This window comes from Schistocerca cancellata, chromosome 4, assembly GCF_023864275.1.
Source record: "Schistocerca cancellata isolate TAMUIC-IGC-003103 chromosome 4, iqSchCanc2.1, whole genome shotgun sequence".
NCBI lineage: Eukaryota > Metazoa > Arthropoda > Insecta > Orthoptera > Acrididae > Schistocerca > Schistocerca cancellata.
In genome coordinates this window covers 189,760,618-189,832,706 of record NC_064629.1, presented here as the reverse complement: position 1 = coordinate 189,832,706, position 72,089 = coordinate 189,760,618, and positions in this window count along the sequence as shown.

Sequence of the window (72,089 nt, the reverse complement as noted above, 5' to 3'; positions counted from 1 at the left end):
AGGCAGGATTCGAACCTGCGACCGTAGCTGTCCAGCAAGATTAAGGGGAGACGATTTTTAGATTTCGGCATATTTGAAATGCCTGGTCTTTCCTGCGTGAAACAGTTTTTGTTTTATATAAATACGACAATTTTTTCGTGAGGTGTGATGGTTTTCCTGACGCTCTGTGCAATCTGGGGACGGTGACTTCATTGCTTATGACCGGGTATGTGCAGAACAACCCTATGGTCCTAATGTCACAATTTGTAAATTAGAGTGCATTGGGCATGTCCAGAAGAGAATGGGGTCCAGGTTGAGAAGATTATTGAAAGAAAAGTCAAAAATAGTATTGGAAGATGGTAAGAAGATAGATGGCAAAGGTCACCTGACTAACGTTGAAATAGATTACAGAATTATTATGGCTTAGCCATAAGAAGAAATGATGCGAATTTAGAAATCATGAAAAAAGCTGTATGGGCTATCTTTTTCCGTAAGCTTTCCACAAATGAAAATCCAGTGCACGATCTTTGCCCGAATGATCCTGACACTTCGTGCAAGTACAGGAGAAATGCCAGATATGACCACAAACATTCTTTACCTGCATCAGTAATGAATGAAATTAAACCCATATTTAGAGACCTTTGTAAAGATATCTTGCTAAAGAAATGTCTTCATTGGGAAACCCAAAATTTAAATGAATGTGTGAATTCCGACATTTGGAACCGGTTACCGAAAACTCTATTTGTTCAGCTTACAACCCTCAAATTTGGTGTTTATGATGCTACTTTATACTCCAATGATAGTGTATTAAGAAAACTGGATGTTTTGGAATTATTGGGCATAAAATCTAGTGGAAATACTGCAAAATCCTTGGTGCAAATAGCTGAAAAGAGAGAATCCAAAAAGCAGATATTGCTAATTTAAAATGCACAAAAGAAGCCACACAGAAAAGAAGAGGGACCAAGACAAGAAAAGATAAGTATGATTAAGATGATGCTCAGTATGGTAAAGGAAAATATTAGTGGTAAGTAATTCTCATCAATAAGTATACTACAATTGCAATATTAAACTTCACATTGATTTTTCTCAATTTACATTTTTTACTTTCAGGTACCATTATTTGATAAATTAATGGGCTTAGAAACATGAAATTTGGTCAATTTGTACTGCAGATGGTAATAAGTTATTACAAGTAAATTGAGAACCACCAAACAATCAGAAACTGTTTTATAATAATTAATATACAAATAAAAGGCAAATTTTACTAGTGAAAGAATAATTTTTTTCTTCAAAACTATAAGGGGTATTATGTTCATTTTACTTGTAAATAGAGGTATAACGCAGTAAAAATGTCATTGTTTTATCACTTACAGTTCTTTTGAAAAGTGTACCCATTCAAAGGGTAAAATAGCGCTGGCAGAATAGGGATAAAAATTTCCTTCCGTCTCTCCTTAAGATCACGTGTTCTTCTGGTCTGTCACTGGCTACTACTGACACCACAACATCACCAACCGCTGCTACTCTGATGCGAAAGAGTTGACTGGAGAGTGTAATGGTGCTCTGTTGCCTTCAGTAATGAGAGTAGGGTCTGCCTTTCTGCGAGAGGTGGACGTACACGTGTATTGCGTAGACACACACAAGTCCCACCCCAGGCTTCACGCCGGCCGGAGTGGCCGAGCGGTTCTAGGCGCTACAGTCTGGAACTGCGCGACCACTACGGTCGCAGGTTCGAATCCTGCCTCGGGCATGGATGTGTGTGATGTCCTTAGGTTAGTTAGGTTTAAGTAGTTCTGAGTTCTAGGGGACTGATGACCTCAGAAGTTAAGTCCCATAGTGCTCAGAGCCATTTGAGCCAGGCTTCACGGCAGGAGGCGGTGAGGGGGGGGGGGGCGGTGCGTAAGTTACAACTCGCCGTAACATTTGGCGTTTCTCCTGGGTAAACTAACCAGTGCCCGGTTCATTGCATAGGCTGTTATCCCCGCGGTACTAAAGTTTCTTCGACAGGGAGGCTTATTCAGCAGGACAATAAACGTTCCGATGTGGCTGTTGCAATGCAACGTACTCTTCGTAGTATACAGCAACCACCCTGGCCAGCAAGATCACGAAGTCTCTCGCCAATTGAACACGTACGGCACACGATGTAGAGAGAACGTACTCATTCTTCAGGGTATGCAAGAACCATTGCCGAATTGTAAAAAAATAAAAGATGCAAGATACTTGGGATAATATATCGCAAGATGTCATTCGGTACCTTAATAATCGCCTGCTTGCGAGAATACACGCCTGCGTTGTTACTGTGCATTGATATGACTGTTGGTCACACTTAACGGTGAGATATGTGTTTCACTTGGAGTGGATTCGTTATGATGTTCTCCCACAATGAAGAACTACTTTTCACCTCATTTGTCAATAAAATGACGTTGTCCTTGAGTATGTTGCATTTTGTTTTCGGGCAGTGTATTTCAGGACCACAAGTGAATGATGTACGAGACATATTCAGAAAGATCACATCGTGGCAAAGTAAACACCAGATTTAAGATATAGTCTGTTATTTTTTTGAATTTTCAGTATGGTCAGCTTGTTACTCAGTTTATTTATCAGAACTAATTCTCAAGTATATAATACGCTCTGTAAAATAACATCTGTCCAACTGTACTAGATCAGAATCTGTCTCCCTCTGTCTCAGCCTCAATCATTTCAATTGATGTGAATTTTCTTACTCCCAGCCATCTCTTCAGGTTTAGGAAGCAAAGGTAATCGCTACGAGCCGAATCATCTTCCTCGTCTGCACTCCTCAAGGCAATTTACGGAATATGATGGAGGGTGCATGGTATACAACCTATCATTTTACCGTTTCCCACTAACTAATGGTAATAGTTGACAGTCGGTTAGCCTACCCATGAAGTTTTATTTCTCTGATTTTACCTCCACTGGCATTTTTTAGTATGTAAATGGGAGGAGTTAATAAGTTGTTTTGCTTTCCTGGGAACGTATGTTCCTTGAAATTAAACAGAAAAACCGCTAAGTGAAGCACAGTGTCTTTTGTACCATCTGCCACTGAAGAGTTGGATGGCCGCGCAGAGTGGCCACGCGGTTTGAGGCGCCATGTCGCGGAATGCCAGGCCCCTTCCGTCGGAGGTTCGAGTCCTCCCTCGGGCACAGGTGTGTGTATTGTTCTTAGCATAAGTTAGTTTAAGTAGTGTGTGAGTATAGGGACCGATGACCTCAGCAGTTTGGTCCCTTAGGAATTCACACACATTTGAACATTTTTGGAGCTGGATGAGCATCTCCATTAAGCAGATGCGCTTAATGAGCAAAACGTGGCGTATCTATATAGATTTTCTCTATCTTCTATATTAAACCTACAGGCAACGGTTCCAGAGTCATGAGAAACACTCAAGAATCCCTATAATATGGCGAAACTGGAAATACTTAAGCGAAAGTCATGCTGTTTACAGCAGTGATCCGATGTATACCAGAGAATTATCCAAGTGTAAAATACACACATCAAAAAAAAAAAAAAATTGCATCCGCTCAGTTCCGAGAGTTCAGCAAGCTGTTCAGAAAACTGGACCTGAGATCAACATAAAGACCACTTCCACACTTTTTATTGCTCATGAAAACTGCTGTATCCTTAGTGGATAAGCAGAGCAAAAGTGGGTTCAACTCGAGGGAGTTTTCCAGGATGGCCGGCCGAAGTGGCCTTGCGGTTAAAGGCGCTGCAGTCTGGAACCGCAAGACCGCTACGGTCGCAGGTTCGAATCCTGCCTCGGGCATGGATGTTTGTGATGTCCTTAGGTTAGTTAGGTTTACCTAGTTCTAAGTTCTAGGGGACTAATAACCTCAGCAGTTGAGTCCCATAGTGCTCAGAGCCATTTGAACCAATTTTTTTTCCAGGATGTGAGGATATGCAACTCAAAGCAAACAATTAGTAATAACTTGTATTAAGAGAAATAAACAGATAACATAACTTCTGATATGTTGAGTGAAGCAAAGTACAGGATACAACGTTCATAGGTAATTGGTTCTTCTCAGCTGGCTATCTGGTGTCCCTGCGATGTATGGATCGTCGTCTTCTCAGCAAGACGACTCGGTGCTCTTCTTCTGTTGGCTGCCGCGGGGCGGGGCTCCCTCGTGGCGGCCCGCAGCAGCTTTGCTGCCAACCTACGTTTCTTCTCGTGGCAGGCGCTGTATAGCAGCTATCGATACTGGAAAACCCACAAATTGAATGTTGTACCACCATACAGCGAGACAGTGTCCAAGGAATAGAAAAGCAACTGGAATCACTCAACAGAGGAAAGTCCACTGGACCTGACGGGATACCAATTCGATTCTACACAGAGTACGCGAAAGAACTTGCCTCCCTTCTAACAGCCGTGTACCGCAAGTCTCTAGAGGAACGGAAGGTTCCAAATGATTGGAAAAGAGCACACGTAGTCCCAGTCTTCAAGAAGGGTCGTCGAGCAGATGCGCAAAACTATAGACCTATATCTCTGACGTCGATCTGTTGTAGAATTTTAGAACTTGTTTTTTGCTCGAGTATCATGTCGTTTTTGGAAACCCAGAATCTACTATGAAGGAATCAACATGGATTCCGGAAACAGCGATCGTGTGAGACCCAACTCGCTTTATTTGTTCATGAGACCCAGAAAATATTAGATACAGGCTCCCAGGTAGATTTTATTTTCCTTGACTTCCGGAAGGCGTTCGTTACATTTCCGCACTGTCGCCTGATAAACAAAGTAAGAGCCTACGGAACATCAGACCAGCTGTCTGGCTGGATTGAAGAGTATTTAGCAAACAGAACACAGCATGTTGTTATCAATGGAGAGACGTCTACAGACGTTAAAGTAACCTCTGGCGTGCCACGGGTGAGTGTTATGGGACCATTGCTTTTCACAATATATATAAATGACCTAGTAGATAGTGTCAGAAGTTCCATGCGACTTTTCGCAGATGATGCTGTAGTATACAGAGAAGTTGCAGCATTAGGAAATTGTAGCGAAATGCAGGAAGATCTGCAGCGGATAGGCACTTGGTGCAGGGAGTGGCAACTGACCCTTAACATAGACAAATGTAATGTATTGCGAATACATAGAAAGAAGGATCCTTTATTGTATGATTATATGATAGCGGAACAAACACTGGTAGCAGTTACTTCTGTAAAATATCTGGGAGTATGCGTGCGGAGCCCCCCCCATGAACCATGGACCTTGCCGCTGGTGGGGAGGCTTGCGTGCCTCAGCGATACAGATGGCCGTACCGTAGGTGCAACCACAACGGAAGGGTATCTGTTGAGAGGCCAGACAAACATGTGGTTCCTGAAGAGGGGCAGCAGCCTTTTCAGTAGTTGCAGGGGCAACAGTCTGGATGATTGACTGATCTGGCCTTGTAACATTAACCAAAACGGCCTTGCTGTGCTGGTACTGCGAACGGCTGAAAGCAAGGGGAAACTACAGCCGTAATTTTTCCCGAGGAGATGCAGCTCTACTGTATGATTAAATGATGATGGCGTCCTCTTGGGTAAAATATTCCGGAGGTAAAATAGTCCCCCATTCGGATCTCCGGGCGGGGACTACTCAGGAGGACGTCGTTAATAGGAGAAAGAAAACTGGCGTTCTACGGATCGGAGCGTGGAATGTCAGATCCCTTAATCGGGCAGGTAGGTTAGAAAATTTAAAAAGGGAAATGGATAGGTTAAAGTTAGATATAGTGGGAATTAGTGAAGTTCGGTAGCAGGAGGAACAAGACTTTTGGTCAGGTGATTACAGGGTTATAAATACAAAATCAAATAGGGGTAATGCAGGAGTAGGTTTAATAATGAATAAAAAATAGGAGTGCGGGTTAGCTACTACAAACAGCATAGTGAACGCATTATTGTGGCCAAGATAGACACAAAGCCCATGCCTACTACAGTAGTACAAGTTTATATGCCAACTACCTCTGCAGATGATGAAGAAATAGATGAAATGTATGACGAGATAAAAGAAATTATTCAGGTAGTGAAAGGAGACGAAAATTTAATAGTCATGGGTGACTGGAATTCGTCAGTAGGAAAAGGGAGAGAAGGAAACATAGTAGGTGAATATGGATTGGGGGGAAGGAATGAAAGAGGAAGCCGCCTTGTAGAATTTTGCACAGAGCATAACTTAATCATAGCCAACACTTGGTTCAAGAATCATAAAAGAAGGTTGTATACGTGGAAGAATCCTGGAGATACTAGTAGGTATCAGATAGATTATATAATGGTAAGACAGAGATTTAGGAACCAGGTTTTAAATTGTAAGACATTTCCTGGGGCAGATGTGGATTCTGACCACAATCTATTGGTTATGAACTGGTTGAAACTGAAGAAACTGCAAAAAGGTGGGAATTTAAGGAGATGGGACCTGGATAAACTGAAAGAACCAGAGGTTGTAGAGAGTTTCAGGGAGAGCATAAGGGAACAATTGACAGGAATGGGGGAAAGAAATACAGTAGAAGAAGAATGGGTAGCTCTGAGAGATGAAGTAGTGAAGGCAGCAGAGGATCAAGTAGGTAAAAAGACGAGGGCTAGTAGAAATCCTTGGGTAACAGAAGAAATATTGAATTTAATTGATGAAAGGAGAAAATACAAAAATGCAGTAAATGAAGCAGGCAAAAAGGAATACAAACGTCTCAAAAATGAGATCGACAGAAAGTGCAAAATGGCTAAGCAGGGATGGCTAGAGAACAAATGTAAGGATGTAGAGGCTTGTCTCACTAGGGGTAAGATAGATACTGCCTACAGGAAAATTAAAGACACCTTTGGAGAGAAGAGAACCACTTGTATGAATATCAAGAGCTCAGATGGCAACCCAGTTCTAAGCAAAGAAGGGAAGGCAGAAAGGTGGAAGGAGTATATAGAGGGTTTATACAAATGTGATGTACTTGACGACAATATTATGGAAATGGAAGAGGATGTAGATGAAGACGAAATGGGAGATAAGATACTGCGTGAAGAGTTTGACAGAGCACTGAAAGACCTGAGTCGAAACAAGGCCCCGGGAGTAGACAACATTCCATTTGAACTACTGATGGCCTCGGGAGAGCCAGTCATGACAAAACTCTACCATCTGGTGAGCACGATGTATGAGACAGGCGAAATACCCTCAGACTTCAAGAAGAATATAATAATTCCAATCCCAAAGAAAGCAGGTGTTGACAGATCTGAAAGTTACCGAACTATCAGTTTAATAAGTCACAGCTGCAAAATACTAACGCGAATTCTTTACAGACGAATGGAAAAACTGGTAGAAGCCGACCTCGGGGAAGATCAGTTTGGATTCCGTAGAAATGTTGGAACACGTGAGGCAATACTGACCTTACGACTTATCTTGGAAGAAAGATTAAGAAAAGGCAAACCTACGTTTCTAGCATTTGTAGACTTAGAGAAAGCTTTTGACAATGTTAACTGGAATACTCTCTTTCAAATTCTGAAGGTGGCAGGGGTAAAATACAGGGAGCGAAAGGCTATTTACAGTTTGTACAGAAACCAGATGGCAGTTATAAGAGTCGAGATGCATGAAAGGTAAGCAGTGGTTGGGAAAGGAGTAAGACAGGGTTGTAGCCTCTCCCCGATGTTATTCAATCTGTATATTGAGCAAGCAGTAAAGGAAACAAAAGAAAAATTCAGAGTAGGTATTAAAATTCATGGAGAAGAAGTAAAAACTTTGAGGTTCGCCGATGACATTGTAATTCTGTCAGAGACAGCAAAGGACTTGGAAGAGCAGTTGAACGGAATGGACAGTGTCTTGAAAGGAGGATATAAGATGAACATCAACAAAAACAAAACGAGGATAATGAAATGTAGTCAAATTAAGTCGGGTGATGCTGAGGGAATTAGATTAGGAAATGAGACACTTAAAGTAGTAAAGGAGTTTTGCTATTTAGGGAGAAAAATAACCGATGATGGTCGAAGTAGAGAGGATATAAAATGTAGACTGGCAATGGCAAGGAAAGCGTTTCTCAAGAAGAGGAATTTGTTAACATCGAGTATAGATTTAAGTGTCAGGAAGTCGTTTCTGAAAGTATTTGTATGGAGTGTAGCCATGTATGGAAGTGAAACATGGACAATAACTAGTTTGGACAAGAAGAGAATAGAAGCTTTCGAAATGTGGTGCTACAGAAGAATGCTGAAGATAAGGTGGGTAGATCACGTAACTAATGAGGAGGTATTGAATAGGATTGGGGAGAAGAGAAGTTTGTGGCACAACTTGACTAGAAGAAGGGATCGGTTGGTAGGGCATGTTTTGAGGCATCAAGGTATCACAAATTTAGCATTGGAGGGCAGTGTGGAGGGTAAAAATCGTAGGGGGAGACCAAGAGATGAATACACTAAGCAGATTCAGAAGGATGTAGGTTGCAGTAGATACTGGGAGATGAAGAAGCTTGCACAGGATAGAGTAGCATGGAGAGCTGCATCAAACCAGTCTCAGGACTGAAGACCACAAGAACAACAACATGCGTGCGGAACGATTTGAAGTGGAATGATCATATAAAATTAATTGTTGGTAAGGCGGGTACCAGGTTGAGATTCATTGGGAGTGTCCTTAGAAAATGTAGTCCATCAACAAAGGAGGTGGCTTACAAAACACTCGTTCGACCTATACTTGAGTATTGCTCATCAGTGGGGGATCCGTACCAGATCGGGTTGACGGAGTAGATAAAGAAGATCCGAAGAAGAGCGGCGCGTTTCGTCACAGGGTTATTTGGTAACCGTGATAGCGTTACGGAGATGTTTAGCAAACTCAAGTGGCAGACTCTGCAAGAGAGGCGCTCTGCATCGTGGTGTAGCTTGCTGTCCTGGTTTCGAGAGGGTGCGTTTTTGGCTGGTATATAGAATATATTGCTTCCCCCTACTTATACCTCCCGAGGAGATCACAAATGTAAAATTAGAGAGATTCGAGCGCCCACTGAGGCTTTCAGACAGTCGTTCTTCCCGCGAACCATACGCGACTGGAACAGGAAAGGGAGGTAATGACAGTGGCACGTAAAGTGCTCTCCGCCACACACCGTTCGGTGGCTTGCGCAGTATAAATGTAGATGTAGATGTAGATGTAGACCTTCAGAGGCGTTTGTCCAGACTGTTGTGCACACCGGTACCTCTAATACCCAGTAGCACGTCCTCTTGCATTGATGCATGCCTGTATTCGTCGTGGCATACCATCCACAAGTTCATCAAGGCACTGTTGGTCCAGATTGTCCCACTTCTCAAAGGCGATTCGGCGTAGATCCCTCAGAGTGGTTGGTGGGTCACGTCGTCCATAAACAGACCTTTTCAATCTGTCCCGGGCATGAAACTTCCTGGGAGATTAAAACTGTGTGCCCGACCGGGGCTCGAACTCGGGACCTTTGCCTTTCGCGGGCAAGTGCTCAACCATCTGAGCTACCGAAGCACGACTCACGCCCGGTACTCACAGCTTTACATCTGCCAGTATCTCGTCTCCTACCTTCCAAACTTTACAGAAGCTCTCCTGCGAACCTTGCAGAACTAGCACTCCTGAAAGAAGTAGTTCAGATGGTAGAGCACTTGCCCGCGAAAGGCAAAGGTCCCGAGTTCGAGTCTCGGTCGGGCACACAGTTTTAATCTGTCAGGAAGTTTCATATCAGCGCACACTCCCCTGCAGAGTGAAAATCTCATTCTGTCCCGGGCTTGTTCGATAGGATTCATGTCTGGAGAACATGCTGGCCACAGTAGACGAGCGATGTCGTTATTATGAAGGAAGTCATTCAAAAGATGTGCACGATGGGGACGCGGATTGTCGTCCCTGAAGACGAATGCCTCGCCAATATGCTTCCGATATAGTTGCGCTATCGGTCGAAGGATGGCACTCACGTATCGTACAGCCGTTACGGCGTCTTCCATGACCACCAGCGGCGTACGTCGACCCCACATAATGCCACCCCAAAACAGCAGGGAACCTCCACCTTGCTGCACTCATTGGACAGTGTGTCTAAGGCTTTCAGCCTGACTGGCTTGCCCCCAAACACGTCTCCGACGATTGTGTGTTTGAAGGCATATGCCACACTCATCGGTGAAGAGAACGTGATGCCAGTCCTGAGCGGTCCATTCGGCATGTTGGTGGGCCCTTCTCCACCGCGCTACATGGTGTTGTGGTTGCAAAGATGGACCTCGCCTTGGACGTCGGGAGTGAAGTTGCGCATCATGCAACCTATTGCGCACAGTTTGAGTCGTAACTCGATGTCCTGTGGCTTCACGAAAAGCATTATTCAACATGGTGGAGTTGCTGTCAGGGTTCCTCCGAACCATAACCCTACGGTCACCCGCGAGGCATGTCATCAACAGTTGCTGTCTCTCTTTATCTCCTCCATGTCCGAACAACATCGCTTTGGTTCACTTCTAGTCGCCTGAACACTTCCCTTGTTGCGAGCCCTTCCTGGCACAAAGTAACAATGCCGACAGGATCGAACCGCGGTATTTACCGTCTAGGCACGGTTGAACTATAGTCAACACGAGCCGTGTACCTCCTTCCTGGTGGAATGACTGGAACTGATCAGCTGTCGGACCCCCTCCGCCGGCCGGTGTGGCCGTGCGGTTAAAGGCGCTTCAGTCTGGAACCGCGTGACCGCTACGGTCGCAGGTTCGAATCCTGCCTCGGGCATGGATGTGTGTGATGTCCTTAGGTTAGTTAGGTTTAATTAGTTCTAAGTTCTAGGCGACTGATGACCTCAGAAGTTAAGTCGCATAGTGCTCAGAGCCATTTGAACCATTTGGACCCCCTCCGTCTAATAGGCGCTGCTCATGCATGGTTGTTTACATTTTTTGTCGGGTTTAGTGACATCTGTGAACAGTGAAAGGGACTGGGTCCGTGATAGAAGATCGACAGTGAACGTCTGTCTTCAGGGGTTATGGGAACCAGGGTGACGCAAAACTTTTTTTGATGTGTGTATATTCTTTCTTTGCAACATGTGGTCATTACAGCTGAACAGCATCATCCAGATATTCCAACAGTGAATTTTAATACTCCATGTTGATAGTGCTGCGTTTTTGACGACAGTCTAAGATCACTGTAACTCTAGTCCAGATGGGACTTTTACACTTTCTTTGGGGTATTGCCGCCTTTACTTATGAAAGGCGTAAAAATGTCTTGGAACAGTGTTTCAATAGATCTAAACACTGTTGAGCAAAGTTGAATTTAACGGTTTTTGGTCAAACACTGACGAAAAACAATCGCAGCACAAAACGATAACTAATGTAGAGTAATGAAATTTCGAGAATACGTTTGTGAAGGTAACATATGTAAGTTATTCACATTGAAAGATAGCAGGTTAATGAAAGTGCGAAGTAAGCCACTGCAAATGTGAAGATCAATACAGGAACGATTAATGATGGTTGTGAATGACGCTGGAGTTATCCTGCTATGATGTCCCACACGTGTTCGATTAGAGACAGATCGGGTGATTGAGTAGGCCAAGGGAACATGTAGACAATCTGTAGAGTATGTTCGGTTACATTAGCGGTAGGTGGCGAGCGTTATCCTGTCGGAAAATACCCACTGGAATGCAGTTCATCAACGGCAGCACAACAGGTCGGACCACCAGATTGACGCGACTGTCACACGAAACAGCAGCCCAGACCATACCTCCATGTGTAGGACCAGTGTGTAGAGCGCACAAGCACGTTGGTTGCAGGCCCTCAACCGTCCTTCGTGTAACCAACACACGGCTATCAACGGCACCGAGGTAGAAGAATAGAGAGAAGTCTTCCGAAGTAAGAGTGATCTCAGTTGTGCCGCAAGGGAATGTCGTAGGACCGTTGCTATTCAAAAAAATGGCTCTGAGCACTATGGGACTCAACGGCTGTGATCATAAGTCCCCTAGAACTTAGAACTACGTAAACCTAACTAACCTAAAGACATCACACACATCCATGCCCGAGGCAGGATTCGCACCTGCGACCGTAGCGGTCGCGCGGTTCCAGACTGTAGCGCCCAGAACCGCTCGGCCACTCCGGCCGGCGTTGCTATTCACAATATACATAAATGACCTTGTGGACGACATAGGAACTTCACTGAGGCTTTTTGCGGATGATGCTGTGGTATATCGAGAGGTTGTAACAATGGAAACCTGTACTGAAATGCAGGAGGATCTGCAATGAATTGACGCATGGTGCAGGGAATGGCAATGGAATCTCAATGTAGACAAGTGTAATGTGCTGCGAATACACAGAAAGAAAGATCCTTTATCATTTAGCTACAATATAGCAGGTCAGCAACTGGAAGCAGTTAATTCCATAAATTATCTGGGAGTAGGCATTAGGAGTGATTTAAAATGGAATGATCATATGAAGTTGATCGTCGGTAAAGCAGATGCCAGACTGAGGTTCATTGGAAGAATCCTAAGGAAATGCAATACGAAAAAACGAAGCAGGTTATAGTACACTTGTTCGCCCTCTGCTTGAATATTACTCACCAGTGTGGGATCCGTACCAGATAGGGTTGAAAGAAGACATAGAGAAGATCCAAGGGAGAACAGCGCGCTTCGTTACAGGATCATTTAGTAATCGCGAAAGCGTTACGGAGATGATAGATAAACTCCAGCGGAAGACTTTGCAGGAGAGACGCTCAGTAGCTCGGTACGGGCTTTTGTTAAAGTTTCGAGAACATACCTTCACCGAGGAGTCAAGCGGTATATTGCTCCCTCCTAGGTATATCTCGCGAAGAGACCATGAGGATAAAATCAGAGAGATTAGAGCCCACACAAAGACATACCGACAATCTTTCTTTCCACGAACAATACGAGAGTGGAATAGAATGAATAGAGGTACTCAAAGTACCCTCCGCCACTTGCGGAGTATGGATGTAGATGTAGATGTAGAACTAGCTTTCATCAGAAAACAAAGCAGACCTCCAGTCTCCTCTCCAGTGAGCTCTCTCTTGACACCACTGAGGTTGGTAATTTGAGATCAGTAGAATGCACGCTACTGGGCGCCTGGTTCGGCGCTGTAAGTAAGCAATTTGTAACAGTTGGTTGTGTCACTGTCGTGCCGACTGCTCCTCAGATTACTGCTGCAGATCAGTGCGATGCGCCAGAGTTATACGCCGAATACAATGGCCTTCCCTACTGGTAGTGCCGTGTGCCCGTCCGTAACCCGGTCTCCTTACAACGGTACAATCTCGTGACCACCTTTGCCAGCAATCATCTACAGTGGCTACATTCCTGCCAAATCTTCCTGCAGTGTCGCAGAAGGAACATCCAGCTTCTCATAGCCCTATTACACGACCTCGTTCAAACTCAGTGAGGTGTAGATAATGGCGTCTTTGTCGCCTTAAAGGCATTCTTGACTTACATCAATTCACCGCGTCCAGTCTCAAAGTTAACTAACGTTCACGACCGTTACAGTGAGCATTTAAAGCAAACCTGATTTGCATCCTCATAGTGGCGCTACTAGCGGCACTTTTACGCTACTGGCGCGAAATTTTAATAGACATCGTATTTCAGATGTAGAGGGACGCCTACGAACTTTCGTTGACGTCACACAACTCCTTCTTGGGGCTGCGATTTTTTTCCTGTCAGTGTATTAACAGATAAAGCATTTTTCGAACAGAAAGCTTTGACGTGCGTTTCGTGAAAATTTCGACGGAATCTGTCTACCAAGGGCCTTGTAACATCAAGAACTTTGCGTACATTCATCTGGAGATCGTTGCCAGCGGCCTTGTGAAGTATTACCACGCGCTCATTGGTCGTAAGACGTCTTGAGCGCTTGTCAACTAAAGTGGTTCAAATGGCTCTGAGCACTATGGGACTTAACATCGATGGTCATCAGTCCCCTAGAACGTAGAACTACTTAAACCTAACTAACCTAAGGACATCACACAACACACAGTCATCACGAGGCAGAGAAAATCCATGACCTCGCCGGGAATCGAAGTAAAGTGGATCCGCGGACTGCTACAGTCGGCAGCACACCTCGTAGCAATGGAACACGAAGAGGAAGAATCATTAACTAAAATCTTAAATCTAGTTGTGCACAAGATCGCACACAAACAAGTTAATGAACGTATGTCCCCGAAACTCTCACAGCTCCTCATCTAGTACACTACTCGTCATTAAAATTGCTACACCAAGAAGAAATGCAGATGATAAACGGGTATTCATTGGACAAATATATTATACTAGAACTGACATGTGATTACATTTTCGCGCAATTTGGGTGCATAGATCCTGAGAAATCAGTACCCAGAACAACAACCCCTGCCCGTAATAACGGCCTTGATACGTCTGGGCATTGAGTCAAACAGAGCTTGGATGGCGTGTACAGGTACGTTTTGCCATTCACTCACCCAGGTTCGTCGTTGAGTACACCATCGCAGGCGCTCCTGTCTGTGATGCAGTGTCAAGGGTAACCGCAGCCATGGTCTCCGAGCTGATAGTCCATGCTGCTGCAAACGTCGTCGAACTGTTCGTGCAGATGGTTGTTGTCTTGCAAAGGTCCCCATCTGTTGAGTCAGGGATCGAGACGTGGCTGCACGATCTGCTACAGCCATGCGGATAAGATGCCTGTCATCTCGACTGCTAGTGATACGAGGCCGTTGGGATCTAGCACGGCGTTCCGTATTACCCTCTTGAACCCACTGATTCCATATTCTGCTAACAGTCATTGGATATCGACCAACGCGAGCAGCAATTTCGCGATACGATAAACCGCAATCGCGGTAGGCTACAATCCGACCTTTATCAAAGTCGGAAACGTGATGTTACGCATTTCTCCTCCTTACACGAGGCATCAGAACAACGTTTCACCAGGTAACGCCGGTCAACTGCTGTTTGTGTATGAGAAATCGGTTGGGAACTTTCTTCATGTCAGCACGTTGCAGGTGTCGCCACCGGCGCCAACCTTGTGTGAATGCTCTGAATTGCTAATCATTTGCATATCACAGCATCTTCTTCCTGTCGGTTAAATTTCGCGTCGGTAGCACCTCATCTTCGTGGTGTAGCAATTTTAATGGCCAGTAGTGTATTTGGTTACAATGTTGTCATCTTTGTGTTACGAGAAAAATTTTAGAGGGATCATTTATGTATTTGCGTGCTACACTATGAACTGCATCTAGCGAAATTCCTTCCGTGTAATCAGTCGGTTTTCAAAACTAAGACCGTATCCTGTGCAATAACATTACACGGAGGTGACAAAGGTCATATGGTAGCGATGTGCACATATGAGGAAGTACTGCATACACAAGTTATAATAGGACAGAGCTGTCATTTGTACTCAGGTGAAAAGTTTCCGACGTGATTATGGCCGCACGACGGGAATTAATAATCTTTGAACCCGACTGGTAGTTGGAGCTAGACACATGGGACATTCCATTCCGAATTCAGTATTCCCAGAGCTACAGTGTCAAGAGTGTGTAGAGAAAAGCAAATTTGAGGCATTACCCCTCACCACAGACGACGCTGGAATCGACGGCCTTCACTTAACTATCGAGAGCAGAGGCGTTGACAGTGCCAAGTACGACGAATGTATCCGTTAAGACAGTGCGGTGAAGTTTGGCGTTAATGGGCTGTGGCAGCAGACGACCGACACCAGTGCGAAGCTTGAGCAGGACGTCCTGGGTTCATAACCATATCGGTTGGACCCTACACGGCTGGAAAACTGCGGCCTGATCAGATGAATCCTGATTTTAGTTGGTAAGAGCTGGCGGTAGAGATCTAGTGTGGCGCAAACACTACGAATCCATGACCTTGTCAACAAGGAACTGTGCAAACTGATGGTGGCTCCATAATGGTGTGAGCTGTGTTTACATCGAATGGAGTCGTTCCTCTGGTACAAATGAACCGATCATCGACTGGAAGTGGTTATGTTCGACTACCTCGAGACCATTTTCAGCCATTCATGTATTTAATGTTCCCAAACAACTATAGAATTTTCGTAGATGACAATGCACTGGGCCACAGTTGTTCACTGTTAGTTTGAAGAAAATTCTGGACAATTAGAGCCACCCAGATCGCCAGACACGAATCCTGTCAAACGTTTATAGGGCATAATCCAGAAGCCAGTTCGTACACAAAATCGTGCACTGGAAATACTTTCGTAATGATGGACGGCTACTGAGGCAGCATGACCAATTATTTCTGCAGGTTACTTCCAGCGAGTTTTGGAATTGATACACGTCGAGTTTTTGCACTATGCTGGGGAAAATGAGGTCCCACTCGATATTAGAAGGTATCCCATGACTTTTGTTTCCTCAGTGTAGGTGTGATGAGCAGTACCTGCGCTGATTCTGTCATAATGACGCGTGTTCTCTTTGGTATTGTTTCAGCCATAGGAACATACCTGAACGTCACATGCAGCCTTTGTCATACACAGCAGACACGTGATGGTGGCCTTCTTTATCTCCAAAACTATCGGCAGCTTCGTACACTTGACTGTCGACTTTTGACGGTGCAGTAAACTAACAATAAGCATACGAGCGAGCTACAGCTGCGTTCCCTTCCGTCTCAGCAACTGTCTCCAATCACGATAAACTGGAGTTTTACCAGTTTTTTAATCTATTGGCTCCTAATGGTTGCTACTCAATTTCACTTGACTACCCTGACCTTAGTACTCGTGCTAACACATAGCTTCCGAAAACTGCGGGAAAATTATATTTCATAGATCGCGTATTTTAACAACCTGCTCGTATAGCTTAACGGACAGCGAACTAGCTTGCGAGACTGGGAGATAAGTCATACCTAAATCGATTACGGTATATGGTCTACTAACAGCGATTATGTACGACTGGATAAACGGTAGTAAAGAAAAAGAGTGATTTTAAACACGTTAATGTACCAATGTTGGTTTACTTTGAGCCGCATTTATTTAGTTTGAGTAAATTACTATGAGCTAGAGTTGTAAAACTACCGTAGACTACAGCAGACTACCATATATAAGCGTCGACTACGGTAGTTTCCTAGTAGCTCTGGTCAGCTAAGTTATCTATACGTTAAGTGTGTTGCAAAACCATAGGGTGTTACCTCATAACTCCGCGCGGGGTAGCTGCGCGGTCTAGGGCGTCTTGTCACGGTCCGTGCGGCTCCCCCCGTCGGAGGTTCGAGTCCTCCCTCGAGCATGGGTGTGTGTATCGCCCTTACAGTAAGTTAGTTTAAGTTAGATTAAGTAGTGCGTAAGCTTAGGGATCGATGACCTCACCAATTTGGTCCCATAAGACGTTACCAAATGGTTCAAATTGACTCTGAGCACTATGGGACTTAACATCTGAGGTCATCAGTCCCCTAGAACTTAGAACTACTTAAACCTAACTAACCTACGGACATCACACACATCCACGCCCGAGGCAAGATTCGAACCTGCGACCGTAGCGGTCGGGCGGTTCCAGACTGAAGCGCCTAGAAACGCTCGGTCACTCCGGCCGGCAAGACCTTACCACAAATTTCCATTACCTCATAACGATCGCTTTCTTTACGTATGCAGTGTCTTACTTGAATCCCCTACAAACAGGAAGCAGGAAACCTACTATAAACTGAATGAGGGCATAAAAGAGTCGCGTAACCTACGGAACATTTTTGTTCTACATAGTTATCCTTACGTCTGTTACTTAAAAATAAACAGTATTTATAGCAATCGATATTTTCAATGTTTAATTCAAGTTTTATTCGAAAATTGTTAATTTGTAACGTGAAACGGAGAAATGTTGTAGCAAAAATACGGAAAAGAATACAGAATTGTTTTATAGCGCTATAGAATGCGCTATATAACAACAGAAGGTGGAAGTAGGCTGTTTATGTTTTCTTATTGGCAACGTTACGCAGCGCTCTGTATGAAAATCACTGGCTGTGCTGTGTGCAGTCTGTGGCTAGTTTGCATTGTTGTCTGCCATTGTAGAGGGGCAGCTGGATGTGAACAGCGCGTAGCGTTGCGCAGTTGGAGGTGAGCCGCCAGCAGTGGTGGATGTGGGGAGGGAGACGGCGGAGTTTTGAAATTTGTCATGAACTGCTATATATATTATGACTATTAAGGTAAATACATTGTTTGTTCTCTATTAATATCTTTCATTTGCTAACTATCCCTATCAGTAGTTAGTGCCTTCCGTAGTTTGAATCTTTTATTTAGCTGGCAGTAGTGGCGCTCGCCGTATTGCAGTAGTTCGAGTAACGGAGATTTTTGTGAGGTAAGTGATTTGTGAAACGTATAGGTTAATGTTACTCCGGGCCATTCTTTTGCAGGGATCTTTGATAGTCAGATTGCGTTGCGCTAAAAATATTGTGTGTCAGTTGAAGCTCAGTCCTGTATAAATTTTTCAAAGGGGACGTTTCAAAGGTAGAATGAAAAAAAAAAAAAAAAAACGCAAAACAAGAGTATATCACACATCGCTTCAGTACTTCGCCGAACTTATATAAGACATGTATGTGTTTTTCATAAACAACTTTTACATTTATGCGGTTAAAGGCGCTGCAGTCTGGAACCGCAAGACCGCTATGATCGCAGGTTCGAATCCTGCTTCGGGAATGGATGTTTATGATGTCCTTAGGTTAGTTAGGTTTAACTAGTTCTAAGTTCTAGGGGACTAATGACCTCAGAAGTTGAGTCCCATAGTGCTCAGAGCCATTTGAACCATTTTTTACATTTATCAATAATGACAGTAAACTCTTGCCTTTGATCGTGGTGAAGAACGCTCTGTTTGGTACTAAATAAAAACAACAATTATATACGGTATATTTAATTGTGTTTATGCATGAGAACTGCCGTTGCCTCAAAAGTACTTGCTTTGCTTGCATAAAAGTGCAGAAGTTACTCGATCAGCTAATTTTTATTACTTATAAAATGCAGTTTATATTCAGTAAGTATATACAAGACACAACGGACTAAGACGGAATGAAGCGTGGCTCTAATTATGTGCAAAACAACCAAACAAACAAAAGAACAAACATTGCTCGGCTCCGATTTTCTCTCTTGCACATTCATGTACCTTTCCTTACTAATGCTAACAATACCACCGTTACTTCTACCATTTACTACGTCATTTATCTTGACAGCAAGTCTACTCCCAGTCCGTGAACTGAAAACTGTGGGGAAAATGAGAAGTAAGTTTCAAAGACTCTCAATCATTTTCTACATAGATGATTGACAAACGAACACTAGCTAGCACTCGATTTCTGTAAAGTTTTGAGCAGAGTTGTCAGTTTACACCCCGATTCGGTGTATATTTCATTCCTACTGTCACTGAACTTTGTTCCATGAGTTCTAAGTTTCGGTGAGAAAATTTGTACTTTTCCAAGTGGTCATGTATAAAGGGTGTCCCAAAGAAAATGTATACACTTTTTACAGCTCATAATGATAATACCTTTTCCTCCTGCTCAGGTGTGGCGGGTTGAAAAAGGGCTGAAGGCAGGCTGAATTTAAAACAAAGAAAGTTCATTCTGCCGGCCGCGGTGGCCGTGCGGCTCTGGCGCTGCAGTCCGGAACCGCGAGGTTGCTACGGTCGCAGGTTCGAATCCTGCCTCGGGCATGGGTGTGTATGATGTCCTTAGGTTAGTTAGGTTTAAGTAATTCTAAGTTCTAGGGGACGTATGACCTAAGATGTTGAGTCCCATAGTGCTCAGAGCCATTTGGAACATTTGAAAGTTCATTCTGAAGTTCCACTGAAGGACTGATGACGTAAGTTAAATGCAAAGACAGTTCAGAATGAAGTTTGAACGAGCCTCGCCAACGTGACTAACAATTACTCGTCTGTGAGGTAAGTTTCAGGAAGAACGAACTATCCAGAATGTCCACAAGAGCCATTCGGGATGACCATCCACCGGCCACACAAGAGAAAGAGAAGTTATCGAAAAGTTTGAGCAACCTCCTGGAAAGTCTGTGCGTCAGGCGGCCCCCCGGAGACAGGAGTTCCAGAAACGAGCGTCCCTCGGATTTTGAAGACTTTCCAACGGAAAATTTTTATTCCCAGATTACTCCAAGCTCTGAAGGAGGATGATCGGACCGGAGAATTAAATTTTGTCAGTGATATCAAGCAAGATACGTACTCAACATACAAATCAAATACAAAATAGTTTGGGTTTTTTTATACGGGCGTGTAAAACACAAAGTTTATAGCACAAGACCAGCTACAATCAATGAATTGATAGCATCCATTGAAAACGAATGTAGCAAAATACCAATTGCAGCGAATACGAACGAGTTGGAGAACATAGGTCAGCGTTATCAGCTGTGTCTGGGCTACAGTGACCTAGAATTTGAACATTTTCGATAAATGGCTGGTTTCTTCATTTGTTCACATTATTTTGAATTTTGACAGTTGTTCCGTTTCTTAACAAATATTAGTATTACAGCCGCAAAAATGTAACACATGTTTTTCGGACACTCTATATGCAACTTACTTATGTTACTTTAATCTAAATTCCAAAATCTGAAGAAATGAAACAAGTAATAAATGATAATACGTGAAGCGATGTAGACAGTGTTATCGTAAAAGTAGCTTTGATATGACAACGAGAACCTACGAAGAATGTCCTGTTTGATGACTAGGTTCACAGCATATATAAACTCAAATGAAGGAAGAAAAGTAGAGGCTGGCCGTTCCATTGACGGCGGTGTCGTGAGAGGCGAAATATAATATCGTCTGTACGAAGATAGAACATGGAATCGGTTGTGATCTTTTTGAATGAACTACTCTGGATTCGTGAGAGCGAAAACTTTCTAATGAAAATGGAAGTTTCGACTGGTTTTGCAGAAGATGGAAACCACAATTTCACTACGTGAGCGACTGCTTATAAAACATTGGCTCGGTCTATACTGAACTACTGTTCACATATGTGATAGTAGTATTAGACTGAGCTGATAATGTAAGAACTGCATGAATGGTCAGATATGTATAGAAAAAGAAATGAAATGAGCCTGTGGCATAGCTGGCCGGGAGGCCCCAGCCGGAGAAGTTCGCCCGCCGACTGGAAGTGTTATTTCAGTCGACGCCACATTGAGCGACTTGCTTGCCGGTGAGGAGGATGAATTGATGATGAAGACAACACAACACCCAGTCCACGAGCGGTGAAAATCTCCAACTCGGCCGGGAACCGAACCCGGGCCCGCTGCGCGGGGGGCAAGCACGTAACCACCTTTCTTTCTTTTTTAAATCTCAAAATGGTTTAAATGGCTCTGAGCACTATGGGACTTAACATCTGAGGTCATCAGCCCCTAGACCTAGAACTACTTAAACCTAACTAACCTAAGGACATCACACACCCGTAGCGGTCGCGCGGATCGAGACTGAAGCGCCTAGAACCGCTCGGGCACAGCGGCTGGTTTTTTATCTCATTTTGCTCGTTTTTGGTCGTTGTATCTGCTCAGGGCGGACGTCCCATGACTCTTGTTAAAGTTCGTTGTTTATCTATTAACTCAGTTTTTTTGTTTTTAATTAGAGAGAGCAGCTAACCCTCTGCCCGAACACGCTGAGCTACCGTGCAGAAGAATAACATCCGCTAGTTTCCTCGAGATTCGAACTCGGGTTCTCCGCTACACAGCCGGTTACCTTGGCCATTGCGTTATCGGCACTCTTAACTAACCACTCAGCTAAACATTCGGACGATATGTATAGAAATTTCTCGGATTTACAAACGGCAGAATTGGTCGATACGACGCAGAGCGTCGGTGAATGTCACTCCCACCGTCTTCTGATGAAGTCTTCACATCATATCGACGAAATCTGCGGGCTGGAAACCTGAGAACTTTATATTAATTCAACTCGCTGAAAAATGCAACAAAATTACATGCTCACACACTATTTTTACTCACAGAAGAGTAACAGTAATACTTCAAAGTAGGAACTGCTGGACTCTTCAAGAAATTTTCTCGTGTGAATCTACGTCCAAAATCTATGAATCCTCTTCAGCTTGAGAATATAAATTAAAATTATGCTAACAATATCTTGTACATGAACAGATACTGACCACGCCTTCCGTCCACGAATAGAATGAGAACAACTCTTAGAGGGCAGAGTTTCAGAATATACGACGTCATGCTGAAAAGTAATGCCTCCGATTTTTTTTTCCGTTCTCACTATCAGTTGAGGTATTACATGCCACCCATAGTAGATCGACTTTCCACCTTCGCTGACGCAAGTTACAACTCTCTGCCGCTCGAGGGCTCCGAATTGTACCGTGTCACATGGTAGTGTGTAATGTAACTACCTAGGTGCGTGGCAAACAGAGTTTCTAACCGCAGAAAACGTGCCTCCGTTTGAAATCATAGACGAATGAAAGCTGTGTACGATGATGATTGCATCTACTTCAGCAACCTGCGACATTAGGCTCTTTGTGTTCCCAATGAAGGAAACGGTGGTGCTAACCTCTACATGTGTAACATTGCTCAGTCTGTTTCCTAAACATAAGGAACACCTTCGAGGACTGCGACGGTATCCACAAACTAGTCTCTCTTTAGCAGAAATATATTTGTCGCCACGATGGCTATTAAGAATTTATATCATTATTCCTCATTTCAAAATATATATTTCTAAACACAAAGTTTGTTTTGTTTAAAAAGCTTTAAGAGTTTTCACAAAAAAAATTCGGAGGCATTACATTTCAGCACACCGTCATAAAACTAAAATTATACTAACAATGTCTTGCACATGAGCAGCTACTGACGACCCTCCTCCTCCTGGAAATACAATATGGAGACCTCTTAGTGCACAGTAGCTAGAATAAAAATTCTATTCTTACATACTTTGCCGGCCGTTGTGGCCGAGCGCTTCTAGGCGCTTCCGTCTGGAACCGCGCCACCGCTACGGTCGCAGGTTCGAATCCTGCCTCGGGCATGGATGTGTATGATATCCTTACGTTAGTTAGGTTAAAGTATTTCTAAGTTCTAGGGGACTGCTGAACTCAGATGTTAAGTCCCATAGTGCTCAGGGCCATTTGAACGTACTTCAGACTGATTCGCGGAGTGCAGATGTACTTTTAAATGCTCAATTTAAATTCATCAAGTTATGTGGGACTATGTGAGACAAAGTAGGTGCTACATGAAAGGAGTCAATACATAATTCTCAAAAAGCTTGAGAGAGGATGAGTCACTTTCTCACTATTCACCATATTCAAGGCTACTCTTTAATGTTGATTTTACATCCAAGGCCTTATTTTTGTGAAACAACAGGAATTTATCAGCATTAGCAGGCACTGACGGGAGCATATACGTTGTTGATGCATGCGGCGTCTTTATGTTGGCCCTCCTTCGAATAGTGATTTTTGGAGTTGAGAACAAGCAGGCAGTTTGGTCATTTAACAGTAAATCTTGCAGTATACTTTGGAGATAGAAAGCCTCTTGCAGCTATTAGGAAAAGGAATATCTTGAAGCACTTACTGGGAACACAATGCTGGTCCCAAGAATTTCTCGCACCAGTGTGCAGACAATGTCTTCGGCTGAAGAGGCAGAAAAACTACCTACCTGTTAGGCGTCTCCAGCCACAGTAGGAGCAGGGGCGCGAAATAAGTCTAGGTCGCCAAGCTAACGTGTTTCGACAGTGTCATAAACGCCCTCTGTGAACAGGGAATGCCGCGCGGGATTAGCCGAGCGGTCTGAGGAGCTGCAGTCATGGACTGTGCGGCTGGTCCCGGCGGAGGTTCGAGTCCTCCCTCTGGCATGGGTGTGTGTGTTTGTCCTTAGGATAATTTAGGTTAAGTAGTGTGTAAGCTTAGGGACTGATGACCTTAGCAGTTAAGTCCCATAAGATTTCACACACATTTGAACATTTTTGAACAGGGATGGTAGCCACAAAAATTTGGGAGTTTGCATGTTCACTGTGTACCGGACGCTATCAAGGCAGCCATCAGGTGGCGTCGTCCGTCTGCATGCAGAATGCTTGCAAAGCCTCAGCCCTTTGAAAGAATTTTAGGAGGAACGCAACATTCGTGGCGGTTCTGAAATGATCTACGATGGGACACAAAAGCACTTCTCTTAGTTTAGCCGAGGCCCCTGATCAGACACGCTGTAACGTCAGTCCATCCAGATAATGATCTCCATGATAAATGTGTTGTTCACTATCGAGCTGTAGAGAAACTCAAAACACACTGCCTAAAGTGAGGAAAGGCAAACCTACGTTTCTAGCATTCGTAGACTTACAGAAAGCCTTTGACAACGTTGATTGGAATACTCTCTTTCAAATTCTGAAGGTGGCAGGGGTAAAATACAGGGAGCGAAAGGCTATTTACAATTTGTACAGAAACCAGAAGGCAGTTATAAGAGTTGAGGGGCATGAAAGGGAAGCAGTGGTTGGGAAGGGAGTGAGGCAGGGTTGTAGCCTCTCCCCGATGTTATTCAATCTGTATATTGAGCGAGTAATAAAGGAAACAAAAGAAAAATTTGGAGCAGGAATTAAGATCCATCGAGAAGATATAAAAACTTTGAGGTTCACCGATGACATTTTTATTCTGTCAGAGGCAGCAAAGGACCTGGAAGACCAGCTGAACGGAATGGACAGTGTCTTGAAAGGAGGATATAAGATGAATATCAAGAAAAGCAAAACGAGGATAATGGAATGTAGTCGAATTAAATCGGGTGATGCTGAAGGAATTAGATTTGGAAATGAGACCCTTAAAATAGTAGATGACTTTTGCTATTTGGGGACCAAAATAACTGATGATGGTCGAAGTAGAGAGGATATAAAATGTAGACTGGCAATGGCAAGGAAAGCGTTTCTGAAGAAGAGAAATTTGTCAGCATCGAGTATAGATTTAAGTGTCAGGAAGTGTTTTCTGAAAGTGTTTGTATGGGGTGTAGCTATGTATGGAAGTGAAACGTGGAAGAAAAATAGTTTAGACAAGAAGAGAATAGAAGCTTTCGAAATATGACGCTACAGAAGAATGCTGAAGGTTAGATGGGTAGATCACGTAACTAATGAGGAGGTATTGAACAGAATTGGGGAGAAGAGAAATTTGTGGCACAACTTGACGAGAAGATGGGATCGGTTGGTAGGATATATTCTGAGGCATCAAGGGATCACCAATTTAATAATGGAGGGCAGCGTGGAGGGTAAAAATTGTAGAGGGAGACCAAGAAATGAATACACTAAACAGATTTAGAAGGACGTAGGTTGCAGTAGATACTGGGAGATGAAGAACCTTGCACAGGATAGAGTAGCATGGAGAGCTGCATCAAACCAGGCTCTGGACTGAAGGCCACAACAACAACAACAACAACAACAAAGTGGCTGTGGGGAAAAAAAAGTCAGGAGCACAACGTCATCTCCTCTCTGCACAGGAATTTGCGAGTCAGTTATTGGCTGCTTCTCCAGAAAAGAGAAAAATATTGTTAACTTTGATTACGATTGGTCAACGGGTAGAGCTGACAAGTTGGAGCACCTGGAATCTTGTGATTGGCATGAAGCGCTTATCGGAAAGGTTGCGAGAGTGCTTTGGTGTTTACCGAGGTGTGATGGAAGATGAGGAGACGAGAAACTTTGTCTTCTGATTCAGACTCCAGTCTGGAGCGGATTCTGGTCTTGACTTTTGTTGTGAGTGGGTTGCATTTGGGACACTTGTCCTGAGCATGACTTTGCACTAGCAATGGTCTTGACTGGGGAGTCTGTGATGACGACTTAGCTGTACCGACAATTGAGACCTCGGTTATCTCAGACAACTCGCTATTTCGAGGGCAATCTTATTTGTGACAGCTCTGCCGCCACCTGCACTTTTGATCTCCTTGTGCACACTGCTGTATAAGTGAGTCAAATAGGTACATGGTATGACCGACAAATGGAAATGTCACAGGCTGGAATCTGCCGAGATTTCAGGGCTCTATTAAAGAGTAACTGCGACCTGTCCAACAGATCGCCAACTACGACTTTGCATATTTCGTGCTTCCGGCAGCGAATTACAGGCGCTGCATGTAGAAGCTCCGTAGACACTTGAGCCACGACTTAGCTGTGCCGACAGTTGAGACCTCAGTTATCTCAGACAACTCGCTATTTCGAGGGCAATCTTATTTGTGACAGGTCTGCCGCCACCTGAGACCGCTACACATTAAAAAAGGAGTATAGAATCGCTGATCCAACTTTTTAGGGCAAACAGTATCACAGTCTCGCCATTTGTTCTCAGTTCCATCGCCGTAGTATAACTTCCATGTAGAATAAATCCATCAAAGTCTATTCAGTGTTACATAATGTCAGATTTCGTTATCCATGTTTTGAGTCAGGGTAAATACTTCAATCAGACAAACTTTAGCCGTTGCCAACATGTCGCCAACCAGTGGAGTGTTAGGTATCTGTTGCGTCTATTTGTGTTGCCAACAGTTCATGTTGTATTTGTCATCACGCTAACGTGTATTGTTTGTCTTAGTTTTTAATCAATAAACTATTTGGTTGGTTGGTTTGTGGGATTAAACGGACCAGACTGCAACGGTCATCGGTCCCCAATAAACTAGTGCCATAACTCTTGTGACAGATCAGTTCCGTGTTGATATCATAATCACCGATAAACAATTGACCAAAATAATGACAGAGCCCCCATGAAGATGACGTGCTACAGACGCGAAATTTAACTGACAGGAAGAAGATGCTGTGATATGCAAATGATTAGCTTTTCAGAGCATTCACACAACGTAGGCGCCGGTAGCGACACCTACAACGAGCTGACACGAGGAAAGTTTCCAACCGATTTATCATACACAAACAGCAGTTGACGGGCGTTGCCTGGTGAAACATTGTTGTGATGCCTCGTGTAAGGAGGAGAAAGCCGTAGCCTATCGCTATTGCGGCTTATCGTATCGCGACATTGCTGCTCGCGTTGGCCGAGATCCAATGACTGTTAGCAGAATATGGAATCGATGGTTTAAGGAGGGTAATACGGAACGCCGTGCTGGATCCCAACGGCCTCGTATCACTAGCAGTCGAGATGACAGGCATCTTCTCCGCATGGCTGTAACGGATCGTGCAGCCACGTCTCGATCCCTGAGTCAACAGATGGGGACGTTTAAAGACAACAACCATCTGCACGAACAGTTCGACGACGTTTGCAGCAGCATGGACTATCAGCTCGGAGACAATGGCTGCGGTTACCCTTGACGCTGCATCACAGACAGGAGCGCCTGCGATGGTGTACTCAACGACGAACCTGGGTGCACGAATGGCAAAACGTCATTTTTTCGGATGAATCCAGGTTCTGTTTACAGCATCATGATGGTCGCATCCGTGTTTGGTGACATCGTGGTGAACGCACATTGGAAGCGTGTATTCGTCATTGCCATACTGGCGTATCACCCGGCGTGATGGTATGGGGTGCCATTGGTTACACGTCTCGGTCACCTCTTGTTCGTATTGACGGCACTTTGAACAGTGGACGTTACATTTGAGATGTGTTACGACCCCTTGGCTCTACCCTTCTTTCAATTCCAGCGAAACCCTACATTTCAGCAGTATAATGCACGACCGCATGTTGCAGGTCCTGTACGGGCCTTTCTGGATACAGAAAATGTTCGACTGCTGCCCTGGCCAGCTCATTCCACAGATCTCTCACCCACTGAAAACGTCTAGTCTATGGAGGCCGAGCAACTGGCTCGTCACAATACGCCAGTCACTATTCTTGATGAACTGTGGTATGATGTTGAAGCTGCATGGGCAGTTGTACCTGTACACGCCGTCCAAGCACTGTTTGACTCAATGCCCAGGCGTATCAAGGCCGTTATTACGGCCTGAGGTGGTTGTTTTGAGAACTGATTTCTCAGGATGTATGCACCCAAATTGCGTGGAAATGTAATCACATGTCAGTTCTAGTATAATATATTTGTCCAATGAATACCCGTTTATCATCTGCATTTCTTCTTGGTGTAGGAATTGTAATGGCTAGTAGTGTAATATTATTTCTGCAGTCAATCCCATATAGTTACTCATAATTGCGATAACCTCAGATGCAGGCTAACAATGACGAACAGAGTGAAAGGGAAAAATCAATTTAGCAGACGCTTGGAGCAGGTAGTCAAGTCGAAGGCATACTAATTAAAGTGATTGCTGGTAGGGCGTAAACTATAGTCGCCTGTAGCATAAGAGGGTTTTTCACACCTGGCAACATTTTATTCTCACAAGGAATTGTCTTAAAATTCATTTATTTTAGTTGATGTCGTCTGTAATCCTAGGAAATGCAATTGACTTTCTTCACCCCCTAGCGAACCAGCTGCCTTTCCGATATTTTATATATATTTTATCAGAATGACGAGTTGTAGTAGCTAGATTACTGAACACAGTTATCAGTTTGGTACAATTATACACTTTATTGAAGGATCAGGAACACTGTACAGGCAGCATCTCAGAACTCAATTGAAAGTAAGTGTATTTCTCAATACCAAAACAGTCTTAAGCATTGTATCACAAACAGAATAAGTATTTTAGGTACTATTATTCCTTTCTTATAACATTATTATGTATCATGCCACCTGAAAAGACAGAAGAACATCAGAAGTCAGTACAAGTGATCAATTTCAGTTATTACTGAGCTTCTTGAAGGTGACGCTCTCTTTGATCAAGAAGACAGCGGAGATTCAAACGATAATAATCACCAGTATAAAGGAAACCACGTATTTTTAGGCGGTTTTCCATCTGCCACGACGAATGCAGGCTGGTTCCCCTTATTCCGCCTCAGTTACACTATGTCCGCGATTGCTGCGCAAACAAGTTCTCCACGTACGCGTACACCACCATTACTCTACCACGCAAACATAGCGGCTACACTCGTCTGGTGTGAGACGTTCCCTGGGGTTCCACCGTGGGCCGAACCACACAATAACCCTGGGTTCGGTGCGGGGCGGCGGAGGGGTGAAGTGGACTGCGGTAGTCGTCGTGGGGTTGTGGACCACTGCGACTGCGGCGGGGACAGAGCCTCTCCGTCGTTTCTAGGTTACCGGTGAACTTACAATACAATACAACACAACCCACGTATTCTAGTGTCGCAGGTGAAACAATCAGTGAAGAATTAGATCACACAGACTACAGATTTACCGATTTTATAAACGGTCATGATGGCACTCAACAGAGTTATTCACTGCCACCTATGAGCAAAATACAAGTACACACTATGATGAAAATTACACCTTGTTCAGTAAGAGGTAGTGCAACTAAACAAAAAGGAAAATCAACTCGAAATCAAGGTTTCCGTGACCTGCGAACATTATTTTCGTCTCGAAGACAATTTGACGGTTGTACGTTCTGTGGCCAAAAAGAACAGATGTGTAATGTTGCTGAGTCTCTCCAGAAGAGAACCAAGGTAGCTGAAAAATATAAAAACATTATTATCTAATGAATACACATAAGGAGTTCATTCCCTTGACCAGAAGGCAAGTACGAGGTGCATTCAAGTTCTAAGGCCTCTGATTTTTTTTCTCCGGACTGGAAAGAGATAGAAACATGCACATTGTTTTAAAATGAGGCCGCGTTCATTGTCAATACGTCCCAGAGATGGCAGCACCGTACGGCAGATGGAATTTTACTGCCAGTGGCGAGAATGAGAACTGTTTTAAATGCTTAAAATGGCGACGTTTTCCTTACTTGAACTGCGTGCAATCATTCGTTTTCTGAATTTGCGTGGTGTGAAACCAATTGAAATTCATCGACAGTTGATGGAGTTATGGATGTGTCGAAAGTACGTTCGTGGGTGCGACACTTTAATGAAGGCAGAACATCGTGTGACAAGAAACCGAAACAACCTCGGGCTCGCACAAGCCGGTCTGACGACACGATCGAGAAAGTGGAGAGAATTGTTTTGGGGGATCGCCGAATGACTGTTGAACAGATCGCCTCCAGAGTTGGCATTTCTGTGGGTTCTGTGCACACAATCCTGCATGACGACCTGAAAATGCGGAAAGTGTCATCCAGGTGGGTGCCACGAATGCTGACGGACGACCACATGGCTGCCCGTGTGGCATGTTGCCAAGCAATGTTGACGCGCAACAACAGCATGAATGGGTCTTTCTTTTCGTCGGTTGTGACAATGGATGAGACGTGGATGCCATTTTTCAATCCAGAAACAAAGCACCAGTCAGCTCAATAAAAGCACACAGATTCACCGCCACCAAAAAAATTTCGGGTAACCGCCAGTGCTGAAAAAATGATGGTGTCCGTGTTCTGGGACAGCGAGGGCGTAATCCTTACCCATTGCGTTCCAAAGGGCACTACGATAACAGGTGCATGCTACGAAAATGTTTTGAAGAACAAATTCCTTCCTGCACTGCAACAAAAACGTCCGGGAAGGGCTGCGCGTGTGCTGTTTCACCAAGACAATGCACCCGCACATCGAGCTAACGTTACGCAACAGTTTCTTCGTGATAACAACTTTGAAGTGATTCCTCATGCTCCCTACTCACCTGACCTGGCTCCTATTGACTTTTGGCTTTTTCCAACAATGAAAGACACTCTCCGTGGCCGCACATTCACCAGCCGTGCTGCTATTGCCTCAGCGATTTTCCAGTGGTCAAAACAGACTCCTAAAGAAGCCTTCGCCGCTGCCATGGAATCATGGAGTCAGCGTTGTGAAAAATGTGTACGTCTGCAGGGCGATTACGTCGAGAAGTAACGGCAGTTTCATCGATTTCGGGTGAGTAGTTAATTAGAAAAAAAATCGGAGGCCTTAGAACTTGAATGCACCTCGTACATACACTTGGAAGAGACAGAAATAACGATGGTATTTTACCTTATGGACAAACATATTGGATATAGTAGCAATAAATATTTTGTGGCTATTTTCACAGTGACATCCAAACTACCTGGACGGTAGATGTGATAAAAACAGAAATTTTCTCATATGGAGAGGCGAATCAAAAAACTACGCCTCCAAGATGAAGTTCTGCAAGCGACGGCACGTTATGGAATCAGTAGCCAATGGACGAAGACTGCGGCAAAGAAGATCATCAAAACGAAGATGCTTCATGTGCCCACGTCTATAAGACAGAAAAGTGGTCAATCAGATTGCAAAGGCACAAAAAACATACGCAAATAGCTCAGTGAAACTATTTGTGAAAGGCGTTACTTGCAATGAGCAAATATTCTGATGTGGCTCAGTAAAATGTACAATTGGTTATCCAACACTGGAAAATTATAACATAATTTACAGTTTTGTATTTCATATTATACTAAAATAAAAAACGCAATATCATGATAAATACTTTCTTATTCATTCTCCGGCACCAACCGCTACAAAACTTCACAATATTTCCTTTAATACCACCATGTAGAACTTGTCTTAAGGCAGGGGGCTTACAGATCTCTCTCATGTATTTTTGGTAGTCCAACCACTCGTGCATCCAAGGGTTAAACACAACAAAAAGGAGAATGCAAAAATTAAAAGACAAGAAAGACCACGAATAGCTTTGTAACAATATACGAAATGAATAATGCGTCACAGTGCACTGCTCTAAAACTGGCGCGATGAACTGCTGTACAGAATAAAAGGAGTATACCACAAGGTAGTTCTGCAACCTACATTTTAAAGTCAGGGGTTTCATTTGCGATGGGAATCTGTTTAAAATAAAACCAGCAGAACAGTACAAACCTTTCTGTACAACGGTTAACGGAGTGTTAGCCAAGTGCAAATTTATATTCCGTCTACCGTTCACTGAGTGACTGTGGAAGTTCATTCTGAGTGAGTCCATACTTTAACCACAATTATCATGAAGGAGTATGTGTACATAGATCCCACGTTAGATTGCCGGAATGCTTGAACATCGGCCTGCAAGAAGTTCGTAAACTGACACCGCAGATCTTTCTGCTTGTCATTTCTTATGATTTTTGTAAATGCACAAGGTATGATACCACAGTACACTGTAGTGCAAGGATGATATAGATGAAGTAAAATAACTTTTTAACAACTGGGTGGAAATTAATGAATGTGTGGAAGCACGTTAGCTGGGGTCTTCCAGTCGTGCACAGGAAGCTGAACGTCACATGGCGTGAGGTCAAATGGTTCAAATGACTGAGCACTATGGGACTTAACGTCTGAAGTCATCAGTCCCCTAGAACTTAGAACTACTTAAACCTAACTAACCTATGGACATCACACACATCCATGCCCGAGGCAGGATTCGAACCTGCTACTGTAACAGTCGCGCGGTTCCACACTGAAGCGCCTAGAACCGCTCGGTCACAGCAGCCGGCACGTGAGGTCAGTGTGACTAAAGTGACAAATGGGGTTCGCCCCGCAACATGAGGCAGTTGAAGGAACGTTAAAAGACAGTGAGTACATGTCAGTCAGCGAGCAGTTACGGTGCACAATGGTGGTGTACCTCATTAAAACATGGCTCGGAAGGGAGACTGGGTTTAACGTCCCGTCGACATCGATGTCTCTAGAGGCCGAGCAGAACCTCCGATTGTGTCAAGGATGGGGAAGGATATCGGCCGTGTCTTTTCTGAGGAACCTTCCCAGAATTAGCCTGGAGCGATTGAGGGAACTCACGGAAAACCTGAATCTGGATGGCCAGATGCGGGTTTGAACCGTCGTCCTCCCGAATGCGAATCCAGTGTCCTAACCACTGCGCCACATCGCTCGGTACATAATTCGGAGCAACATTTAGATTATAGGATGAAGGCTATCGCGACCAGATGACAGAGCTGCTGGTAAACCTTTCGGGATGTGAGGTCGTGGTCCAACAAACTCTTCTGTTCCTGACGTTTCGTCCAGGACTGCGTTGGACATCCTCAGAGGCACTCCTCCGCTGAGTCTTGCCGACTAACCGGTCGGACGTCCGAGAGCGACATATATACTGTAGGAAAGGGGGAGGGGGGCATGGTCAAAGTACAGAGAATTTTGCGACCAAGGAACAAAAGACCAAAGGACAATGATGCACCACAACGACGGAAAGATACAGTTTATCTCCCTTTTATTAAAAAGGTAACGGATCAGATCGGTAAAATTTTACAGAAACATGACATCAGACCGATCTTTAGACCAACAAAGAAAATAAGTCAACTACTCCGATCTGTGAAGGATAAACGCCCTCCTTTTCCGACATGTGGTTTACACAAAATTCTGTGTATGCGTGGTAAAGTGGACATTGGACCTACCAAAAGGACCGTACATACACAGCTAAAAGAATACAAAAGTCTTTGCCGACTAGGAAAAATAGATAAAGCTGCGGTAGCAGAGCATGCTCTTCAGTCAGGAAACCACGAAATGAAGTTTTCTGAAACAGAAATTTTATCTACAACGTTAAACTATGTAGAGAAATCACTGAAATTTATAAGCATTACACACACTCGCACACTCGCTCACTCGCACACTCGCACGCACACACGCACCCACTCGCACACACACACACTGGCACACTGGCACACTCGCGCACACACACACACACACACACACACACACACACACACACACAAACACGCAAATAAAAAAAAGGTATATGGACAATCACCTAACTATAACAAAAAATACACATATGACGCACGCACACACACACACACACACACACACAACACACACACACATACACACCCACACTCACTGTCATACACATTCATACGCACTCATACAAACACACACATAAAATTAAAGAAAGGGTTTATAGCCTCACCTAATCATAACAAAACAAAAACCATGTTACACACACTAACATACACAAACACACACACACACACACACACACACACACACGTGAACATTCAAGCACATCACAGGTATCACAAAAATATATTCAATAGTTGGCAGTAACATCTGATTTTTGACAATAACCTTCGACAGTTGGCAAAGCCAACCAAAACATAACATCAAGTGTTCAGTTCCTACTGCTGTGAAGTCTCAAGAAACAAAATTTCAAATGGTAGTTATAAGAAGATCAACGCCAGAAAAGGAACAAAACACACAACATGTAGAACAACATTCACAAAAGAAATGGTTCAAATGGCTCTGAGCACTATGGGACTTAACTGCTGTGGTCATGAGTCCCCTAGAACTTAGAACTACTTAAACCTAACTAACCTAAGGACATCACACACATCCATGCCCGAGGCAGGATTCGAACCTGCGACCGTAGCAGTCCCGCGGTTCCGGACTGAGCGCCTTAACCGCGAGACCACCGCGGCCGGCCAACATTCACAAATCCTGTAAGTAGAAACTTAAATGATTACTACATCACAGAAAAGCAAGCTGCCAGAACTGTTTGTAAACTATGTATACGTCGTCCCAAAACGTAAACTAAATAGTATAAACAAAAATATGTATATATTCCGGACCACTGAAGAAGCCTTGCAAAGAATTAAGGCGACATTCGTATGGCACGAAAGTTGGGTTTCATTCATTTCTATTTAGACGGTCCAAAAGTAAAAATTATCCACATACCGTAATATTATACGCAGCTGAGGACGACAGGACTACAAAACTTGGAGAATTGTCTCCTGTTCACCAGTTACCTGTTCTGATCCTAATTCAAGCAACCCGAAAGAAATATAACTGAAGACCATAGGTTGGGAATAAGAAACACGTTCCTCAAGAACACCATTATAGTGTCTTAAGCTCTACGCCTTTCACTCAATATAAATGAAGAGCAGCGTCGTTGCTTCTTAAATAACTGGATAAAAAGCATCGCAAATTGCTCCGCAATACATTAATTAACATACATGGTTCCTTTGAAAGGGCACGGCCGACTTCCTTCCCCGTTCTTCCCTAATGGGATGAGACCGATAACCTCGCTGCCTGGACTCCTTCCCCAAACAACCCAACCCAACCCAATTAAAATACAGTAGTTTTCTCATTGTAACTTCATTTCATATTCTGTTCATGTATACACTACTGGCCATTAAAATTGCTACACCAAGAACAAATGCAGACGACAAACGGGTATTCATTGGACAAATATATTTTACTAGAACTGACATGTGATTACATTTCCACGCAATTTGGGTGCATAGAACGTGAGAAATAAGTACACTGAACAACCACCTCTGGCCGTAATAACGGCCTTGATACGCCTGGGCATTGAGTCAAACAGAGCTTGGATGGCGTCTACAGGTACAGCTGCCCATGTAGCTTCACCACGATACCACAGTTCATCAAGAGTAGTGACTGGCGTATTGTGATAAGCCAGTTGCTCGGCCACCCTTGACCAGAGGTTCTCGTGAGTGATCTGGAGAATGTGCTGGCCAGGGCAGCAGTCGAACATTTTCTGTATGCAAAAAGGCCCGTACAGGACCTGCAACATGCGGTCGTGCATTATCCTGCTGAAATGTAGGGTTCCGCAGGGATCGAATGAAGGGTAGAGCCACGGGTCGAAACACATCTGAAATGTAACGTCCACTTTTCAAAGTGCCGTCAAAGCGAGCAAGAGGCGACCGAGACGTGTAACCAATGGCACCCCATACCATCACGCCGGTTGATACGCCAGTATGGCGATGACGAGTACACGCTTCCAATGTGCGTTCACCGCGATGTCGCTAAACACAGATGCGACAATCGAGATGCTGTAAACAGAACCTGGATTCATCCGAAAAAATGACGTTTTGCCATTCGTGCACCTAGGTTCGTCGTCGAGAACACCATCGCAGGCGCTCCTGTCTGTGATGCAACGTCAAGGGTACCCGCAGCCATGGTCTCCGAACTGATAGTCCATGCTGCTGCAAACGTCGTCGAACTGTTCGTGCAGATGATTGTTGTCTTGCAAACGTCCCGATCTGTTGACTCAAGGATCGAGACGTGGCTGCACGGTCCGTTACAGCCATGCGGATAAGATGCCTGTCATCTCGACTGCTAGTGATACGAGGCCGTTGGGATCCAGCACGGCGTTCCGTATTACCACCCTGAACCCACCGATTACATATTCTGCTAATAGTCTTTGGATCTCGACCAACGCGAGCAGCAATGTCGCGATACGATAAACCACAATCGCGACAGGCTACAATCCGATCTTTATCAAAGTCGGACACGTGATGGTACGCATTTCTCCTCCTTTCACGAGGCATCGCAACAACGTTTCACCAGGCAACGCCGGTCAACTGCTGTTTGTGTATGAGAAATCCGTTGGAAACTCTCTTCATGTCAGCACGTTGTAGGTGTCGCCACCGGCGCCAACCTTGTGTGAATGCTTTTCAGAAAAAGCTAATCATTTGCATATCACAGCATCTTCTTTCTGTCGGTTAAATTTCGCGTCGGTGTAGCACGTCATCTTCGTGGTGTAGCAATATTAAAATGCAGTAGTGTATAATTCAGGTAACCGAGCCTGAGGTTTCTACATCCTGAGAAGTAGTGAATTCCACTGAAGCGCCAAAGATACTGATGTAGACAAATCTATTCAAATACAGAGATGTGCAAACAGGCAGAATAGGGAGCTGCTGTCGATAACGCCTATATAAGACAACAAGTGTCTTTCGCAGTTGTTAGATCGGTTACTGCTGCTACCGTGGCAGGTTACACAAGATTTAAGTGAGTTTGAACGTGGTATTACAGTTGGCGCACGAGCGATGAGACATAGCATCTGCGACGTAGCGATGAAGTGGGGATTTTCCCGTACGACCGTTTCACAAGTGTACGGTGAATATCAGGAATACGGCAAAATATCAAATTACCGGCATTGCTGCGGCCGGAAAAAAATGCTGTAAGAGCGGGACCAACGACGACCGAAGATAATCTTTCAGCCTAACAGAAGTGCAACCCTTCCTCAAACTGCTGCCGATTTTAATGCTGGGCCATCAACAATGAAACATCATCGATATGGGATTTCGGAGCCGAAGGTCCAATTGTGTACTCTTGATGACTCCACGACACAAAGCTTTACGCATCGCCTGCGCTCATCAACACCGACATTGGACTGTTAATGACTGGAAACATGTTGCCTGTCCTTTCCCTCTCGTACTCTGATGGTTTTATGGACAGCACTGCAGGATTGATGGTGTCAATTCTTTCAATCACTGTTTCAGACATTAGTCGAGCCCATGCCACGTCGTGTTGCGGCACTTGTGCATGCTCGTAGGGGCCCTAAATTATATTAAGCAGGTGTACCAGTTTCTTTGGCTCTTCAGGATACACTCCTGGAAATGGAAAAAAGAACACATTGACACCGGTGTGTCAGACCCACCATACTTGCTCCGGACACTGCGAGAGGGCTGTACAAGCAATGATCACACGCACGGCACAGCGGACACACCAGGAACCGCGGTGTTGGCCGTCGAATGGCGCTAGCTGCGCAGCATTTGTGCACCGCCGCCGTCAGTGTCAGCCAGTTTGCCGTGGCATACGGAGCTCCATCGCAGTCTTTAACACTGGTAGCATGCCGCGACAGCGTGGACGTGAACCGTATGTGCAGTTGACGGACTTTGAGCGAGGGCGTATAGTGGGCATGCGGGAGGCCGGGTGGACGTACCGCCGAATTGCTCAACACGTGGGGCGTGAGGTCTCCACAGTACATCGATGTTGTCGCCAGTGGTCGGCGGAAGGTGCACGTGCCCGTCGACCTGGGACCGGACCGCAGCGACGCACGGATGCACGCCAAGACCGTAGGATCCTACGCAGTGCCGTAGGGGACCGTACCGCCACTTCCCAGCAAATTAGGGACACTGTTGCTCCTGGGGTATGGGCGAGGACCATTCGCAACCGTCTCCATGAAGCTGGGCTACGGTCCCGCACACCGTTAGGCCGTCTTCCGCTCACGCCCCAACATCGTGCAGCCCGCCTCCAGTGGTGTCGCGACAGGCGTGAATGGAGGGACGAATGCAGACGTGTCGTCTTCAGCGATGAGATTCGCTTCTGCCTCGGTGCCAATGATGGTCGTATGCGTGTTTGGCGCCGTGCAGGTGAGCGCCACAATCAGGACTGCATACGACCGAGGCACACAGGGCCAACACCCGGCATCATGGTGTGGGGAGCGATCTCCTACACTGGCCGTACACCACTGGTGATCGTCGAGGGGACACTTAATAGTGCACGGTACATCCAAACCGTCATCGAACCCATCGTTCTACCATTCCTAGACCGGCAAGGGAACTTGCTGTTCCAACAGGACAATGCACGTCCGCATGTATCCCGTGCCACCCAACGTGCTCTAGAAGGTGTAAGTCAACTACCCTGGCCAGCAAGATCTCCGGATCTGTCCCCCATTGAGCATGTTTGGGACTGGATGAAGCGTCGTCTCACGCGGTCTGCACGTCCAGCACGAACGCTGGTGCAACTGAGGCGCCAGGTGGAAATGGCATGGCAAGCCGTTCCACAGGACTACATCCAGCATCTCTACGATCGTCTCCATGGGAGAATAGCAGCCTGCATTGCTGCGAAAGGTGGATATACACTGTACTAGTGCCGACATTGTGCATGCTCTGTTGCCTGTGTCTATGTGCCTGTGGTTCTGTCAGTGTGATCATGTGATGTATCTGACCCCAGGAATGTGTCAATAAAGTTTCCCCTTCCTGGGACAATGAATTCACGGTGTTCTTATTTCAATTTCCAGGAGTGTATATTACGTAGCTGACACAGTATCGCTTTTTTTGTGTTAGCAGAAGAGCCAACACCGTGTTACGAGTGGAGGCCGAAATGCACGCGTTTTAGCTCACGCAGGCTGGCGTGAGGTCTGGAACATGACAAGGAATGAGAATTCAGAAAGCGGACGTAATTAGTTTGATACTTAACTTTAATCCATTAATGATGAACGTCGCTCTTGACGGTAGATGATTCACAATATTATCTGTTCAGAATACATTCTTGAAGATAGTAATTATAGTAACTGAATATGGCGCCTTGCTAGGTCGTAGCAAATGACGTAGCTGAATGCTATGCTAAACTGTCGTCTCGGCAAATGAGAGCGTATGTAGACAGTGAACCATCGCTAGCAAAGTCGGCTGTACAACTGGGGTGAGTGCTAGGGAGTCTCTCTAGACTAGACCTGCCGTGTGGCGGCGCTCGGTCTGCAATCACTGATAGTGGCGACACGCGGGTCCGACGTATACTAACGGACCGCGGCCGATTTAAAGGCTACCACCTAGCAAGTGTGGTGTCTGGCGGTGACACCACAGCTTCCATCTCAGATTTTCCTAACTACTACCTTGTCCGAGATCACAAAGTTTGCTGATACACCTTTGCTCGATCCAGAGGTGACTGGTTCAAGCAATAATGATGGAAAAACCTTCATCGCTATAACTGTACCGACAAGACAAGTGTAGAAGTATGTGTTCTGTTTTTGATCTCCGGACTCAACTCCACATTACAGGGATGCAATCCAAATAATCCAAATTTGATGACAGTCTCTGTTTCAGTGAGTGCATATGATAGTGTTGATTAAGATCCATTCGATTTAAGTGAACGGTAGCCATGGTGACTCACTTTAACAATGTCGAAAACTAGGTTTCATCAGTTAAGAACAAAAGCATTCAACGATTATATGCTGCACTTTCGTGTAGTAGTGTTAACAATGGGCGCGAGCGAACGGAACATCTCGTATTCGGCAAGCAGGCAGCCCTAAGAAGCTTCTCGGCAAACAGCACGCGTTCCTTTTTTAGCTGTTTCGTGAAGAACGCTTCCGTCATTATTCACAACACGGATCGATCGCTCTCGGGCCGTTAGGCTTCGACACTCCCATTTGTTACCGTGCTGAGGCGAGTCAGGCGTGACAGACTTTATCGCATCACGCGTATTCAAGCAGACACGGAAGTTATTCCAGCCATAAAATGAGGTAATTAAGTGCGCCTTTCGCACGCGCTGGCCGGCTATTTTTGGAACGTTCGTCGTGGACAGCAGCGTAATATTCTGTCTAAAATCTTACATGGCTGTAATACGTAGTTTCAGTGAAGTTGGACAATGTAAACAACGGTTAGAGAAGCAAGAGCGTAACTCTTCGACAGTATTTTAAGTGACTGTAATTTTTCATTGGATATCTCTGCTCTCTTACTTGGCTATCAGATTGCTACTAACTACATAAAACATTATGGTCTACGCAGATTTTCTGCTTCATTAAGGAAGCTGCCAAGTTATGTGAAATTCACAGAACATTACAAAGCCTTAGTCCTGGTTTTGACTGAACAGTTCTTATGAATGTTCTTGTATAAAAGAAGATTCGTGTTTGATATCCCGTCAACGACCGTTGAAACGCAACGGAGAGAGGCCGTTAATTTGTTCGGTCCTTGCTATAATTTATTTTAATCATTTTATTTCATTGAGGAGAATCTTCTCGGTGTAATAAATTGTTTTTGACAAGTACAGCGTTATTACAAATGATTGAAGCGATTTCACTGCTCTACAATAACTTTATTGTTTGAGATATTTTCACAATGCTTTGCACACACATACAAAAACTCAACAAGTTTTTTTAGGCATTCACAAATGTTCGATATGTGCCCCTTTATTGATTCGGCAGACATCAAGCAGATAATCAAGTTCCTCCCACACTCGGCGCAGCATGTCCCCATCAATGAGTTCGAAAGCATCGTTGATGCGAGGTCGCAGTTCTGGCACGTTTCTTGGTAGAGGAGGTATAAACACTGAATCTTTCACATAACCCCACAGAAAGAAATCGCATGGGATTAAGTCGGGAGAGCGTGGAGGCCATGACATGAATTGCTGATCATGATCTCCACCACGACCGATCCATCGGGTTTCCAATCTCCTGTTTAAGAAATGCCGAACATCATGATCGAAGTGCGGTGGAGCACCATCCTGTTGAAAGATGAAGTCGGCGCTGTCGGTCTCCAGTTCTGGCATGAGCCAATTTTCCAGCATGTCCAGATACACGTGTCCTGTAACGTTTTTTTTTTTTTCGCAGAAGAAAAAGGGGCCGTAAACTTTAAACCATGAAATTGCACAAAACACGTTAACTTTTGGTGAATTGCGAATTTGCTGCACGAATGCGTGAGGATTCTCTACCGCCCAGATTCGCACATTGTGTCTGTTCACTTCACCATTAAGAAAAAATGTTGCTTCATCACTGAAAACAAGTTTCACACTGAACGCATCCTCTTCCATGAGCTGAAGCAACCGCGCCGAAAATTCAAAGCGTTTGACTTTGTCATCGGGTGTCAGGGCTTGTAGCAATTGTAAACGGTAAGGCTTCTGCTTTAGCCTTTTCCTTAAGATTTTCCAAACCGTCGGCTGTGGTACGTTTAGCTCCCTGCTTGCTTTATTCGTCGACTTCCGCGGGCTACGCGTGGAACTTGCTCGCACGCGTTCAACCGCTTCTTCGCTCACTGCAGGCCGACCCGTTGATTTCCCCTTACAGAGGCATTCAGAAGCTTTAAACTGCGCATACCATCGCCGAATGGAGTTAGCAGTTGGTGGATCTTTGTTGAACTTCGTCCCGAAGTGTCGTTGCACTGTTATGACTGACTGATGTGAGTGCATTTCAAGCTCGACATACGCTTTCTCGGCTCCTGTCGCCATTTTGTCTCACTGCGCTCTCGAGCGCTCTGGAGGCAGAAACCTGAAGTGCGGCTTCAGCCGAACCAAACTTTATGAGTTTTTCTACGTATCTGTAGTGTGTCGTGACCATATGTCAATGAATGGACCTACAGTGAATTTATGAAATCGCTTCAATCATTTGTAATACCCCAGTAGTTCCTGGGCTTGAGAATACGACTGCTCGAAAAGTGTGACACACAGAAAAATGGCACATCTCAGTGGATAGAGTTTCTCTCCAAGTTTCTATTCGTAATGCTCCCCATGGTGTAGTTGCGGAGCATACACGCCGGCCGCTGTGGCCGAGCGGTTCTACGGGCTTCTATCCGGAACCGCGCTGCTGCTACGGTCGCAGGTTAGAATCCTGCCTTGAGCACGGATGTGTGTGCTGTCATTAGGTTAGTTAGGTTTAAGTATTTCTAAATCAAGGGGACTGATGACCTCAGATGTTAAGTAACATAGTGCTTAGAGCCATTTGAACCATTTTGAGAGCATACGCTAGGGAGCAGGCGTGTTTGACCATGCAGACAAATCACATGCTCCGTAATGTGGCATCGAAACTGTTCGCGCCCACAGAAAGGCAACCAAATTAACCGCTGTCGTTGGCTTTCCCCATTGAGCCATGCTGCCTCTACAGCTATCCATAATTCCGGAGGTGTTGTCGGTGCACGTGAACTGACCTCTCGATTATGTCTCATAAATGTTCGATGGGAATCATCTCGGGACATCTGGATGGCCGATTCATTTGTTCGTTATGTCCTGAACGTTCTTCAACTCAATTGTGGACAAAGGCCCGGTATATGACTCATTGTCAACCGTCAATATTCCATCGTTGTTTGGAATTATGAAGTCCATGAATGGCTGTAAATGGTCTGCAAGTAGTCAAACATAATATGTCAAACATAACCAAACATAACCTTCCCCATTGAGCCACGCTACCTCTACAGCTATCCATAATTCGGAAGGTGTTGTCGGTGCACATGAACTGACTTATCGATTATCTCTCATAAATGGTCGATGGGAATCATCTCGGGAGATCTGGATGGCCGATTCATTTGTTCGTTATGTCCTGAATGTTCTTCAACTCAATTGTGAACAAAGGCCCGGTATATGACTCATTGTCAACCGTCAATATTCCATCGTTGTTTGGAATTATGAAGTCCATGAATGGCTGTAAATGGTCTGCAAGTAGTCAAACATGATATGTCAGACATAACCATACATAACCTTCCCCATTGAGCCACGCTGCCTCTACAGCTATCCATAATTCGGAAGGTGTTGTCGGTGCACATGACCTGACATATCGATTATCTCTCACAAATGTTCGATGGGAATCATCTTGGGAGATCTGGATGGCCGATTCATTTGTTCGTTATGTCCTGAATGTTCTTCAACTCATTTGTGAACAAAGGCCCGTTATATGACTCATTGTCAACCGTCAATATTCCATCGTTGTTTGGAAGTATGAAGTCCATGAATGGCTGTAAATGGTCTGCAAGTAGTCAAACATAATATGTCAAACATAACCAAACATAACCTTCCCCATTGAGCCACGCTACCTCTACAGCTATCCATATTTCGGAAGGTGTTGTCGGTGCACATGAACTGACTTATCGATTATCTCTCATAAATGTTCGATGGGAATCCTCTCGGGAGACCTGGATGGCCGATTCATTTGTTCCTTATGTCCTGAATGTTCTTCAACTCAATTGTGAACAAAGGCCCGGTATATGACTTATTGTCAACCGTCAATATTCCATCGTTGTTTGGAAGTATGAAGTCCATGAATGGCTGTAAATGGTCTGCAAGTAGTCAAACATAATATGTCAAACATAACCAAACATAACCTTCCCCATTGAGCCACGCTGCCTCTACAGCTATCCATAATTCGGAAGGTGTTGCCGGTGCACGTGAACTAACCTATCGACTATCTCTCATAAATGTTCGATGGGAAACATCTCGGGAGATCTGGATGGCCGATTCATTTGTTCGTTATGTCCTGAATGTTCCTCAACTCAATTGTGAACAAAGGCCCGGTATATGACTCATTGTCAACCGTAAATATTCCATCGTTGTTTGGAAGTATGAAGTCCATGAATGGCTGTAAATGGTCTGCAAGTAGTCAAACATGATATGTCAAACATAACCAAACATAACCTTCCACACTGAGCCACGCTGCCTCTACAGCTATCCATAATTCGGAAGGTGTTGTCGGTGCACATGAACTGACATATCGATTATCTCTCATAAATGTTCGATGGGAATCATCTAGGGAGATCTGGATGGCCGATTCATTTGTTCGTTATGTCCTGAATGTTCTTCAACTCAATTGTGAACAAAGGTCCGGTATATGACTCATTGTCAACCGTAAATATTCCATCGTTGTTTGGAAGTATGAAGTCCATGAATGGCTGTAAATGGTCTGCAAGTAGTCAAACATGATATGTCAAACATAACCAAACATAACCTTCCCCACTGAGCCACGCTGCCTCTACAGCTATCCATAAATCGGAAGGTGTTGTCGGTGCACATGAACTGACCTATCGATTATCTCTCATAAATGCTCTTTGGGAGATCTGGATGTTGTTCGTTATGTCCTGAATGTTCTTCAACTCAATTGTGAACAGAGGCCCGGTATATGACTCATTGTCAACCGTAAATATTCCATCGTTGTTTGGAAGTATGAAGTCCATGAATGGCTGTAAATGGTCTGCAAGTAGTCAAACATGATATGTCAAACATAACCAAACATAACCTTCCACACTGAGCCACGCTGCCTCTACAGCTATCCATAATTCGGAAGGTGTTGTCGGTGCACATGAACTGACATATCGATTATCTCTCATAAATGTTCGATGGGAAACATCTCGGGAGATCTGGATGGCCGATTCATTTGTTCGTTATGTCCTGAATGTTCCTCAACTCAATTGTGAACAAAGGCCCCTTATATGACTCATTGTCAACCGTCAATATTCCATCGTTGTTTGGAAGTATGAAGTCCATGAATGGCTGTAAATGGTCTGCAAGTAGTCAAACATAATATGTCAAACATAACCAAACATAACCTTCCCCATTGAGCCACGCTGCCTCTACAGCTATCCATAATTCGGAAGGTGTTGTCGGTGCACATGACCTGACATATCGATTATCTCTCACAAATGTTCGATGGGAATCATCTTGGGAGATCTGGATGGCCGATTCATTTGTTCGTTATGTCCTGAATGTTCTTCAACTCATTTGTGAACAAAGGCCCGTTATATGACTCATTGTCAACCGTCAATATTCCATCGTTGTTTGGAAGTATGAAGTCCATGAATGGCTGTAAATGGTCTGCAAGTAGTCAAACATAATATGTCAAACATAACCAAACATAACCTTCCCCATTGAGCCACGCTACCTCTACAGCTATCCATAATTCGGAAGGTGTTGTCGGTGCACATGAACTGACTTATCGATTATCTCTCATAAATGTTCGATGGGAATCCTCTCGGGAGACCTGGATGGCCGATTCATTTGTTCGTTATGTCCTGAATGTTCTTCAACTCAATTGTGAACAAAGGCCCGGTATATGACTTATTGTCAACCGTCAATATTCCATCGTTGTTTGGAAGTATGAAGTCCATGAATGGCTGTAAATGGTCTGCAAGTAGTCAAACATAATATGTCAAACATAACCAAACATAACCTTCCCCATTGAGCCACGCTGCCTCTACAGCTATCCATAATTCGGAAGGTGTTGCCGGTGCACGTGAACTGACCTATCGACTATCTCTCATAAATGTTCGATGGGAAACATCTCGGGAGATCTGGATGGCCGATTCATTTGTTCGTTATGTCCTGAATGTTCCTCAACTCAATTGTGAACAAAGGCCCGGTATATGAATCATCGTCAACCGTAAATATTCCATCGTTGTTTGGAAGTATGAAGTCCATGAATGGCTGTAAATGGTCTGCAAGTAGTCAAACATGATATGTCAAACATAACCAAACATAACCTTCCACACTGAGCCACGCTGCCTCTACAGCTATCCATAATTCGGAAGGTGTTGTCGGTGCACATGAACTGACATATCGATTATCTCTCATAAATGTTCGATGGGAATCATCTAGGGAGATCTGGATGGCCGATTCATTTGTTCGTTATGTCCTGAATGTTCTTCAACTCAATTGTGAACAAAGGCCCGGTATATGACTCATTGTCAACCGTAAATATTCCATCGTTGTTTGGAAGTATGAAGTCCATGAATGGCTGTAAATGGTCTGCAAGTAGTCAAACATGATATGTCAAACATAACCAAACATAACCTTCCACACTGAACCACGCTGCCTCTACAGCTATCCATAATTCGGAAGGTGTTGTCGGTGCACATGAACTGACATATCGATTATCTCTCATAAATGTTCGATGGGAAACATCTCGGGAGATCTGGATGGCCGATTCATTTGTTCGTTATGTCCTGAACGTTCCTCAACTCAATTGTGAACAAAGGCCTGGTATATGACTCATTGTCAACCGTAAATATTCCATCGTTGTTTGGAAGTATGTAGTCCATGAATGGCTGTAAATGGTCTGCAAGTAGTCAAACATGATATGTCAAACATAACCAAACATAACCTTCCACACTGAGCCACGCTGCCTCTACAGCTATCCATAATTCGGAAGGTGTTGTCGGTGCACATGAACTGACCTATCGATTATCTCTCATAAATGCTCTTTGGGAGATCTGGATGTTGTTCGTTATGTCCTGAATGTTCTTCAACTCAATTGTGAACAAAGGCCCGGTATATGACTCATTGTCAACCGTAAATATTCCATCGTTGTTTGGAAGTATGAAGTCCATGAATGGCTGTAAATGGTCTGCAAGTAGTCAAACATGATATGTCAAACATAACCAAACATAACCTTCCACACTGAGCCACGCTGCCTCTACAGCTATCCATAATTCGGAAGGTGTTGTCGGTGCACATGAACTGACCTATCGATTATCTCGCATAAATGTTCGATGGGAAACATCTCGGGAGATCTGGATGGCCGATTCATTTGTTCGTTATGTCCTGAATGTTCCTCAACTCAATTGTGAACAAAGGCCCGTTATATGACTCATTGTCAACCGTCAATATTCCATCGTTGTTTGGAAGTATGAAGTCCATGAATGGCTGTAAATGGTCTGCAAGTAGTCAAACATAATATGTCAAACATAACCAAACATAACCTTCCCCATTGAGCCACTCTACCTCTACAGCTATCCATAATTCGGATGGTGTTGTCGGTGCACATGAACTGACATATCGATTATCTCTCATAAATGTTCGATGGGAAACATCTCGGGAGATCTGGATGGCCGATTCATTTTGTTCGTTATGTCCTGAATGTTCTTCAACTCAATTGTGAACAAAGGCCCGGTATATGACTCATTGTCAACCGTAAATATTCCATCGTTGTTTGGAAGTATGAAGTCCATGAATGGCTGTAAATGGTCTGCAAGTAGTCAAACATGATATGTCAAACATAACCAAACATAACCTTCCCCACTGAGCCACGCTGCCTCTACAGCTATCCATAAATCGGAAGGTGTTGTCGGTGCACATGAACTGACCTATCGATTATCTCTCATAAATGCTCTTTGGGAGATCTGGATGTTGTTCGTTATGTCCTGAATGTTCTTCAACTCAATTGTGAACAAAGGCCCGGTATATGACTCATTGTCAACCGTAAATATTCCATCGTTGTTTGGAAGTATGAAGTCCATGAATGGCTGTAAATGGTCTGCAAGTAGTCAAACATGATATGTCAAACATAACCAAACATAACCTTCCACACTGAGCCACGCTGCCTCTACAGCTATCCATAATTCGGAAGGTGTTGTCGGTGCACATGAACTGACATATCGATTATCTCTCATAAATGTTCGATGGGAAACATCTCGGGAGATCTGGATGGCCGATTCATTTGTTCGTTATGTCCTGAATGTTCCTCAACTCAATTGTGAACAAAGGCCCCTTATATGACTCATTGTCAACCGTCAATATTCCATCGTTGTTTGGAAGTATGAAGTCCATGAATGGCTGTAAATGGTCTGCAAGTAGTCAAACATAATATGTCAAACATAACCAAACATAACCTTCCCCATTGAGCCACGCTGCCTCTACAGCTATCCATAATTCGGAAGGTGTTGTCGGTGCACATGACCTGACATATCGATTATCTCTCACAAATGTTCGATGGGAATCATCTTGGGAGATCTGGATGGCCGATTCATTTGTTCGTTATGTCCTGAAAGTTCTTCAACTCATTTGTGAACAAAGGCTCGTTATATGACTCATTGTCAACCGTCAATATTCCATCGTTGTTTGGAAGTATGAAGTCCATGAATGGCTGTAAATGGTCTCCAAGTAGTTGATTATAACCAGGAGCAAGTCAATTCCATGTAAACACAGCCTGCACCATTATGGAGGTACCCCCCAGCTTGTGCAGTGCCCTGTTGACAACTTGGGTGCATGGCTTTACGTGGTTTGCGCCACACTCGAAGCCTAACATCAGTTATTACACAACTGAAATCCGGACTCATCTAACCAGGCCACGGTTTTCCAGTCGTGTAGAGTCCCTATGATACAGTCACGAGCTCAGGAGAGGCACTACAGACGTTAGCAAAAGAACTCGAGTCAGTCGTCGTCTGCCATAGCCCATAAACATCAGATTTCGCTGCACTCGTAACGGATACGTTCATTTCTGCAGTTATTTCACGCAGTGTTGTTCGTCTGTTACCACTGGAAACCCTACGCAAACGCCGTTGCTTTCGGTCATTAAGTGAAAGCCGTCGGCCGCTGTATTGTCAGTCGTGAGCTGTAATGCCTGAATCTGGCACTCTCGGCTCGTCGTTAACACTGTTGAGTTCGGAATATTGAACTTCCTAACGATTTCCGAAATGAAATGTTCCATGAGTCTAGCTCCAACTACCATTACGGGTTCAAAGTCTCTTAATACCGTCGTGCGACCATAACCACGTCGGAAACATTTCTACGTGGATCACACCTCCGCCAATACACTACGCTTTTATACCTAGTGTAAGCGATGCCACCGTCATCTGTATATGTATACATAGCTATCACTTTTGTGACCTCAGTGTATTTTACCTTGCGTTCCAAACGAACTGACCAAGGTGGCATATCCAATTTCCAGATGTGCTTCTGCTTCGCCGTGGGTGACGGCAATGTAGAACTATGTGCGCTCAGCATTGCTGTAGCAAGTGCATACAAGGGGTTTCTCCCAGTGTTGTAAGATGCGTAACTTACATGGCACGTCTCCTAGAACGGCAATCGCGGTAGCCATGAAGCCTATAGCCGAAACATCTAGATCTACATCTACACCCATACTCCGCAAGCCACCTGACGGTGTGTGGCGGAGGGTACCTTGAGTACCTCTATCGGTTCTCCCTTCTATTCCAGTCTCGTATTGTTCGTGGAAAGGAAAATTATCGGTATGCCTCTGTGTGGGCTCTAATCTCTCTGATTTTATCCTCACGGTCTCTTCGCGAGATATACGTAGGAGGGGGCAATATACTGCTTGACTCCTCGGTGAAGGTATGTTCTCGAAACTTCAACAAAAGCCCGTACCGAGCTACTGAGCGTCTCTCTTGCAGGGTCTTCCACTGGAGTTTTTCTATCATCTCCGTAACGCTTTCACGATTACTAAATGATCCTGTAACGAAGCGCGCTGCTCTCCGTTGGATCATCTCTATCTCTTCTATCAACCCTATCTGGTACGGATCCCACACCGGTGAACAGTATTCAAGCAGTGAGCGAACAAGTGTACTGTAACCTACTTCCTTTGATTTCGAACTGCATTTCCTTAGGATTCTTCCAAAGAACCTCAGTCTGGCATCTTCTTTACCGACGATTAATTTTATATGGTCATTCCATTTTAAATCACTCCTAATGCCTACTCCCAGATACTTTATGGAATTAACCGCTTCCAGTTGCTGTCCTGCTATATTGTAGCTAAATGATAAAGGATCTTTCTTTCTATGTATTCGCAGCACATTACACTTGTCTACATTGAGATTCAATTGCCATCCCCTGCAGCATCTTCAATTCATTGCAGATCCTCCTGCAATTTCAGTACCATTTCCATTGTTACAACCTCTCGATATACTACAGCATCATTCGCAAAATGCCTCAGTGAACTTTCGAAGTTATCCACAAGGTCATATATATTGTGAATAGCAACGGTCCTACGACACTCAGCTGCGGCACACCTGAAATCACTCTTACTTCGGAAGACTTCTCTCCATTCAGAATGACATGCTATGTTCTGTTATCTAGGAACTCTTCAATGCAATCACACAATTGGTCTGATAGCCCATATGCTCTTACTTTGTTCATTAAACGACTGTGGGGAACTGTATCGAACGCCTTGCGGAAGTCAAGAAACACGGCATCTACCTGGGAACCCGTGTCTATGGCCCTCTGAGTCTCGTGGACGAATAGCGCGACCTGGGTTTCACAGGACCGTCTTTTCCGAAACCCATGCTGATTCCTACAGAGTAGATTTATAGTCTCCAGAAAAGTCATTATACTCGAACATAATACGTGTTCCAAAATTCTATAACTGATCGACGTTAGAAATATAGGTCTATAGTTCTGCACATCTGTTCGACGTCTCTTCTTGAAAACGGAGATGACCTGTGCCCTTTTCCAGTCTTTTGGAACGCAACTCTCTTCTAGAGACCTACGGTACACCGCTGAAAGAGAGTCTCATGGAAAATCAGTACTCAAACAACTAACTGCCGGCCGCGGTGGTCTAGCGGTTCTAGGCGCTCAGTCCGGAACCGCGCGACTGCTACGGTCACAGGTTCGAATCCTGCCTCGGGCATGGATGTGTGTGATGTCCTTAGGTTAGTTAGGTTTAAGTAGTTCTAAGTTCTAGGGGACTGATGACCACAGATGTTAAGTCCCATAGTGCTCAGAGCCATTTGAACCAACTAACTAAATTACCTGATTAAAGATAGCAATTAAAAAGATGTCTTTAATTTTAAAAAGTGAGAAAGATATTCATGAAAATGGTGAACGTTGCACGATCTGACTTTTTCGTAAACTGACTCATCGAAGTATTTGAACTGTCAGTTTAGTGTAAATTCGGGTCTTGACAAATTAGGTCACCGGAGGTAACATAATCTGTTAAAATACGAGGTGCATTCAAGTTCTAAGGCCTCCGATTTTTTTTCTAATTAACTACTCACTCGAAATTGATGAAACTGGCGTTACTTCTCGACGTAATCGCCCTGCAGATGTACACATTTTTCACAATGCTGACGCCATGATTCCATGGCAGCGGCGAAGGCTTCTTTAGGAGTCTGTTTTGACCACTGGAAAATTTTTTTGGTGACGGTGAATCTGTGTGCTTCCATTGAGCTGACTGGCGCTTTGTTTCTGGATTGAAAAATGGCATCCACATCTCATCCATTGTCACAACCGACGAAAAGGAAGTCCCATTCATGCTGTCGTTGCGCGTCAACATTGCTTGGCAACATGCCACACGGGCAGCCATGTGGTCGTCTGTCAGCATTCGTGGCACCCACCTGGATGACACTTTTCGCATTTTCAGGTCGTCGTGCAGGATTGTGTGCACAGAACCCACAGAAATACCAACTCTGGAGGCGATCTGTTCAACAGTCATTCGGCGATCCCCCAAAACAATTCTGTCCACTTTCTCGATCATGTCGTCAGACCGGCTTGTGCGAGCCCGAGGTTGTTTCGGTTTGTTGTCACACGATGTTCTGCCTTCATTAAACTTACGCACACACGAACGCACTTTCGACACATCCATAACTCCATCACCATATGTCTCCTTCTACTGTCGATGAATTTCAATTGGTTTCACACCACGCAAATTCAAAAAACGAATGATTGCACGCTGTTCAAGTAAGGAAAACGTCGCCATTTTAAGTATTTAAAACAGTTCTCATTCTCGTCGCTGGCGGTAAAATTCCATCTGCCGTACAGTGCTGCAATCTCTGGGACGTATTGACAATGAACGCAGCCTCATTTTAAAACAATGCGCATGTTTCTTTCTCTTTCCAGTCCGGAGAAAAAAAATCGAAGGCCTTAGAACTTGAATGTACCTCGTACATGTATGTTGCAAGGCCGCTGCTGCCACATTATGTTAAAACAGATATCCGTATTCATTTTACCGTTTCAAGAGTATTACAGTATCCTGATCCTAGCAAGAGAAGTTACAGCGAGGCTGTCACTTCGGGAGCATAGCGAAGGCTCAGAGGTGAATGAGCTAAAGCTGAAGTTTCCCGTACTACGACGGTCGTTCACGTAGTCACGTAAAGGCTGACAGTTATTGAACTATATGAAATAAAATGGTCATAACTTCTGAACGGTTTGCGTTAGGATGTTTAAACTGCACGGTTGGCCGCGGGGCATGACAGGAATTTGTATGGTTTGGTTTAGCGGCGAAGCCCACTTTTATTTGGATGGTATCGTCAATAAGCAACATTGGCGCATTTGGGCGACTGAGAACCAGCATTTCGTGTTCGAGAAGTCTCTTCACCCTCAACGGGTGAATGTGTAGTGTTCAGTGTCCGGTCACGGAATAATCGGTGCAATATTCCTTGATGACACGGTGACTACCGAATTGTACGTGAAGGTTTTGGAAAATGATTTCATCCCCATCATCGAAAGTGGCCCTGATTTCGAAAAGATGTGGTTCATGCAAGACGGTGCTCGACTCCATCGAAGCAGGAGAGTGTTTAACGTCCTGGTTCAAATGGCTCTGAGCACTATGGGACTTAACATCTGTGGTCATCAGTCCACTAGAACTTAGAACTACTTAAACCGAACTAACCTAAGGACATCACACACATCCATGCCCGAGGCAGGATTCGAACCTGCGACCGTAGCGGTCACGCGGTTCCAGACTGAAGCGCCTAGAAGCGCACGGCCACACCGGCCGGCGTTTAATGTCCTGGAGGAGCACTTTGGGGACCGCATTCTGGCTCTCTGTGGTAACCAGAGGCCACTGGCATGGACTTCGATTGGTCGCCATATCTTCGGATCTGAACACTTGTGTCTCCTTTTTGTGCGGCTACGAGGTGCGACAGTAAAGTAATGAGACTGATATGAAACACTAAATTAAGCCAAGCGCTACAAGCGCCTCTCTTAAGCAGCAGAAGACATCCTCACTGCTCGGAGGCAGCGGAGCGACTGGCGCGCAAACCGGAAGCGCAGCTAGACCCCTGCAGCGGCCTTATCAGTACCGATTGCGCAACCGCAACTTGATTTTCCAGCAACACGGTGCCAGTAATACTAGGCACCGTGTCGAGCGGCAGCCTCGCTCAACGGCTAAGTCCCAATCAAGGTCACCCGCCAAGAGCGGCCCAAACGTGAATACACACAGCCATGACTTAATTTAGTCAAATTTAGTGTTGTATCCTTCACAGTAGTTCCCTTCTGATTGTACTCACTTTTTCCAGCGCTTTTGCCGTTGATCGTAACATTCTGGAACTCATCTTCTGTAATATCCTCAAAGACCCTCGTCACAGCTTTTTGGACATCTTGTGTTGTTTGAAAATGGTGTCCCTTTATCGCCGTGTTGACTCTTTGAAATAGAAAAAAGTCGCACGGAGCGATATCTGGTGAATAAGGTGGCTGTGGTTGAGGTTAAAAATTGCTGTACTGACAGAGCAGAGCAGATGGCGCATTATCGTGATGCAGAATCTTCAGTTATTATTAGACGAACCGTTCCTCGATTGACGTTCAGTTCTTCTGCTGTCATTTTTACGGATAATCTTTGACCAGATCGTACGAGTTCATGCACCCTGGCCAAGTTGATATCTATCTGTCTGCGAGGTTGATGGTTGTCCACTGCGGTCTTCATCTGCAACATTCGTTCTGCCTTCACTAAACATTTTATGCCAACGAAAAACTTGAGCTGTTGTCATAACCTCCTCCCCAAAAGTCTTCTGAAGCTTACCGTAAGTTGTCATCGCGTTTTCACCCAATTTAATTAAAAAAGAAATGGCATGCCGTTGCGCAATATTATGCGGTTCCATTTCCGTGACAAGAGACACAAATACATGTTAACTTATTACAGCACAACTCATGACCGAGCAGTTGCATCGATGTGCCGCTTGGACTAGAAGCAGCTTATAGACCAAGGTCAAAGATACTGTGCCTACGCAAGCCTGCAGGGTTGCCACGTCTTGCAAAGAAAACCAGTCTCGTTACTTTATTGTCGCACCTCGTATATTAAAGACAGGGTATACAGCAATAACCGCAAAAACCATTGCTGAGCTGCAAACAGCCATTCAGGAGGTCATCGACAGCATCGATGGGTCATACAGAATTTCGCTATTCGACTGCGCCACATCATCGCCAATGATAACAGGGATATCGACATGTCATGACCTTAATATGGGTATATATAGTGACGTTTGCATATTGAATAAAGTGTGTGCACACTGTAGTTTTTAACTAATTTACGTTTTTATTCGTATATTTCAATAATTGTCACCTTGTATGTGGTGCCTGTACGGTGCCCAGTACAGAGCTGCAGCGCTCATTATTGAGCGGTTACAGCGCGGTTGTTACTTGGGGACTAAGCCGCTCGTGTCCGGCCCCACATGACTGGTCGCTCACATATTCGCTCCCTGCCTAAGGTCCAGACTAACAGAGCATGACCGGTCCTTGTTGACGTCTCACATCACCTAGCCCCACGGCACTGCATGTATTTGACGTCTTTGTCTCTCTTACTTTCATTCTTTCTTTTTTACTCTCTCTCTTTCTTTTTTAATGCAAAAGTAATGTTTTCAAGAAAGTTTACCTACCACAGTTAACTTTATACGTTACGTGGGACATACGAGCTTTGGAACTTTAATAGTGGCAACTATTTCTTTACAGCTCATACAAAATAGATACGTGTTTCAAAGTTTTACTGACCTTCAGAGTAGTCACCAGCATTGTTTACAACAAGCTGCCAACGATGTGGAAGTCGTAGGATACTCTTAGCAGTGCCAATTGTGTTGACAGTTCGAGCGGCGAGGTTTATTGCCCGACGAATTTGTAGCAATTCTGAAGCTAATGACGTGAAGTGTTTCCGTTAGTTTAGAAATCTAGTTGAAGTCACGAGGGCTTACGTCAGGGGAGTGCAGTAGGTGGTATAGCACTTAGCAGCCCCATCAGTCAAACAAATCAGTAACAGCTTGCACTGTACGTGCTTGAGCATGCCGGCCGGAGTGGCCGTGTGGTTCTAGGCGCTGCAGTCTGGAGCCGGGCGACCCCTACGGTCGCAGGTTCGAATCCTGCCTCGGGCATGGATGTGTGTGATGTACTTAGGTTAGTTAGGTTTAATTAGTTCTAAGTTGCATAGTGCTCAGAGCCATTTTGCTTGAGCATTGTCCTGCCAAATGACAATCAGGTCCTGCAGAAAGTGGCATAAATTCTGTCTCTATGCTGTTCATTTTTGTAACCCTCCACATAGGGTGGGGTCTAAGAGAGAGGAATTATAGTCTTACTAATGTTGACTGGAATATTAATTTTTTTCGCAAATTCGGTTAAGTTTAGTTTGTTTTGTGGTCATGAGGCCACACAACTTTTAATTATGAAACAAATGGGGAGAGAGGGAGAGTTTTAGTTTTAGCGAATCAAAATTTACGAAGTAAATAAGTATTTTTTGTTTAATCGTAACCGTTTTCCACTCAAAAATTAGAACATGGATTTTCTTGAATTACAGCGCCAACTACAAAGAATCAAAACAAATGTTTAAAACAAAATATACGTAGTTTTTTTACGCAGAATCAGATCCTGCAATAAAAAATGTGGGTTCCCATCTGAAATTTTAAAGTTGCCTCTCGCCCCACTTCCAGGGGGCTGGGGTGGTGGCCTAATTTTAGCACCAGCAGATGTCCCCCTCGAAAATAATCAGTTTTGGATTCTACACATTTTTTCGTATGAAGCTCATTTTCGAGTTATTCTCGTTTGTCAGCTTAAAATTGTGTGTGTGTGTGTTTTACAGTATTGTTCAAATAATTGTTTTCAATATACCTTGAATTCGACCTGAATCATATTCAGATCTATAGTTGCAGTTATATACATAGGCATTCCTTCAGTAAATTAAACCTCCACTGATTTTTGCTCTTAGGGTTTTCAGATGCATATTTTGATGTTGGATGAATACAACCGTTTACACACTGATCTAATTGATGTACAATGACACTGTGCAAACGTAAATAGTCAACCTAGCTACCGTATGTAACTCTAATATAAGGGTGACAGCAGCTCAGTCTGTCTGTCACGATCAATAAAGCATTTTACAGGTTGTTTAAATTCACTACAGCTGAATGTTTAATACGTATGACTGCAACCTCAGATCTTAATTCAAGCACTGCCTCTCCATACATACTGATGGTTGAGCATCTCCACTTAAGACGCTTATGTTAATAGAAATGTGCAGTGAGTTGGAATCACTTGTCATTTTTCTCTCTATGAACTCTGTCATACTGAACAGACAGTTCCACTGTACCACAGTACACTTTAGTACACAGTACCACTGTACACTTTAGCACCGAGAGAATGAATGTTCTCTACCTCAGTCACCATATTCAAGTCATGGAGGTACTAGGCTACATTCACATGTTTAAATCCACTTGCCATCAAATTTTACGTATTGCTGAATAGCAGTATTGTGATAGTACTTAGCTGAGACTCTAGTTCTGACTAAGGTTGTGCTACAGCATAGTCGAATGATAGCAGGTCTGACACGGCTGGAAGACATCTTGTGGAGAGTGACTGCTGCTGTGGTTTAGGTAGTGATATCTGTGTGTTCTCCCCTAGAACGATAATAAACAACCTCTAAGTATAACAAAACACAGACGTAATAATATTAATTGAAGATGGCTTTACAAAATAAATAATGATAGTCTTCTTCTCAGCTGATTGCTGCTGCTACTAGCAGCGCTTCATACTGGACAAAGTACAGATGGAAAATGATGGCATTCATTATTTAATTGTAGAACTTAAAATAGCTTAAGGAGTGGGAGGAACGAACTTGCATGGCATTGGCTGAAACATTAGTGCTCCAGTACCTCAACATAGTTGGCTGAGAGCATGATGACGTCGATACAAATACATAGTGTCACTGGCCGTGCGGTGTGAGGGGGAGGGGGAAGGGGGCAAAGAATTCCAGGAAAAAGGAGAAGAAATTCTCAGACTGCTGTATATGCAAATTAATTACAGTGCTCTAATCGCATATGGGGGTGTGGGGGCATGCGTGTGGAGGTGCAGGTGGTGGAGGGCATGGGGCATAGGAGGTGTGGGGATCACAGGGATGTGGGATGGGGCGGCCTTCACAAGACACAGTGTCATCATGGCTTTGATGAAATTGTTGTGGATGCGACGATGTCAGTGATTCCAGGAATGATGTCAGCAAAATTCTTTCTTGTTCTTACACTAAAACCCTACTTACATGGGCTGAACCCGAATACCGCTTTAATGTTCTCTGAGCAACGAGTTGGCACGAACTGAAATTCTGTCATACCAGACAAAAAATTTGAGAGCTCTAAGCGTTTTGCAGCAAACCACAATGCTGTATCTCAAGTAGTTTCCAGGTTTTTGAGCTGGTAGGAGGACGATATGGACACACTGCACTTACAAGACATTACAAAATTCACAGTGATACATTAGTGAAGAATTCACGGGACCTGACAGAAAATACACAAAATATAGACATACTGCACAATCACTGGTTTGATTTGACATGGAGAATATATACACATCCATTCCAATGACAGAAACGATATTAGCAATAGTAGATAAAACTGACATCATACAATAAACTGACTCAAGGAATAATAGAAATAATTAGCTTAGGCAAACTAATAAAAAGCAGAATTGCTTCCAGTTAAAGGTGACCATTATCAACAAACTGATGGTCTCACAATGGGATCCCCAATATCACTGTCTTTAGCCAATATCTTCACAAACTATCTAGAAAATCAAATATTTGAAAAAACAGCCACACAAAAAATACAAAATTATATACTGGTACAGAAATGTTGACGATTTAATTGTCAGGGCTGGATGGCAGCTACAGTGGGTTGTTAATCTAAATTTGTAGTATCATGTGCTGGCAGTTCACCGCCATGTCAGGATAGCAAAAGGACAGTGAGTGGTTGTCTGGTTGGAGGCTGACACGTTGTAAGACGTCGTGGTCTTCTGACCTTCATTGCTTACATATTCCGCACTCACAATCATAGTCCGCACATCAAGACGCTTCATTCGAACCCAGACTCTATAAGATAAAGTCAATGTTGTATGAATCCATGTAAACGATATGCAAATAACAAGTAAATCGCCAGTGCACACCAAGGTTGAAATACTCGAGGCTGGTGTACACACACATATTCAAGACACGTCGGTCACAAAAGCTTTTAGCTCGGGAGAGGCAAACCGCATGCCAGGAAGCCGGTCCCCTCAGAGGACGAGTAAACCTATCTACGTCGCCCGGCAACCGCCCGTAGATCAGACAGCGTTTGCCCGCGTGAAAGGGAGAACGACCCCGTGTTCGGCTTAAAAGCAAATTCCTCTACATTGTGTGGGAGCGCCCAGCCTACGCATTCTTTACAAACATAGCACGCAGTTTCAGAGGTTTTCACAGGGAGACAGCAAACGCCAAACGCCGATGCTACAGATTTCCGGATTGGTCGCCTTAAACGAAACGTCATTCTCCCCTTTTAGAAGAGCAATGTTGATTGGCAGATGACATTCCTGACGCCTTGAGCTGAAGGAGTAATGGAAGAGACCGAAAGATATACCCCTTCACGTCTGGCGTGGAGAGGGGCCGTTCTGCTGTCGCTCTTGGTGCAAGAACACGTAACGAGAGCGTGCGCGGTCGTACGTGTACTCAAAGAGCGAGGAACGAGTCTCTCCTCAGTACTTCACTGAGAGAGCACCTACATCGAGAGCGAATCGGAGTGCGACTCTATATTGAGTCCTTGCGATTAAGCGTTGTTCACTGTGTTGGCCACCACACTTATTGTGCGGTGTGAACGGAGAGAGTTATAGTTAAACGCCTGCGAGCGAATTTTTGAGTGGCATCGCGGTGTACTGGTTATCTGACCAGTGTACCACGCCAATAGTAAGACTAGGGGCGAATAAGAGTCCTTGACTTCATCAAGGCGTAGGGAGAGTTTGACTGGTGAAGGTTAATCCAGATAGAACGAGAGTTATCTTATTTGTCAGCAGCGAGCGGCGCAGACAGCAGTCATCGCAGCTTACGGTATTGTGCGCTACAGCTCTTGTGAGCCCCATATTTCCTCCACAACAGTACGCTTCACTGCATTTCACAAGCGACAGCCTTGACCGTACCTAGCAACATTCTAACGGATAATTATTCAAGTTTAGTAGGCGCGGCTCTCAGCCATTCTGCCAAGTCAATAACAATCTTAAATTTTGTATAGAAATTTGATTAGCGAATCCTATCCTTAAGAGCCGGCCGCGGTGGTCTAGCGGTTCTAGGCGCTCAGTCCCATACCGCGCGACTACTACGGCCAAGGGTTCGAATCCTGCCTCGGGCATGGATGTGTGTGATGTCCTTAGGTTAGTTAGGTTTAAATAGTTCTAAGTTCTAGGGGACTGATGACCACAGATGTTAAGTCCCATAGTCCTCAGACCCATTTGAACCTATCCTTAAGAGGTAGCTTCACATTCCGAAAAGAACCCGAAAATGACTTGTTCAGTTCATAACTAAAAGTGCCATTGTGATTTCTCAGAATTTTTGCAAAAAAAATAATAATTTTAGTTAGTTTCATCTTTTTATTACACTAACTAGCACTACTCCAGTACCCAAGTATTCCACTAGTTACGTAAGAAATTTTGCTACTTTTTGTGTCATTTCCTTACAGCGGACGACTCCAGAAGATATTTATTGCTGAAAGTTTTTCAGGCATTTCTCTTTAGAAGGTTAGGAGCGTCTGTCTGACATCTGTAGTAGTGTGGGGGTCGAAATTGCATCTTGCAGGAGCCACAGGATAAGGGTACATCTCAGGTTCATCCGTTGCGCAGAATGACAGAATAGCACCCATGCGCTCACAGCGTCATCAAGAAAACATCATTGATTAAACATTCATTTTATTAGTGAACCCACTAAAAGAATCATACTGACGCTCTGCAGTGGCAATGCCCTCTAGATTATTTGCTGAAGATGGGGAACATGCAACCCGTGGTCTCCAGCAGCCTGCTATGTTGCTCGCCCAGAGAAATGGTATCTCTAGGTAGTAAGTGGGAATGGTGGCGTGAGCTGACTGGCGTGGCCTGGACTGCATGTGTGTTGACTGGACACAGCTTCACAGCTCAAGGCAGGATGCACCAGAAGGTGTGGTATCCCACTATGGTACTCATAGAGGAACAACGCTCTCAGCCATAGTGTCCGACCTTGCAAGCAAAAACTGACAGTGACAGTGAGCCCAAGTAGGCAAAGGTGGCTGGTTGGCTGCACTGACCTATTCTCGAGCAGTTACCCTCCAGAATAGGGGGCTGACTGCAAGTCGTAGTAGCCCCAGAGGCGGCTCTGGCTGGGTGGCGCTAAGTCCACAATTTTGGACCCAAACCAGTAGTAAACTTGCATTTAGTAGAGGCCCAGTCTTGTAATCGCAGGTTGTAGATTCGTGTCGTCTCGTAGACAGGTGTGTGCCTCTCCTCGAAGTTTATGGATGACAGACTGCATGCACCTGTCTAAAAACAGAGGGTATTTATGGGCTTGATGCACACTTACACTACTGGCCATTAAAATTGCTACACCACGAATATGACGAGCTACAGACGCGAAATTTAACCGACAGGAAGAAGATGCTGTGATATGTAAATGATTAGCTTTTCAGAGCATTCACACAAGGTTGGCACCTGTGGCGACACCTACAACGTGCTGACATGAGGGAAGTTTCCAACCGATTTCTCATACACAAACAGCAGTTGACCGGCGTTGCCTGGTGAAACATTGTTGTGATGCCTCGTGTAAGGAGGAGAAATGCGTACCATCACGTTCCCGACTTTGATAAAGGTCGGATTGTAGCCTATCGCGATTGCGGTTTATCGTATCGCGACATTGCTGCTCGCGTTGGTCGAGATCCAATGACTGTTAGCAGAATACCGAATCGGTGGGTTCAGGAGGGTAATACGGAACGCCGTATTGTATCCCAACGGCCTCGTATCACTAGCAGTCGAGATGACAGGCATCTTATCCGCATGGCTGTAACGGATCGTGCAGCCATGTCTCGATCCCTGAGTCAACAGATGGGAATGTTTGTAAGACAACAACCATCTGCACGAACAGTTCGACCACGTTTGCAGCAGAATGGACTATCAGGTCGGAGACCATTGCTGCGGTTACCCTTGACGCTGCATCGCAGACAGGAGCGCCTGCGATGGTGTACTCAACGACGGACCTGGGTGAACGAATGGCAAAACGTCATTTTTTCGGATGAATCCAGGTTCTGTTTACAGCATCATGATGGTCGCATCCGTGTTTGACGACATCGCGGTGAACGAACATTGGAAGCGTGCATTCGTCATTGCCATACTGGCGTATCACCCGGCGTTATGGTATGGGGTGCCATTGGTTACACGTTTCGGTCACCTCTTGTTCGCATTGACGGCACATTGCTTGAAAATGTAATCACATGTCAGTTCTAGTATAATATATTTGTCCAATGAATACCCGTTTATCATCTGCGTTTCTTCTTGGTGTAGCAATTTTAATGGCCAGTAGTGTATTTTGGCAAGGCATCGATTTTCGTCATGTAATCCAAACAAAGCTTACGGCTCAGGGGCGAACTAGTCAGAACATAGTTCTACTGTGCCTCTGTCTTTCTGCTGTGTTTTCCTGTCAGAAAGGTCACAGCTCGTAGTAATAGACGGAAAGTCATCGAGTAAAACAGAAGTCATATCCGGCGTTCCCCAAGGAAGTGTTATAGGCCCTCTATTGTTCCTTATCTGTATTAACGACATAGGAGACAATCTGAGTAGCCGTCTTAGATTGTTTGGAGATGATGCTATCATTTACCGTCTTCTAAAGTCATCAGATGATCAAAACGACTGGCAAAATGATTTAGATAAGATATCTGTATGGTGCGAAAAGTGGCAATTGCCCATGAATAGGGACAAGTGTAAAGTTATTCACATGAGTATCAAAAGAAATCAGCTAAATTTCGATTATGCTATAAGTCACACAAATCTGAAGGCTGTAAATTCAACTAAATACTTATGGATTACAATTACAAATAACCTAAATTGGAACGATCACATAGATATTATTGTGGGTAGAGCAAACCAAAGACTGCGATTCATTGGCAGAACACTTAGAAGGTGCAACAGGTCTACTAAAGAGACTGTTTACACCACGCTTGTCCGCACTATTCTGGAGTATTGCTGTGCGGTGTGGGATCCGCGTCAGGTGGGACTGACGGATGACATCGAAAAAGTACAAAGAAGGGCAGCTCATTTTGTATTATCACGAAATAGGGGAGGTAGTGGCACAGACATCATACGTGAATTGGAGTGGCAATCACTAAAAAAAATGCGTTTTTGGTTGCGACGGAATCATCTCAAGAAATTTCAATCACCAGTTTTCTCCTCCGATTGCGAAAATATTCTCTTTGCACCCACCTACATAGGGAGAAATGATCATCACGATAAAATAAGAGAAATCAGGGCTCGCACAGAAAAATTTAAGTGCTCGTTTTACCCGCGTGCCGTTAGAGAGTGTAACGGTAGATAGACAGCTTGAAGGTGGTTGATTGAACCCTTTGCCAGGCACTTTATTGTGAATAGCAGAGTAATCTAGTAGATGTAGATGTTGTTGTTGTTTTTTTTGTTATATGCTTGTCCTCTAGCCTGAATGGTGATGTGATAATCACCTGATGTTGTGATGGAAGTCTCTGAAGCAAATGTAATTGCTCGACGCCAGTGTGACCCGCCTCCAAAGCGCCTTATTTTAGCTGTAGCAACGTTATTATTACACACAGAGGCGCCAAAAATAGTGGCAGCGCCACACACATCCCCCCTCTGGTAGACCAGGTCATCACATCTTAGCTCACTGTAACTCTGCAAAAGCTCGTCATACATCCAACAAATTGACAAATGTGTACAGTACATTCAGCTTTTCCCTTAACCTAGTTAGCTTAAACCATAATGTTTACTGGTGGCGTACTTAGCCTAAATAGCATTCCCATGATTAGCCCAATGGTTTCTTTCTTTTTACTTCTGACCATTAACTACACTGAAAGATCATTTATAATCTGGCAAGTATGATTACCAGATTCTTTGTTCTTGACTCATCCACTGATGACAACTTAACAATTACAATATATTCATTTAGTAAATTCCTTAAAGCTATCAAAACAGCGTCTGTACCAAATTTCACTTGACAATTTCTTACTGACTACTGGTAATGAAGGCAGTTGTTGTACTGCAGGTTCCAAAAATGGCCAAATGGCTCTGAGCACTATGCGACTTAACATCTGAGGTCATCAGTCCCCTAGAACTTAGAACTACTTAAACCTAACTAACCTAAGGACATCACACACACCCATGCCCGTGGCAGGATTCGAACCTGCGACCGTAGCAGTCGCGCGGTTCCAGACTGAAGCGCCTAGAACCACTCAGCCACACCGGCCGGCTACTGCAGGTTCAAGTAGGTTGGTGGTTCTCCGTTTCAAACAGAAGAAGGCTGCACAAAACAGAATCAGAGCCACCAAGGTTCTGGATATTGTTACACTCATGGTTCGACTGTGAGATGCTGGATATGTGTTGGAGCAACTGCTATCCAGAAATGCGTTCCTCTCGTGTAGCTGTAAGTATGTCCAGGGAGTGGATAAGATTGGGTTTCAGGGTACTGCTGACTTATCTCAGATTCGGGGCTGTGAGTATTTGCAGTGGTCTGTCTAGCAGTGCAACGAAGGCTGTGTCGTATTTGTAGTTGTGATCTCAGTAATGGTGCCTGGAAGATGAGAAGTTGAAACCATAATGTCGCAAGTTGTGCCACTAATTTACAATCGAGTACTATGTAGCCTTTACAGTATCGTATCCCTAGGCCTCCCTTGTTCACAGCAATTCACAGCAGTCATCTCGGAACTATATGCTGAATATATTCATTGCTCACTGGCTCTATGAAAATAGGGTTGTAGCTATAGTATGTTCAGCAGGCACCCTTTCTTCCCTGCCTTGCCTAGGCATAACTGTACCTCGCATATATCTTTGTTGATGTGGACCACTCAAGCCGGGCATATCGTGACCGCCTTTTGGCACTCATCTTCTGACGTTAGTAGATACTATCTCTCATGCTTAGAAATCAACACCATCTCCCTTGCCCTCATCTGCGCACAGCTCCCCAGAGGCTCCCTCCTAACGGGGTTGTGGTGGATGGTGTGTGGGCACTCAGCACCACGAATCTGGCTAGCATGTAGAGTTATGCTCAGTTGGTACTTATTGATACTGTCGCAGTGTGGTAATACAATGACAGACTCTGCTCATTGAGTGTGGTAATGAGTCATAATCCAAGTATTGCCTCTTTCAGTTGAAACCTTCCCGTCTCCGCTATATCTCTTTTGTTACTCAACCTTCCCTTCTACAATAACCTATGAAACCTTCCCTTACGATTTCTATCTCTTGCTTAGTAACAACAAATGAAATCTTCCCTTTGAAATTTATTCTCTTTCTCAATCTTCGCATACAAATTTAATTGCTGCTTATTAAAAGTGATTTTCTGATTATTTCGACGAAACATTGAATGTGTCGTCGTCGTGGCTCTCAGTCGTTATCTGCAATAACCCAAAACTGTTCCTTACCTTTTTTACTGTTACTGGATCGCCATCTGACTGCTACATCGAACTGCGACATGAATATACTTACTGTGTTTTACTATACTCTATTAACTGCTGGTGGCTGTCATAATAAATGGCTGTATTTATTACCAAAGCTGACGTTATTCTTTAATAGCAAAGCTGACGTTATTCTTTAATTAATTTGACTGAAGTTACGTAATTCATAGTTACACTTTTTCTTGACAACAATAAATTTTTTGCATAGTTTTACGTTGATGGTTTTTGGGATGGATTATAATCAGTAATGCAACATTGCTGGCAAAAATTAATTATATTCTGAAAACGTTTCTTCAAATATTTGCTGCTGGTAATGAAATGATTTTACAAACGTTCAAATGGGACTTACTTTTTACAATAATCTTACAACTAGCATTGCGCAAACCTTCAGTAGTCTCGAGTTTTAAAATTATATCAATTTGCGGTCTCTCTTGCCAACAATACTTTGGTGCAGACATTCCCTGCTACCACAATTATTTCCAACATGACAAATATTACTTATTCCTACTTAATCCTATTAATAATATATAAACATTTTTCATAAATTGTGGTTTGACAACATACAATAGAAATATACACGTATTACACTGTATCTTCCAGTAGTCCACAAGAAATCGCTCCAGAGGCAATAGCATAGGACTTAGTTGCCCAGGCATAACATGATTTATGGCCTCCTGAAACCCTGTCACCTCTACTTGTGCGTCCCATATGATGTCAGCTAATGTCCCAAGAGCGTCGCCAAGGCTACCCTTCTGTCTAGTAGATTCAAATATGTCTTTGCAACACACAGGTCCTGGTTTACTACGACAACAGGAGGTTTTACATATCCCATTAACTCTGTCGTTAGCTCCCGAAACGTATGTGGCTAATTCAGTATGTCGTGTTCTAGGTTTAGCAGTTGCATAGCGTGCTATTCAACTACAGCTTTGTTGCTATCCGTTACTTCTTCAACATGCCCAACAGTACAATGAAATTCCTGGATATTGTAGGCATCTACAGTCCCAAATACCATCTTCAGTAGCTTTATTCCCACATACAACCACCCCTCTTACTCCGTTGTGGCGTATATGGCACTAAGTCTATCATTTGAGGCACTTGCTCGTGAAACTCTTCATAGCCTCTAATATTTCCCTCGAACATTGTCCAACATTCCCTTCTTCCCTGCCTTAAGGCGCAGCTTCGAAAATGGTTCCCCTAACCTTCTTACTTCATTTCTCGCTTCCCATGGATTATATGTCAGCGTTACTGTCCACTGGTGACTGAGGAGACTGACATTTTCCTGCCTGGAGAAGAACCTTCCACCTTCCAATTACTGGTTTCTCAGTGCCCTTACTCCCTCCTGTCCAAAGAAGTGCAGTACAGCCAGGACTACAGTGCTCCTCAGACCCATCATTGGTGACGCTGCAACCTGGGAAACGGAAGCAGCGATCACGCTCCATCGCTCTTTCAAAAGACCTGATGTTTGTAATCTGTTCACACAGAGGAGAAAAAAAACCCTTAAACTCCGTATATTAACAACATAATACCCTAAGCACACAATATATGAACGAGGCGCCACCATTACAAATCTTTCCTATCCACGTAACAGCCAAACACCCCAACAGTATTACAAAAAAAATTCTTACACAAGAGCACGCTCACAATAAAAATCTGATACTCTTTCTATTTACTTCCGTGATGTTAATACATATGGCATTTCATGTATGACTCGTGCAAGTTCCTCTTGCTCTTCAGCCTTCCTCTTCTACTTGCTCGACCGCTACGGTCGCAGGTTCGAATCCTGCATCGGGCATGGATGTGTGTGATGTCCTTAAGTTAGGTTTAAGTAGTTCTAAGTTCTAGGGGACTTATGACCACAGCAGTTGAGTCCCATAGTGCTCAGAGCCATTTGAACCTCTTCTACTTCTAATGTGACTGTTACCAAAACATATGTGGAAGCACAAATGGTTCAAACAGCTCTGAGCACTATGGGAATTAACATCTGAGGTCATCAGTCCCCTAGAATTTAGAACTACTTAAACCTAACTAACATAAGGACATCACACACATCCATGCCCGAGGCATGATTCGAACCTGCGACCGTAGCGGTTGCGCGATTCCAGACTGAAGCACGTAGAACAGCTCGGCCACTTCGGCCGGCTGTGGAAGCACAGGAATGGCTGAAAATGTTGAAGGCGACCCATATGAGCAACAGTCGTTCGCATCGGTAATTGTAATTCGGCATACACTGGCTACACCATTTTGATTACCTGGTATGGCCCTTGGTTTCGAGTGCTAACCTTTTCGGTTTTACTGTTCGAGGTATATGGGCTTGCTAAGATAACCCACTGCTCTAATCAATATTGTGGTAATTTACCTATATGCTTCCCTGTCTTCTCGTGGCGCTCCAGGGCCTTGGGATTCACCTTTTGTACATATTTCCATACCTCCTTCAATGTCCTTGCGAATTTTCACACTGATTCCCATTCCTGCTGGTTTTTTGTTTGACTACATCAAATGGCAAAGGCATCTTCCTCCTACATAGTACTTCATTCAGTGAAACACCAGTACTGCCGCGCGAGGATTAGCCGAGCGGTCTTAGGCGCTGCAGTCACGGACTGTACGGCTGGTCCCGGCAGAGGTTCGAGTCCTTTCTCGGGCATGGGTGTGTGTGTTTGTCCTTAGGGTAATTTAGGTTAAGTAGTGTGTAAGCTTAGGGACTGATGACCTTAACAGTTAAGTCCCATAAGATTTCACACACATTTGAACACCAGTACTGGTGTGCGCTTTTGAATTGTATACTGCCTGTACATATGGTGAGTAAATATCCCAGTCATTATGTTGTCTATTGACATAGTTCCACATTTAACACCAATATGATGCACGCATTCCACTCTCCCTTTAGCTTACACTTAATTATCAGGCCTGTAATAAATCCTGCCTCGGGCATGGATGTGTGTGATGTCCTTAGGTTGGTTAGGTTTAAGTAGTTCTAAGTTCTAGGGGACTGATGATCTCAGATGTTCAGTCCCATAGTGCTCAGAGCCAGCCTGTTTCATCAAATCTGACATGAAGTTAGTGCTTTGGTCCATTATCATTGTCTCAGGGATACCAAACGTCAGCAAGCAATTATTTACCAGAACTTGTGCCGTCATAGTTGCTTGTTAATTCGGAATGGTGATCACTGGAACATACTGCGAGAAATGGTCAACAGTATTCGCAATATAGCGATTTCCTGTCGATTTCCGGCTAAATAGTCCTAAAATGTCCATTCAAGTCATCTCACATGGTTTGGATGTCTGAAGCAAACTCTGTAGTGACAGCTGCTGATGGCTTAGATCCACACATCATGCACACAGTACACAATTGCCTACGTACAGGTCTATGTCCTTATTCCTCGTCCTCAATCAGTAATAATCTTCTGCTCTCTGATCTATTGTCCTACATCCTCCACGTCCTAATAGCGCATGATCATGCACTTCCTTCAATATTTCCTCGTGTATCTCAGCAGATACTACTACGCACTGCTCCAGCTTAGCTGATTCCATCGTGCACAAATGGACCATTCTGCAAGGCTGTGACCTGGTGCCTGCATAATCTCAACCTTCCTGCTAAGTCTTTCCACATTATCATGTTTCCTGTCAAGTTTATGAATCACTTCAAAGTCAAACTCACTTAACTTCAGTGCCCATCATGTGAGTCTGCTTTAACCCCAACAGCCATTTCAGTGCTGCATGATCTGTTAACACCTTGAACTTTTTTCTGTACAGATAATATATGAAAGAAGTGACATTTCTTTCTCTGACATAGAGTAATTCCTTTTGGCTCAGTTAAACTGAAACTTGATGTTTCTTACCATGCTTCTCCTGTCTCAAACACACCTTAGTGGCTGCTTGGAAGGATCACATGACGGGATGAATTTTTTTCTCTTAATTCAGAAAGATCAATATAATTTTTTTTTTAATTTTTCGAATGCAATACGTCATTTCGCTGCCGAATGGAATTTCATACCTGTTCCTAACAGACGTGCAGGACTGTGAAAGTGCATCTACTTCCATTGGCTTTGGGTTCAAAATGGCTCTGAGCACTATGCGACTTAACTTCCGAGGTCATCAGTCGCCTAGAACTTAGAACTAATTAAACCTAACTAACCTAAGGACATCACACACATCCATGCCCGAGGCAGGATTCGAACCTGCGACCGTAGCGGTTGCGCGGTTCCAGACTGTAGCGCCTAGAACCGCACAGCCACTCCGGTTGGCATTGGCTTTGGGACTGGCACCAATACCACAGGGCTCACAGGAGCTGAATGCAGTGAGGTCTTTCTAGGCGCTTCAGTCCGGAATAGCGCGACTGCTCGGGCATGGATGTGTGTGCTGTCCTTAGGTTAGTTAGGTTTACGTAGTTCTCAGTTCTAGGGGACTGATGACCTCAGATGTTAAGTCCCACAGTGCTCAGAACTATTTGAACCGTTTGAAGTGAGGTCTGCTGGGTCCGGGTACGCGCGGAATCTGAAAACACAAAGGTTGTGGCTTGATCACGCAATTCACACAATATCCATAGATTCCTTTCCAAATTTGTTTTAATATTTACAAATTCCACAAACGACTGTAGCTTCTGACTTGTTTGGGATGTCAGAAAATCCCTTACTGCCTGTAACAAGTTAGGATCTACCTACCCCCTTCTCGACTAATCACATGTCCCAAGTAATATGTTTCCACCTAAGGCGAAATGTCACTTCTCAACACTGAAGGTGAGTTGTGTGGATCGTAAGCTCCTAAAAAATTCCCTTAACCATTGCACATCCTCATCTGTATCCTTTGGGAACAGGATGGTATTATCAATGCACACGGTGCATCAATATGACTTTAAAACACCTTAGCACGCCATCCAACAACCTATGAAACGTAGCTGGTGCATTTCCTAAAAGAAATGGCTTTAATTGATAATGTTAATGATCCTAAGGCACTGAAAATTCAGTTTTGATCGGTGTTCTGGCGCCACTGCCAATTGTTGGTATCCTCTCCCTAGATCTAATATAGAACATCAATGACACTGCCTTGAGTTGTCCAGAGTTTCTGTAAACTTTGGTATTGAATATGCATCTTTTACTGTTATGCTATCTACACTACTGGCCATTAAAATTGCTACACCAAGAAGAAATGCAGATAATAAACGGGTATTCATTGCACAAATATATTATACTAGAACTGACATGTGATTACATTTTCACGCAATTTGGGTGCACAGATCCCGAGAAATCAGTACCCAGGTCAACCACCTCTGGCCGTAATAACGGCCTTTATTCGCCTGGGCATTGAGTCAAACAGAGCGTGGATGCCGTGTTTAGGTCCAGCTGCACATGCAGCTTCGACACGATAGCACAGTTCATCAAAAGTAGGGACTGGTGTATTGTGACGAGCCAGTTGCTCGGCCACCATTGACCAGACGTTTTCAGTTGGTGAGAGATCTGGAGAATGGGCTGGCCAGGGCAGCAGTCGAACATTTTTTGTATCCAGAAAGGCCAGTACAGGACCTGCAACATGCAGCCGTGCATTATCCTACTGAAATGTAGGGATCCGCAGGGATCGAATGAAGGGTAGAGCCACGGGTCGTAATACATCTGAAATGTAACGTCCACTGTTCAAAGTGCAGTCAATGGGAACAAGAGGTGACCGAGACGTGTAACCAATGGCAGCCCATACCATCACGCCGGGTGATACGACAGTATGGTGACGACAAATACATGCTTCCAATGTGCGTTCACCGCGATGTCGCACAAACACGGATGCGACCATCATGATGCTGTAAACAGAACCTGGATTCATCCGAAAAAATGACGTTTTGCCATTCGTTCACTCAGGTTCGTCGTTGAGTACACCATCGCAGGCGCTCCTGTCTATGATGCAGCGTCAAGGGTAACCGCAACCGCAGCCATGGTCTCCGACCTGATAGTCCATGCTGCTGCAAACGTGGTCAAACTGTTCGTGCAGATAGTTGTTGTCTTGCAAACATCCCCATCTGTTGACTCAGGGATCGAGACGTGGCTGTACGATCCATTACAGCCATGCGGATAAGATGCCTGTCTTCTCGACTGCTAGTGATACGAGACCGTTGGGATACATCACGGCGTTCCGTATTACCCTCCTGATGCCACCGATTCCGTATTCTGCTAACAGTCATTGGATCTCGACCCATGCGAGCAGCAATGTCGCAATACGATAAACCGCAATCGCGATAGGCTACAATCCGACCTTTATCAAAGTCGGAAACGTGATGGTACGCATTTCTCCTCCTTACACGAGGCATCACAACAGCGTTTCACCAGGCAACGCCGGCCAATTCCTGTTTGTGTATGAGAAATCGGTTGGAAACTTTCCTCGTGTCAGCACGTTGTAGGTGTCGCCACCGGCGCCAACCTTGTGTGAATTCTCTGAAAAGCTAATCATTTGCATATCATTTGCTTATCACAGCATCTTCTTTCTGTCGGTTAAATTTCGCATCTGTAGCACGTCATCTTCATAGTGTAGCAAATTTAGTGGCCAGTAGTGTATGAAAAAGAGAACTCACACATGCAAGATAGTGTAGTCCCTTCTGCCCAGTGAATGTAAATGCAGAGCGGTAGCGTTGCTGAAAACGCAAAAGAAATGTGATGTACCAATTGCCCGTCCTGGAAAGAAGAAAGGCAAGAGGCTGAAGTAAGTAGCAGAAAACATGGCAGTATAGCTTGCAACAGGTAGCAGCCGTCAACGGCTACTTTTGGAAGTAAAAGTATCCCGTAGTTACACTATAGAATAACCCACACCAATTCGAGTGGATTTTGTGATTTTAAGACTCCCTCAACGGAGATCTCTGCTGACACAACTCCGAAAGTGATATGAGAAAAAGCAGACAGATCACAACAGGCAGCTGAAATAAGAAGAACGGTTGTAATCATCTAGGGATAATCCGACAATTGTAGACATACATTGGCGAAAACAAAAATTGCAACGCCGAGGAGTTGTGCTACGTAACGAAAGTTGGTAGGTGTGTTTCAACATCTGTAGATGATTTCTCATTAGATTTCGTGCCAGTTGGATAAGAATAGTACTAGTAGTGTCACTAAGGGTGCAAATCAGATTTGCTTTAAATACACGCTGTAACAATCGTGGACGTTACTTACCTTTGAGATTGGATATGGTGGGTTGATGTTAGTCAAGAATGCCTTAGAGCACCTCACTGAGTTTGAACGCGGTCGTTTAATAGGGTTACGAGAAGCTGGATGTTCCTTCTGCCCTACTGCAGAAAGACTCGGCAGGAATGTAGCCACTATACATGACTGCTGGCAGCGTTGTCCAGGGGAAGGTACGGTCGAGAGGAAGACGAACATGTTCGGTGTATTGCTCTGGCGCATCACACAAATCTGCAGCAGTATTCTGAGCAACAGTTGGCACCACAGTGGCGCAACGAACTGTTAAAAGTCGGTTACTTCAAAGACAACTTCGAGTCAGGCGCCCACTAGCGTTCACTCTACTGACCCCCAACCACCGCCACTTGTGACTTCAGTGGTGTCAAGCGAGAGTTCAATGGAGCAAAGGGTGGGATGTGTTGTGTTTTCTGGTGAAAGCTGGTTGTGCCTTGGTGCCAGTGATGACTGTGTGTTGGTTAGTAGGAGGTCAGTTGAGGTCGGCAACCAACCTGTCTACGTGCTAGACGCACTGGACCCATACCTGGAGCTATGATCTGGGGTGCGATTTCGTATGACCACAAGAGCACTCTACATCTACATCTACATTTATACTCCGCAAGCCACCCAACGGAGTGTGGCGGAGGGCACTTTACGTGCCACTGTCATTACCTCCCTTTCCTGTTCCAGTCGCGTATGGTTCGCAGGAAGAACGACTGTCTGGAAGCCTCCGTGCGCGCTCTAATCTCTCTAATTTTACATTCGTGATCTCCTCGGGA